Source organism: Gymnogyps californianus, chromosome 28, assembly GCF_018139145.2.
Source record: "Gymnogyps californianus isolate 813 chromosome 28, ASM1813914v2, whole genome shotgun sequence".
Taxonomy (NCBI): domain Eukaryota; kingdom Metazoa; phylum Chordata; class Aves; order Accipitriformes; family Cathartidae; genus Gymnogyps; species Gymnogyps californianus.
Genome location: NC_059498.1, coordinates 6,564,333 through 6,625,059, shown reverse-complemented (window position 1 = coordinate 6,625,059; position 60,727 = coordinate 6,564,333). Strand labels below are relative to the sequence as shown.

At 60.1% G+C, this 60,727-nt stretch overlaps 5 protein-coding genes across 5 annotated transcripts; 3 read left to right on the top strand and 2 right to left on the bottom strand.

Annotated features, from left to right (window-relative positions):
- Positions 1–308: 308 nt before the first annotated feature.
- IGFBP4 (insulin like growth factor binding protein 4) lies at positions 309–7,813 on the bottom strand. Its single transcript, XM_050912079.1, has 4 exons — positions 7,426–7,813; positions 1,069–1,223; positions 755–889; positions 309–442 (listed from the first exon to the last, which is right to left on the bottom strand). Exons 1-4 carry the CDS (start codon positions 7,811–7,813, stop codon positions 314–316), a joined length of 807 nt encoding a protein of 268 aa, XP_050768036.1. The 3' UTR covers positions 309–313.
- Positions 7,814–9,182: 1,369 nt separating this feature from the next.
- Positions 9,183–16,674, top strand: LOC127026768 (collagen alpha-1(XVIII) chain-like). The gene is given in 17 exon segments (XM_050912078.1): positions 9,183–9,242; positions 12,064–12,135; positions 12,307–12,369; positions 12,745–12,960; positions 13,183–13,333; positions 13,336–13,544; positions 13,779–13,898; positions 13,982–14,035; positions 14,666–14,767; positions 14,995–15,056; positions 15,170–15,293; positions 15,400–15,577; positions 15,809–15,867; positions 15,961–16,095; positions 16,259–16,321; positions 16,439–16,507; positions 16,654–16,674. Coding segments are annotated over 17 exon segments (1,758 nt in total).
- A 2,635-nt stretch (positions 16,675–19,309) lies between these two features.
- Positions 19,310–40,416, top strand: TOP2A (DNA topoisomerase II alpha). Its single transcript, XM_050911645.1, has 35 exons — positions 19,310–19,342; positions 19,748–19,894; positions 20,073–20,163; positions 20,632–20,695; positions 21,218–21,363; positions 21,729–21,826; positions 22,124–22,336; positions 22,540–22,713; positions 22,919–23,020; positions 23,517–23,654; positions 23,844–23,982; positions 24,263–24,420; positions 24,845–24,970; positions 25,449–25,559; positions 25,653–25,758; positions 26,420–26,529; positions 27,289–27,381; positions 27,855–27,969; positions 28,287–28,408; positions 28,986–29,134; positions 29,851–30,082; positions 30,212–30,346; positions 30,471–30,671; positions 31,238–31,433; positions 32,751–32,842; positions 33,437–33,580; positions 33,684–33,767; positions 34,383–34,580; positions 35,528–35,633; positions 35,933–36,073; positions 36,514–36,661; positions 36,803–36,864; positions 37,184–37,309; positions 38,385–38,611; positions 38,915–40,416. The coding sequence occupies exons 1-35, from the start codon at positions 19,310–19,312 to the stop codon at positions 39,062–39,064; spliced, it is 4,677 nt and encodes a 1,558-aa protein (XP_050767602.1). The 3' UTR covers positions 39,065–40,416.
- Positions 40,417–43,181: 2,765 nt separating this feature from the next.
- Positions 43,182–43,910, top strand: GJD3 (gap junction protein delta 3). Its single transcript, XM_050911939.1, has one exon. The coding sequence runs from the start codon at positions 43,182–43,184 to the stop codon at positions 43,908–43,910; it is 729 nt and encodes a 242-aa protein (XP_050767896.1).
- A 1,336-nt stretch (positions 43,911–45,246) lies between these two features.
- Positions 45,247–59,825, bottom strand: RARA (retinoic acid receptor alpha). Its single transcript, XM_050911638.1, is given in 9 exon segments — positions 45,247–45,371; positions 45,374–45,508; positions 45,826–45,984; positions 46,251–46,455; positions 46,528–46,704; positions 46,795–46,955; positions 47,889–48,030; positions 48,126–48,274; positions 59,548–59,825. Coding segments are annotated over 9 exon segments (1,380 nt in total). The 5' UTR covers positions 59,726–59,825; the 3' UTR covers positions 45,247–45,297.
- Positions 59,826–60,727: the final 902 nt, after the last annotated feature.

Genomic DNA, 60,727 nt, shown 5'->3' with positions numbered 1-60,727 from the left:
CTCCACCCAGGCAGCCTGACACCAGCCCCAGGGCAGCATCTGTCCAAGCAAGTGTCCATGCGGGACGGAGGTGCCACTGGCACGTGCCGGGGACCCCTCGGCAGTGGCGGCTAGTGGTCATGGCGCAGGTCGCGGTGCCGTGCCCTGTGCTGAGGGCAGCCCACGGCGCAGAGCACAGCAGCGATCCAGGGCGCGTGCCAGGGTCCCCCAGCACCGGGGAGCTGCTCGGCGGTCATGTCCCCTCTCTTCCTCTCCCACGCAGCCCCGGTGGGTGTCCTGGCCGTGCCACGGCGCGGGGCCACCGCAGTCGCACTCACATGCTGTCCGCCAGCTGGTGACAGTCCAAGTCCCCCTTCAGCTCCAGGAAACCCGGCAGCTTCACCCCCGTCTTGCGGTCCACGCACCAGCACTTGCCCCGCTGCCCATCCAGCGCCGGGTGACACTGAGGGGACGGGTTCAGTGAGGGGCACCCAGCCTGGCCCCCACGGTCCCATCCCCGCAGGCTGCCTGGCTGGGGCGACCAGGAGCTCTCGCAGGGGCCACCCCCACCCCACCCCGGGGCTTTTGCAAAGGGCCCCACAACACCTGAAGGGCGATTCCCACCGAAGGCAGGAGCCGCGGGTGGGCTCTGCCGTGCCCCAGCACTGGCCCGTCTGTCCGTGTCCCCCTCCCAGCCTCACCCTGGCTCTGCAAAATGCCGCCAGGCGAGCAGCCCCCCCCCCAGCCCCCTGTGATGGGCGAGAGCCCATCCTACCTGCTTGGGGTGGAAGTTGCCGTTGCGGTCGCAGTTGGGGATGGGGATGACGTACAGGTCCTCGTGCGTGCGGGTCTGCGAGGCGGCCAGCCTCTCCAGCGCCCGGTGCAGCTCGCTCTGGCATGAGCCCTGTGCCTGCGGGAAGGGGGGGCTGAGCCGGCAGCAGGGCTGGCACGTGCCCCCGCCCCAGTGCCCTGGGACCCCAACCCTGGAGCACAGCACAGGGGTGCTCAGCACCCATCCTGCCCTCCCCAGCCCAGCGCCGCCCCGGCGCCCAGTGCCGGCCGGCCGCCGCGGTGCCACGCGGTGCTCACTATGGGCCGCGTCTCCTCGCGGTGGTAGGGGCTCCCGCTGTTGCGCATCTTGTTGCCGTTGTTGACCCGCTTCGCCTGCTGCTTCTGCAGGCACTTGCGGTCGTGGATGCTGCAGGGGCTGAAGCTGTTGTTGGGGTGGTCGACCTCCTCCTTCTCTGCAAGGACACAGACCGGAGGAGGCTCAGTGCCACAGGGCAGCCCCGGGGATGGCGGTGACGCGGTGCCCGGCCCCCGCGGAGCAACTTGCACCCCCCAGGCACAACCTGCAGCCAGTGCTGCTGGACCCCACACCGCCCTGCCCGGTCCCCACAGGCATCACCCCAAGCCCTGGGTCCCCTCCTGCCCCTGCCACCGCGCTGGGCTGAGCTCTCCCTGCAGCACTGGGAAAGGCTCCTGGGAGTTTTTACAACTCGTTAGCCACGATTCACAGGCTTGTTGCCATGCGTCTGTTATTGTAGGGTGGCAAATGCACGCTGCAAGAGCGCCAGGCAGTTGCTCCAGTGTGCTGCACGGCACGAGGGTCTGGCTGTGCCCCAGCCAGCCACGTGCCACCAAGCACCGGGTGCTCACCCACGGCACCGGACCCACGGGGCTGGAAGGTGGCCCCAGGACACGCAGCCAGGGAGCCCCAGGAAGACCCCGGTGCCCCCCAAAAGCTGCCTCTGAGGAGCTGCAGTGGGAACGGGGGCACCGGGACGGTGCTGAGCACCTGCCAGGCCCGGGGCAGCACCAGGCGCCGCAACCGGGAATGGAGCCGTGCTCTGCCACGGGGCACAGCCCCCGCGAAGACATGAAAGAAGAAATTCCTGGAATAAGAAAGTTAATCTCCCGCGGGGCCAATCCCGAAAAGCAGCGCTTGGCATCCTCGCCTGCGCCAGGAGCACAGCCAAACTGCGATCCCAGATGTTGGCAGCTGGACGGAGCATCATGAGACCTGAGCTCTCGGCATGACTCTATTTTTTAAAAAGCTGCCGGTCCCTTCGGTTTGGGGCTCTTTAACACTCTGCGGAGGGGGGACGCCCCGGGGAGCCGGGGTCCCGCCTGCACTCAGAGCCACGTCAGGTACAGCCCGAGCAGCGTTTTGACTCCCAACCCGCCCGGGCTGTAAGAGGAAAGCGGCCAGGGCTCCCTGCCCGAGGTTATCCTGGGGTTGGGCTGATACTGATCAATTTTGCAGCCAGCAACGGGAAAAGCCTTCCCAAACCAGGCAGGGGGTGGTCACGGTGCAGCATGGGTGGAAGCACCCAGGGGCTCACAGCAGCAGGGATGGAAGCTGCCGGGGTGATGCCCGGCACCGGCCCTTCCCGCAGACAGGCAGCAGGCAGGCAGCAGGCAGGCAGCAGGGTCGGAGCTGCAGCCTCCTGCCCTCTGCGTCCCCACGGGATCCCGGCCCCGGTCTCCCATCGGCACCTCACGCGGCGGCTCCCCTGCAGCAAAGGGCTCCTGGACCAGCTCCCAGGGGCCCGGTTAAAGTTCACAGCGAAGCCCCGATCAAAGCCTTCTCTTTCGTTCGTGTTATTTGCTTTTTTGTTTAATCTGTCAGTTTTTTCCAGGAAATGGCTCACGCCCTTGAAATTTGAAACACAAACCCAAAGTCTCCAGGACCCCGCGCAGAGCGATGCCAGCCCTGGCGCGCACCAGCCCCAGCGGCACCAACCATGGGGCCGTGGCGCAACGCAGGCACTGGTGGCAGAGCCCAGCCGGGGGCTCGGGCATGGATACTCCTTCCCTCCCCTGCCTCCCCCCTGCACCTCCTCCGGGAGACACGCAAGGAAGAGCCAGGCAGGAGATTTGGCACCAGTGGGGACCACGATGCCAAAGTCCTGGCACCTCCATGCGCTGCTCCCGCACCATAGAAAGGCAGGACCGGGAGGCACCGGCCACTGCCCGCTCTGCCCGGGGGAAGCCCTCACCCAGCCCCGGCACGGACAAACACCCCTCCTCCCCCCGCCAGCCGCCTTCAGAGCGTCAAATCTCTCAGCTTAAATAAAACCAGATGCCAATAACATTTTCATAAGGTCACATGAAACGTCGGTGCCTTCGGGCAGCGAGGCAGCTCTTGCCGGCACTAGGCTATGGGGACAGAGCTCTGGGACCCGCAGTCCCCTGACTCGCACGCCGGCTCCAGGATCCCTCCCCGCGATGGGGATCGCTGCAGTTCTTGGGGCGATTTTCCCACCCGCTAAGCGACATGCGGCAGCTCGAGGAGCCTCTCGCCTCCCTTGGCAATCCTCCTGCACCAGCTGGACAAGGAAACTCCTCGCATTGGCACACAAAGACATGGAAAAACCAACTTCTGCGGAGCCTGGAGGCCCCTGACCCGCCAGCCCCTCGCACCGGTCCCGGTGCAGCCCGCTCTGCCCCAACCGCTTGGGAAGCACCACCTGAATGCCGGCCCGGCAGCACCGGTGCCTGCGGGGTGCTGCCGAGCCTCCCCGCACCTCTCCCCCGGTCCTGCTCTGCCTGGCAGCCTTGGCCACGCAGGGCAGCCCATGCACCAGCCACCGCCACCCCGGTGCTGCTGGTTGCGGTTGGGGCTGTGCCGGCAGAGAGAAGTCTCTGAGCGGCAGGGGAGGACAGGCAGAGCGGAGAGGGGGGTGCTGCTTGGCCGAGGGCTGGGGAAGCCCTCTGCTTGGTTTGGAGTGGAAGTGGGTGTCAAGGGGATGGGAACGGGTGCTGCCCTCACCGGCCACGCAGACCGGCTGTCCCATCCTGGCAGGAGGAGGATTTCTGCCCGGCCTTCTGCTCGGCCCACGGACAGGAGACACAAACGAGTCATTCAGCATCGCCTTCAATTAATGGGAGCTGCAAATGAGGTTGGTCACGTGCCGAACTTGTGACTCACGGCGCTGAGCCCGAGGGAGCAGTGAAGGGCTCCGGGCTCCACCACGCGGCTCCTATGGGAGGAGAGCCCGGGGCAGCAAGCGAAGCCCCGGGACCATGTGTATGTCCGTGGGAGAGGGACAAGTGTCAGGGGCCCCCACAGCTCCAGCCCCGCTCCCCCCTATTCCACCAGCCCAGGCACAGAGGACTCCACGTGCCCCATGGGCCAGAGGGGACACATCCACGTGTCTGTGGCCAACACAGCACATGAGCCGCGGTGAGTCCCAGCACCCTCCACTTCCCTGTCTGGCACCCCGGTGTCGCCTGCGGGTGGTCCTGGCAGGGCTGCGGCACAGGGCCGGCTCTCCTGGCTGCCAGTGCTCTCGACTTCGCAGGCACTGGCGCGGGGAAGTCTGTGCTCATCCTGCCAAGCACTGGCCCCGGCGGAGCGCGGGGAGCCGGGGCACAGGGGTGGCTGGGGTGCAGGCACCAGGCACCTACTGCCCCTTGGCCAGGGATGCCGGCTGGGAAGCCTGGCCCATCCCCATCCCGCGGGGACACGCTGCTGAGCCCTGCCGTGCTCAAACATGGCCGAGCACAGCTGCGCCTCTCAGCTCCCAACATGAGCCCAATGGAGGAGACGACGGCATGCAGGAGAGGGAGTGAGGGATGCAGATGCAGGTGATTCCCCATAGGGACCAGAGCCTCATCGGGAGCAGCGCCCGGCCCGGAGAAACCCGAGCATGGGCAAAGGCCAGACCCCATCCCGAGGGACAGCTGGGACAGGGCAACAGCCTCGCCTGGCCCCCTGACGGGGCAGAAAGGGGCAGTGACGGATGCATGGGGGGTGGACACTGCCGGGGGCTGAACGCAGCCTGTCCTCGCTGCCCACACGCCATCCAGCTGGGACTCGGCCACCGCCGTCCCTCCCAGTCACTGCACGCAGGAAGGGAACAGGATCCGTCCCAGCCACTGCTTACAGCAATCACGCGGGATGAACGCAATTCCCATGGGGTCAGTTTTTCCCAGACATAATTGTTTACCCAGCATTAAATCACTCGTCATGTGTGCTGGGGAAAATGTCCTCACCTCTTCCTGGCTGCCACACACGGGTTCAGCCGTCACCTTCCCCAGGCACCCGCAGGCTGTGCCGAAAAGCCGCGGCTGGAACCTCCCGGGGCCAGCCCCATCGCAGGGCTCCGGCCGAGCAGCGGGATGCCCTGGGAGCCAGCCTGGAGCTGGCACGACTGGGAGCGGGAGGCAGGGACCAGGGTCCTGCACAAGGTGCCCAGACCCGCAGCCACAGGAGAGGGTCTCGGGTCAGGAGAGCAGCCACCCACTCCCTCGCTTCCTAGAAAGTCCCATCCCGCGGGTGCCGTGGGTTCCGGGCGAGCGGAGCGGCTCTTTCCTGGTGATGGAGCAGGGAGCCATCGCCCAGCCCCTCGAAAAGCCCAGCCACAGCCCAGCCCCCGCCGATCCCAGCCTCTTCCCTGGAATGCGGAGCCCCCCTAGGGCCGAGCCCCCAGACAAAGTGTTTACTGTACGAGCTGCACGTTAACTGCTTCCCAGCTGCCCGCCTGCTGCAGCCTCCGCTCGCCCGGCACCCGCTCAGCCCCGGGGGACGTGGGCGCAGCGGGGGGGCACCTGCTCCATACGCCTCTGCCCCTAAATAGGCATTTAATTCCCTTCTGCTTACCCAGAGGGGACCCGTCGGATGCACCAGCCGTGCCGGGGTGCCCTCGCTGTGCCAGGCAGGGCTGTGGTGGGAGCGACGGAGCCTGCAGCCCCCAGCCCCACACTCCCACTGGCTCCAGGCTGCCGGAGCGGGACAGGGATCCGTGGCTCGGACATCCCATCGGGACCTTCCCACCGGGGCGGCACTGGGCAATGTGCTGCTGGGTGTCCTGCCTGTGTCCTGCTCTGCTGTCCCGGGCAAAGGGGCTTGCCGCTGCCCGCTCCCCCGTCCTGCCACCTGCGATGCTGCAGGCAGGTATGGTGTCCGGCGGGCGAGCCCAGCTCCCACGGCCACCCACCCATCCCCAGCGAGGCCAAAACACTGCGGGAAGGAAGGGAAAAAACTGCAAGTCTGTTTCCTAAAGGCTCTGGGAAAAAATGCTGCGTTACACGGGGCACGGCCAAAACCAACAGGCCTTGGCAGCCCGACGCAGCCCCGGGCCAGGGAGCCCAGACAGCTCCTGCAGGATGTGGGATGAGGACAGACAGGCAGGGCAGGGGGTCTCCGCAGCAGACCCCATGCCGAGCACTCGCAGCCAACTCCTGTCCCTGGAGAGGGGTGGCCGGAGGGGCCCATCCACAAAGGGCCCTCCTCACCACGGGGACACCGGCGGAGCGGCCACGGACCAGCCATGTGAGGAGGGGAGCGGAGCTGGGATCCAGCCCTCAGGGCAGACAGGGACAGACACTGCTCCAGCCCCTTCTGCCCCTTGCGGAGCTCTGGGTGACCCCGCACAGGGACACAGGGCCAGGCCAGCTTGTGGACCATCCCGCGGTGGCATGCTGCTCCGAAGCTCCAGGGGACGTCATCCTGATCACAGCCCACAAGATGGGGAAGGGGGAGTGTGGCATCCAGACCCACCGAGGGGCCAGCCCCATGGGCCGGGTCTCCACACTCAGCCCGCGGGAGCAGCTCCGTTCCCACTGTCAAAGCCGCAGTGGACCTGCGCAGCTCTGGGGCTGGGTTCCCACCTCCAGCTCCGCTCCCGGTCCCCAGACCCTGCCCGAGCACCAGGGGGGTGGCCGAGGGCCACGATCAACACCTGCGAGAGGGTCCTGGGGCAGACACACGTAGGCAGAGCCTACGGGCAGCAGGCTTCTCCAGCCTGGCCTTGCCTGCTGCCTGCACCCTGCTGCCCTGTCCGGCCACGGGAAGGACACAGCTCTTGGCAGAGCCCCGGCACAGAGCCCAGCCTGACCTGCCTGCGAGGGAAGCAGGTGCCCCGAGGCCTCTTTCCTGTTTCCTCCCGGCGGTGCAGGCGGAGCTGCCGGCAGCATCCCAGGGAAGGGGCAGCGCAGGGGTCACCGTGCAACGGGAGCTTCCCTGGCAGCTGGGACCTGTCCCCAGGGGCTGCGGGTGCCTGCGGGACCCCGGGCTGCCCTGCCATCCAGGGGCACTCTGCAGCCAGGGCACGGCGGGTGATGAGTCCCTGCAAAGCACCCCACTCCAGCGTGCGTGGTGCCACCGGCCGCGGCACTGCTCTGCCCGCGGTGGGTAAGGATGGCACAAACCTGACCCGCTGGTACCCGGCTGTGGGAGCTCGTGCAGCTCAGCGCTGCTCCCTCCCTGGGACACGCTCCCCGCATGCCCATCCCCGGGGCTGTCCCGTCCCGTCCTGCCGCAGGCTCCCTGCCGAGCCCCCCGCCCCGCTCCCAGCCCTGTGGCCCCAAGTCTTGCCAAGCGAGCGGAGCGCAGGTTGGTGCAAACGGGGGGCTGCCTGGGGGCCGCGCCACCCACCTGGTGAGGGGCGAGGGCCCCTAGGCACCCTCGCCCCTCCGCCGCCCCGGGGCCGGCCTTACCTGGGGGCTGGAGGCTCTCCTGGATGGCCTCGACGTCGGCCAGGTCTGTGCAGACGCCCTGGCCGTGCATGAGGGTGTGCAGGGGCCGCGGCACGCCGCGGGGCGGGTAGCAGCGGAGCCCGGCGCCGCAGCGGGCGGTGTAGACGCCGCAGGCGGTGCCGCGGCCGAGGGCGCAGGTCGCGCAGCAGCCGCAGCCCGGCTCCCGCACCAGCTCCGCGCAGCCCTGCGGCGCCTTGCAGCGCGCCAGCCGCTCCTCCGAGCACGGCGGGCACTGGATCGCCTCCTCGCCGCCTCCCGGCCCCGCCGCCGCCGCCAGCAGCAGCAGCAGCAGCAGCAGCACCGGCGGCGACGGCAGCGGCGGCAGAGCGCGCCCGGCGGCTCCGCGCATGGCGGCCCCGCGCCGCTCTGCGCCCGCGCTCCGGCCCGCTGCTGGCGGCGCTCGGCTGGCGGCGGGCGCGGGGCGGCGGCGGCGGCGGCTTTATGCGGCCCCTGGCCACACCTCCCGCCGCCGGCACCGGGGCCACCGGCGGGGCCGCCCCCGCCGCCACCGGCAAGCCACCGGGGAGAGCCGCTCCGCGCCGACGGGGTGCGGCGGAGGCGGAGGCGGCGGCGGCACCGGCGGCTTCAGCACCGGGGAGGGCGGCTTCAGCACCGGGGCCACCGGCGGGGCAGTTCCGGCGGCGCCGGGCAGCCCGGAGACCCCCGGTCCTGCGCCCCCCCCCCCCGCCCCGAGCCCTCCCGCAAGACCTGCCCGCTGCCCCCGGCAGCCGCCCCGACACCCTGCCCGCCGCCGCCAGCCCGGTCCTGAGAGCAACTGGGATGAACTGGGAGGGGGGAACACCATACGGCGCTACATCGCGGGGGCTGTGGCCAAGACCCCCAGCGTGGGGCAGCCCGGGGTGGGCTCCGGGCTCCGGGCGTCCCCGGCGGGAGCAAAAGCGCTGCCGGCAGCACAGCATCCCGGGCAGCTCAGCCCCAGTCTGCCAGCGACGCCCCGGCCCCGCACCCGCCGGCTCCCCGCGGCCCCCCCGGCTCCCCGCGGCCCCCCCGGCCCCGCACAGGCCCGTGATGATAACTTGAAAGCTGCCGGCACCTAGTGGCTATTTAGGAAAATCGGGAGGGCGGGCGGGGAGCCCGAGCATCCCTCCCCGCGGCTCCGGCCCCGCCAGAGCCCGCAGCGCCCGGGCAGGGGCGGCCGGGCAGCAGCGCGGGAGGGCGAAGGCCCGGGAGACGGCAGGGACCAGCCCCTGTGCCCGAGGGGACGGGTCCCCGAGCATCACCCCGGGGGCCTGGTGACCCGTGAGCTGCGCCCAGGGGCATCTCAGCCAGCACCGGGCTCAGGGCAGCCGGGGGGACCCGCCTGGATGCAGCAGGGGGGTCCCAGACTCAGCCCGGGGTGGGGTGAGCTCCGGCACAAGCACAGCCTCGCTGACCCTGCCCTGCGTGAGATGCCGCGGTGCCTGGGCAGGCCTTGCATGGGCTGTCCCCCATGCACCCAGCTCGCTGCGGGGGGTGGCAAGGGGGCAGAGAGCCCCTCTCCCAGTCCCAGGGACAGGATGCGCTGTGGCCAGGTGTAAGGCAGAGACTTGCTGAACTCGTGCCATGGGACGAGGAGCAGCTGGGCGCTGCAGGCAGCTGTGTCCTGCGTGCCCAGGGACACGCCGGCACAGCAGCGTCTGGGTGCTAGCCGTGTCACCACGTTGGCCCTGGTCAACACTAGCAAAACCGCTACCCTGTGCTGCACAAAGACTGACGAGATGACCACAACCATCCCCACCACCAGCACCAACAGGGAGACGGTGCAGCCCGTCAGGAAGGTGACCTTCACTCTGCGGGACATGGGGAGCCAGCCCGGCCCCATGCGGCACTGCAGGGCGAGCACAACGTGCAGGGAACAGCCACATCCCGCAGCGTCTGCGCTGGCCCCGCCGAGGACCTGGCTGAGCAGCAGGAACCACTGGGGTTTGTGACTGCGCTCTGCACTGTCTACATGGCAATTAACGGTCATTAAACACTCGGACATTGGGCCTCGCTGCGGGGCCCTGGTGTTGGGCTCAGTGTAGTGGGTGGGATGAGAGGAGCAGAGCCAGCCTGTAGTGCAGGGCCCGGGCTGAGAACCCCAAACTCATCTGATGGGTGAGTACATCTAGTGCTCAAACCGGCATTTTGAGGCTGGAGTGCCAGCACTGGTGGCACTGGCCGCGGGGGCTCCATCTTCTCTCTCCTGTGCAGGTGAGCTGGGCAGCGCCCAGCGTGCAGGCAGGACATGGGCAGGCAGGGTCCGCGTCCCCCATATCCGCAGTCCCCCTTCTCCACTCCCAGCCGACGCAGGGGCCCTGCTCCCAGCCAATGCAGGGGCCCTGCAAGGCATCGGCACCCGGCGCTGCTCCAGAGCCCCTGCCCTGCCTGGCACTGCTGCACAGTGGCCATGACTCGGGGCAGAGGCGCCAGCCTTGACACGGTGTCCAAGCGGGGACCAAACCCAAACAGGTGCCCAGCCCCGCTCGGGCCGCGGCACCTTATCAGGCCTTGGCAGCACTGAGCGCCCGCTGGGGAGACTGTTGTGTCTGCGGGCAGAGGCAGCGGGGCAGCGCCGGCGGCCGGCGGGGTGCGCAGGGGACGGGGACGCTCTCGCTGCGCAGCCCCGGGGACTGTCCCCTGCTCTGGCCAGGCACGGCTCCTCCAGGTCCCCATCCCAGCACCATCCTGTGAGATGGAGAGGGGCTGGGCTGGTGCACCCCACAGCCACGCTGTCCCCGACCCTGATCACAGCCCTGCAGCCAAGGAGGGTGCTCCGTGCGTGGTGTTCAATGCTCGGTGCACAGAGCTCAGTACACAGTGCCCAGTGCAGCCCAGTTCCTCCGCCTGTGACGGGGCAGCCCTGTGCCCGCAGCCCCGGGAAAGCATGTCTTTCCCAACCTCGGTGGCTCTTTGGGGTTCCCAAGGCTGTGGGGGGCTCAGGCTGCTTCCCTGCAACTCCCCCAAGCAGGGTCTGGAGCGACCCCAGCCCTGGGGAGAGGCTGCAGGTCAGCGCAGGGCAGGGGCAGAAGTGGGGCTGGGGATCAGAGAGGGCTGGAGACCCCCAGCCAAGGGTGGCCCTGATGGAGCCAGGGAGACGTAGGGCCATTTGCACCCGCTGTGGGACACAGTGACTGCACACACTGCAGGGCACAGGTATCGCACTCGCTGGAGGACCCCGACGCCTCCCGGGCTCTCGCAGCCCTGTCCCCAGGGCTGAGCCCGGCTGACCCATGAGCTGGTCTCCATCCCATCCCGGCGCCAGGCACTGATGGCCGGGCAGACCCCGCGGAGCACCCAGCTGCTCTCGCCACAGCCGATGCCCCTTGCTCTCAGCCAGCGACTTCCTCCGCTCCCCTCCTCACTGGTTTTACTCCCCATTTCCAGGCAGCATCTCCTCCCCAGCCCTCCCCTGCCTTGGTTCCAGCAGCTCCTCCTGGCTCTGGCTCCCTTCCCCGCTGTTCCCAGCTGCCCTCCTTGTCCCTGGGCGGCAGGGCAGAGGGTGACCTGGCCATGTGGGTGCTCAGCCCCCGCCGGATGCAGCCCGCGGGGCGCGGGTGCCGGGGCGGGCGAGGGGCGTGTCGGACGGCGTGGGGGCCGCCGTGATAACAGCGGGAGCCGTGCCGGGGCAGCGGGAGCAGACGGCGCGGGCGAGCGGGATGAGCCAAGCCCCGTTGTCCTGCACAGCCTGGCCCCAAGGCAGCAGCATGGGGTCCGGTGGCCCCCAGCACCTCTTCCGCATGCTCTGCATCCTCTCGGTGCTGGCCGGGCGCCTGCCCCCTGCCACAGCCCAGTGGTTTTACCCCCTGGGCTTGGAGGACACCACGCCAGATCCAAGCACCAGTCCCACAGCCCCCACGGCACCTGCCCTGGACGGGGAGGAAGGTAGGCATGGTGGGATGGGGGCACGGCTTCCCTGGCACCCCCAGCTCCTGCACCCCGGCAAGGAGGGGGCACCGTCAGCATAAGGCTGGAGGGTGAGGTGTGGGGTGCCAGGGTCCGGGGCTGCTGCTGGCACCACTGTGGCCACGGCAAGTGCCGGGAACCGGGAGTGCTGTGCCACCCCGGTCCCCCTCCAGCCTTGCCACCTCCCACCCTATCACCCCTTAGCTCCTGCAGACGGAGATGCCGGCGGCAGCGTGGAGCCCACGCGGAAGGTGCTGCTGAGCAAACCCCCGCTGGCAATGGCCCCCAGACACCGGGAGCCCCTCGCCAGGGGGAGAGCAAAGGGTCCGGGCCATGCCCCGCCACGCACGCGAGGCCAGGTGCCTTTCCCCGGGCAGTGTCCCCCCCCTGCTCCCCCAGCCCTCCCGAAACTCCCCAGCTGCTGCCGGGCCCCTTGCCACGTCCTTCCCCTTATCTGTGCCCTGCCCGCACAGCCGCACCAGCCCGGGCAGGGCAGCGTGCCCTGCTCCAGCCCCGAGCCGTGGCTCAGCCACCTCTGCCCCCTTGGAAAAGAGCCGCGGCAGCTCCCGGCGTCCCCCCGCATGGTGCAGCCCCACGGCAGCGCTGGGGTTCGGCCCCCACCCCGGGCTGTGGGCAGCCACAGCTGCGGGAGGGTCCCACATGCCCCCCAGGATCCCCCTGAGCCCCACACTGAGCTCTCCCCGTCCATCCTAGCAGCACCGACCCACGGTCACCCCGGAGATCTTCGAGGGGAGCACGGAGGAAGAGGAGTTCCTGCAGATCAAGGTGGTGGAGGGGTCCTGGTCCCCAGGGGGGCTGCGAGGGGCAGCCCGGGATGGGCACCCGGGTGAGGGGCTCTGGGGGACGCGGGCTGGCAGGGTGGGATGGGGACGGTGGTGGGGGGACGGGGATCATGCTCAGGGGTCTCGCACTCATCCCCTCCTCTCCTCCGCACAGACGACCACGAAGGGACTGCCCCGGCGGGTGCCCCCAGCCCCGGAGATGGACCCTGCTCTCCAGGTGAGAGGTGGGTGCAGGGCACCCGTGCTGGACCCTGCAGCTGGGGGTCCCGTCCCATGGCTCACCACTCTCTCCCTCTCCAGATGCACAACGGCTCCGGCTGCGTCTGCCCCATGCGCCCCGGCCCTCCTGGCCCTCCCGGCCCAAAGGTGCAGTGATCCTCCCCGGGGAGAGGCACGGGGCCGCTGGGAGAAATCCCAGGGCTCTTTTGGCCATGCAAAACCTTTTCTGCTCAGAATTTGGACTCTCGCTTCGGGGCCTGGGTTGAGGGACAACTCAGGTGTCCCCTGGCAGGGGGACAGCAGGTCCCCGCGGTGGGCACCGGTGGAGGAAAGCGCCAGGAGCCGAGAGCCAGGCTCTGTCTTTCCCCCACAGGGAGAGAAAGGCGACCGAGGGTCCCCAGGAGACAGAGGCCAGCCTGGATTCTCTGGGGAGAGAGGGAAGTCCGGCAGCCCAGGGCAGCCAGGTCACCAGGGTCCTCGGGGCCCCCCGGGTCCTCCGGGACCACCGGGGCCCCCGGGACCACCAGGTGCCTGGGGAGCCAGGAGCCCACCCGCACCCGCCGCCCTCCCCGAGGGATCGGAGAATGAGGTGAGCGCCGGGGTGGGGGGCACGGGCAGGCGCTGCCGGGGCAGGTGGGCGATGCTGGTGCTGGCTGCGGTGTCCGTCCCCAGCTGGACCGGCAGGGATGGGGAGGGCTGGGGCACGTGGCCGTGGGAGTGGGCAGCCCCGGGGAGGGGGACCAGGGGACGGGACGCGGCCGTTCACCAACTCTGCTCTCTCCTTCCTCCCTCCCTCCAACCTGACAAGCAGCTGGGAGCATCCAGCCCTGCGGGAAACCCGGGACCCCCAGGCCCCCCCGGGCTGCCTGGCCTGCCCGGACCCCCAGGCTACCCGGGCCACGAAGGCCCCCCGGGGGTCCCTGGGCGGGAGGGGCAGCCGGGACCACCCGGCCCGCCGGGGCTGTGGGACCACCCGGTTTCCCTGGGGCTGAAGGACCTCCGGGGTCTCCAGGCTTGGCTGGGCCAGACGGAGCACCGGGGGCACCAGGGCTCCCAGGGCCACAAGGTCCCCCCGGGGTGCCTGGGCACGAAGGACCTCCTGGTCCCGCAGGACCTGCATCGCTCCCTGGCAAACCAGGGCTCCGAGGGGAGCCGGGATTCCCCGGACTAAAGGTAAGGGGGTCCCAGCCCAGCCCATCCATGGCCCTGGGGCCAGAGCAGAGCCAGTGGGGTGGGGATGGAGCAGCCGGGCTCACCGACCCCTCACTCTGCCCTGGTGGGGAGCAGCCCCCAGCACCGAGCCCGTTGGAGGGCTCCGGGGCTGCCCCAGCCCTGCCGCTGCAGGGCCCAGGGGGACATGGGGTGCTGAGCCCCATGCTCACCACTCTGCGTGCCGCATGCCGGTAGGGTGAGAAGGGCGAACGCGGACTGCCAGGCATGCCGGGGAGCCCTGGCCGGACCGGAGAGACGGGCTCCCCGGGCATGCCCGGTCCCATGGGGCCACCGGGGCCACCAGGGGACTACAGGGTGAGTAGGGGGTCCCGGGGCTGCGGGTGCTCAGGGGCAGGGGGCAGCCCCCGCGCTCACCCTGGCACGTCCTCTCCTTCCAGTGCGACTCGCACCACGCAGGGCACCGCGGATCGGCCGGGCCGCCGGGCCCCAAGGTGAGCCGGGGGAGCAGGCACCGTGGGTGGCGGGTGGTGGCAGCAAGGGCACGGGGACGGCATCGGCTGCGGCCGCTCTCCAGCGCCAAGACCAAACAGCTCCATGGCGGGTGTTACCCTGTGGAGCGATGCACAGCGCTGTGCCGGGGGGCTGGGAGCACCCGGGGACCCCCGGAGCCAGGGCACCGACGGGACCTCTCTGCTTTCCTTCCAGGGAGAAAAGGGCGACCCCGGCGAGCAGGTTTGTAGCCATGAGCACTGGTGCGGGGGGGAGCTGGTCGGGGGGGTCCCATCCCCACACCCTGAGTGTGAACCCCTGAGCGCCAGGCGCTGCCTCCGCTCCCCCACTGCCCTCTCTGTGCCAGGGCAGCGCCAGCCTTCACCTCACCCTGGGTGGCACCGCGGAAGTCCCCAAATGGGTGGGACAGTGGGGGGGGAAGGCAGCGAGTCACACCATCCCCTGGGGCACATGCAAATGCACGTGTGTACACACCCATGCACGCATGGAGCATGCACAAGTGTGCACAGCCATGCAAGCATGCAGTGCACCCATGCACGCACACAGCACACACACACATCCCCACCACCCAGTGCAGACTCTAATCGTGCCTCTCTCTGCGGCTCACCCAGGGGTGCTGCTACGGGGAACACGGGTGCAAACCAGGCCACCTCCCCTTCCCCAGCACCGGCAGCCAGTCCGGCTCCTGGGTGCCCATCAGCGGGTACCAAACGGTGAGTCCTTAGGGCTCGTGGGGCCCCGTCATGGCAAGGGGTGCCCAGGGACCCCAGCCTGGCCTTGGGGGCCCTGCTGCCGGAGCCCAGGCAGCTCTGCATGCCCCATGCCACGGCTCATCCTGCCGGCAGTCCCGCAGGGCTCACAGCCCCAGCTGGGATGGAGGGATGGAGGATGGAGAGGGAGAGGATGGATATCTGTCTCAGTCTTCTCTCTTTCTCTGCAGGGCGGCAAAGAGGAGCCGGAGATTTACGGAGCGATCATCCCCCATGTGAGAGACACTGCCTGGCTCGTGTCTGCGTGCTGCCCGGCCCGGGGAGGTTCAGCCCTGGGAGGGGAATGGAGCGGGAAGGATGAGGGACAGCAATGGGGTGTCTTATAGCTGCCCTCCCAAAAGGCAGCACCAAAATAGCCCAGTCCAATCTCCACACTGCTCTACTGCAGGGTCTTCGAGGTCCCCCCGGGAACCCTGGCCCCCCCGGGCCCCCCGGGCCCCCCGGAGCACCAGGTCTCCTCTACCTCAATGTAAGGCCCAGCACGGGCTATGCACACACCTCTGCCGGAGCACGCACACGTGTGAGCGTGTGCGGCATGAGGGGCTCCCCGCAAACCCGCCTGTCTTTGCTTCCAGAGGGTTTACCCCGTCCGTGCCCAGCCGCCCTGCAAGCAGCCGGTAAGCCACAGCCTTGCCGTCCCTGAGAGGGACACTGTCCCCTCCCCATGCACCGGGAAGGGTGTCCCTGTGCCCGGCGGCAGTAACGGGCCCCGCTTGCCTTCACAGGCAGCCGCCGACGCAGGTTGGGCAGCAGGTAAGGGCGTTTCTCAGGTGTTTCAGGGGTTCCAGCCTCCTTGGAAACACCTTTTGTGAAGTCTTGCTTCCCTTCCTGGGTGCCGGGGCCATGCCACCCTGCATGGGTCCCCAGCACCACAGCTGGCTCTCCCACCCGGCTCCCGCCGCCACCGCATCCCTGTGGGGCTGGCTCCCACAGGAGCATCTAGCCCCTGCGCCGGGGCACCGTGTGACCCCCCACCCTCTCCAGGCTCTCCAGATGCTGACATCCCTCAGACAGAGCCGCCGGACTCCCGTGCCGATCTCCGGGTGCGTCCTGGCTGCGGCCACGGGCGAGCCTCCCAGGCTGTCCAGCCGCCCCGCATGCCGCAACTGGGCCGTGAACCTCTCCATCCCCCCCAGCGCCAGACGTGGGTCTTCAGGTCCAAGGAGCTGATGCTGAAGTCGGGCGGCGCGGTGCCCGAGGGGAGCCTGGTCTACGTGCAGGAAGGGAGCAGCGCCTTCCTCCGGACCTCCACCGGCTGGAGCCGCCTCCTGGTACTCTGCACCGAGGATGCCCCTCGGGGTCCCTCGCAGGGAGGGGGGTCCGGGCTCCAGCCCTGGCAGCTGGCACCGGGCTGGATTTGGCCCTGGAGCAGCAGAGCCTGGGGAAGGAGCCGGTTCCTCCCTAACCTGTCCCTCTGCTCGATGCATTGAGCAGCTGGAGGATTTGGAGTCGCTCTTCGCTGGTGACGACCCCTCCGCCTCCACCCCACGGTACCAGGTGAGGGATGCGGGCAGCCACCGCGTCCCCTCATGTCCCAGCAAGGGGACAGAGCCCTCCTTTGCCTGCTACAGGGGGGACAGGCCCCCATGGGACTGTCCTCTCCTTTCCATCCAGGAGGCGAAGCAGGTGAAGACAAGAGGTCCTGACGTGGGGCCACCCGCGCTGGCCCTGACAGACTCACTGGTGAGCCCCGCTGCAGGTCCAGCCACGCTGGGAGGGCCGTGCCGTGGAGACGGGCTGTCGGCAGGGCAGCACCAGCCCGGCACACGCAGAGCCTGGGGTCGTGTTGGTCTGGGGAGGGTGCTGCACCCGTGGCACCCATGGCACAGGGATGGGTGTCCCTGGGCTGACCTGAGCTGCGTTATTCCAGGTCCAGAAGGAGGAAGGGCAAAGGCTGCCCCAGATCCTGCCAACCACCATCGCCCCACGGATCCCATCAGTAAGCAACGCCCAGCCCCGGGGGTGGGAGACGAGTGGCCCAGCCATGGGGGAGCAGGGCGAGGTGCCCGGGGGACCCCTCTGTGCCTGGCCAGCACCGCCGGAGGCTCGCACCCTCCCGGGAAGGGGGGAGCAGAGACCTTGGTGCCTGGCCATGCCCGAGCCTCCGCGCTGCCCTGCTTCCCCTCCCCAGCTCCGCCTGGCTGCCCTGAACGTGCCCCTCGCCGGCGACATGAGCGGGATCCGGGGTGCCGACTTGCAGTGCTACCGGCAGTCCCAGGAGGCTCAGCTCTACGGCACTTTCCGGGCGTTCCTGTCAGCCTCCACCCAGGACCTGGTCTCCATCGTCAAGAGGACGGACAGGACCCTCCCCATCGTCAACCTGAAGGCAGGTACCCCCGTCTCCCGTGGGGGCTGTCGGTGGCAAAGCCCTCCGGCCCCCAGTGAGCCTCGGTGGGGGGTATCCTTGCCCGGTCCTGCACGGGGGCTGCTGCACCCTGGCTGTGCTTGGCACTTGTGTTTTGGGGAGCTGGGAGGAACCGAGAGCAAGTTATTGCCCACATGTGGTTGGGACAAGGGCATCACCCCGGCCCCTGGTCCCCGGCTCAGCGCCGCCACTTGCGCCCGCAGGGCCAGCTGCTGGCCAAGTCCTGGAGCTCCCTCTTCGAGGGCCAGGCCGGTGCCACCCCACAGGGCCCCATCTACTCCTTCAACGGGCGTAACGTCCTGACGGATCCCCTCTGGTGAGTCCAGCCACAGGGTGGGCGCCGGCAGGGCGTCCCCCAACAAACGCACCTGCGCCAGGAACCGGGGTGGGGGGGCTGCAGTGGTTGTCCCCCACCCCCCCGCCCCTGGCGCTTGCACGGATGCAGGAGCTGGTGCAAAGAGCCAGAGGTGCCCCGGAGGGTGTCCCCCAGCCCCTCTCACCCCCATCCCCATCTGCAGGCCCCAACGGCTGGCCTGGCACGGATCCACGCCGCGGGGCGGCCAAGCCCGCAGGCGGGATTGCCAGGGCTGGCGCAGCTCTGGCCCCGGGGAGGGCCTGGCCGCCCCCCTGGGCGAGAGCAGGCTGCTGGCCGGGCAGCGGCACAACTGTTCCGAGGCACTGGTGGTGCTCTGCGTGGAGGTGGCCTTTCCCTACCGGCACATGTGGTGACCCCGGCACCACGACACTAGCCGCATGCGCTAGGCAGCCGCCCCCCATCCTGCGGGGCCGGGGAAACAGCCCCGGGAGCCCCGTGGGCAGCGCAGGGGGGAGAACTGCGAAAGCACTGAGAGGACGCCGACCCCGCGGCCGGGTTGTGCCGTGTTCGTCCCTGGCTGTGCCGTCCCCGCAGATCCCCCATGCCACGGGGCGGCAGGGTGATGCCAGGCTGTGCCCGGCCGCCTCCCTGCACCTCCAGCGAAGCGAATGCTGTCACTGCCCCAGAAATAAAGACACGAAAATTTGGCGTTTTGGATGACACCCAGTGCTCTGTTGCAGCGGGGGGGCCCTACCCGGGACATCGCCTGCGGCAGCGGGGAGCATGGGGGCGCACGCTGCAGCCAGCCCAGGGAATGGGGAGAGGGTCTGGAGCCATGCGTGGGCTTCAGCCCTGGTGGGATCAGCACGAATGGGGGGGGGTCGGGGACACCGCAGGGACGGTCACAGGGTTCCATTTCCAGTGAGGTCAGCATCACCGGGCGCTGCGTCAACAGAACAGCCTCTCCCAGAGCGCGGGCAGCAAGCTTTGCCTCTCCCATTGCGTGGGCAGCGGGGTTTGCCCCTCCTGGAGCGCCGGCAGCAGGCAGAGGCAGAATGCGCAAGAAGCAGGCACCGTCACCCTCTCCGCAGAGGCGGGCGCAGGCAAGGGTGTGCGGGCAGGGCTGGGGGCGCGGGGTCTGGGCAGCGGCAGAGGGGTTTGGGTCCCTGCCTGCGTGCGGCGGCAGCCCCCCACTTGGTGGCTCTGGGGCCGGCACACGGGGGCACGCTCCAGGGCAGTACTGTGCCCCAGTGTCCCCAGTGTGTCCCCGGGACCTGCCCAGTGAGTCCCAGTGGGTCCCCAGGCCTGCCCAGTATGCCCCAGTGTGACATGAGGGCCAGCCCATTGGGCCCCAGGGCCTGTGCAGTAGGTCCCTGTGTATCCCCAGAAGCTGCCCAGTGTATCCCAGTGTGTCCCCAGAAGCTGCCCAGTGTACCCCAGTGCGTCCCCAGGGCCTGCCCAGCGCCTCCCAGCACATCACACCACCAACGGCAAGCTGGCAGGCGCAGGGCCCAGCCGCACAGCGCCCGCCCCCTCGCTCTTCTATTGGCCGATTTCGCTGCCCGTCCCGCAGCTCTCCCTTCTGAGTGGCTGGTTTGAATGCGCGGAGCGCCTTGTGACTGGCGAGAGGGAGGGGAGGGAACGCGACCCGTGTCCCCGCCCTCCCGCTGTGATTGGCGGCGCGCCGGGGGCCCGCGGGCGGCGATTGGCGGAGGTTTCGGCGGGCTGAGCGGAGGTTTGAAAGGCGCCGGGCGGTTGGGGCCGCCATCGCCTCCGCTCAGCAGCGCTCGCCGCCGTCGCCGCCATGGAGCTCCAGGAGTCCCCGTCGCCCCTCCGAGTGCGTGCGGCGCCCCGCCACCCTCTCCCACCCCACACATCGCGGTCCCCTGTCCCCGCAGGGTTTCGGGTTCCCCCGCTGCCCCGTCCCCTCGGCGTCCGGGGCCTCCCTCAGCTCCCGCCGGACCCCCTCAGGGTCTCCCCAGGCCCCTCTCGCGGCCTCTTCCCCCAGTCCCCCCGGTCTCCTCAGATCCCCCGTTCCTCTGAGATTTCCCCCATCCACGTTCTCCTCGGGCCCCTCCCGGGATCCTCCCCCTCTCCCCTGGTACCGTGTCGGGGTCCCCCGCTGCCCGGGCCTACTCCAGCTGCCCCCCCCCCCCCCGACTTGCTCCCCTTCGGGCCCCCCCAATTCACCTCCCGGATCCCGCTGCCTCTCACCACCGCTCTCTTCCTCCCCCTCGAGCAGCCCGCGGATGAGAACCCTCGGGTGCCTAAGGGTGATGGCACCAAGAAGCGGCTCTCGGTGGAGCGCATCTACCAGAAGAAGACGCAGCTGGAGCACATCCTGCTCCGGCCCGACACCTACATCGGCTCCGTGGAGCTGGTCACCCAGGTGCGGAGGGGAGGCCCGGGGCAAGGGAGGGCCGCGGGGCTAAGCCGCCTCAACTCCTCGGTGCAGGCGAGAAGTCATTCACATCTGTTTATAAGGCAAAAAACATCTGCCTTAGAAACTGATGGCACAGAAGAGGAGGTGTACCTGGGGACTTACATATTTCTTGCCTTCTTTTCAGCAAATGTGGGTTTTTGATGAGGATGTGGGCCTTAACTGCAGAGATGTGACCTTTGTGCCTGGCTTATACAAAATCTTTGATGAGATTCTAGGTAAGGTGACCTGTCTGTCAAGTCAATGACTGACAAGTTATTAATGGGTGCTGAATGTCTAAGAAACTGGAACTAAATGTACGAACTTATCAAGTGTACTTTTATCTGGTTGCATTGTTGACCAGGTAATGTCTGTCACATAATTTGATGGATGGTGTTCGCAGAGTACATTGTTTGTTGGTTGTGCTTGGAAATATTGGATACTAATGTCCTTCCATTAGCGCTACTTAATAGCAAGCCATTCATGGGATGATGGCGCACTCTGTCACAAAACCAGTTTCATTCAGCCCAGAATTCTCCCTTTTATGTTAACTTGTAGTACTCTGCTTTGTAACTTGCAAAATATTTGCATACCAAGATGATTGTTAGTAACATTGAATTTTTGCATTAATTCCACTGAAGATACTTTATAGTTAATAGTTTTGTTTTGATTGAGAATGTAATATAACAATAATCTTTCCATTCTAGTCAATGCTGCAGACAACAAGCAGAGGGATAAAAACATGTCATGCATTAAAGTTACAATTGACGTGTAAGTTTTATTTCATTTTTGTTCATTGCCTTCCCAACTCAAGTGCGTTAGATTTTCACACTCAGATGCTGTTCTGCTAAGCTGGTGTAGTATTGGAGGGCTCTGCGAGGCGGCTGATCCAAGTCAGATCAAATGTAATTCACCAGTTGTGAAAGCCTTTTTCTTTGCTTAGTCCCTTGGTCTCTTACAGAGTGCTGACTTGTGAAATGACTGCTTTTTTTGTTGTTGTTGTTGTTGTTTTCCGTTGTCGCCATTTTCCTTTTTTCTTCCTCTCAACCTTTTTATGCTGTCATTGAGCACAGATAGAGGATTTTTATGTGTGGTGGTCCATTTCATAGACGGTATCTGCAGATCTGAGCAGTTTTTTGTTGACTTGTCCTCCCTCTGCTGGCTGTTTCTGCACTTGCTGAACAGAGAGTTGCTCTTGATGAAATGGTGGCCTTTCCCCAGAGCTTTTGTATACTACTTGTTTCATAGCTCAGTCATTTGCAGCCTTAAAAACACACATTTTTTTTCCCCTAGAGAGAATAACACAATCAGTGTATGGAACAATGGGAAAGGTATTCCTGTTGTGGAACACAAAGTGGAGAAGGTCTATGTGCCTGCTCTTATCTTTGGACAGCTACTAACATCCAGCAACTATGACGACGATGAAAAGAAAGTCACAGGTAGGGAAGACTCTCAGATATGCGCTAATATTTTTGAGCAGCCTGATCAGTTTAAATGTGTGAACTGAACTAAAAGGCGGGGGAAAAGGGGGTCCTTGATGCAACATGAAAACGGTGTTCTGAGTCCATCAGAGGGAAGTGTCCATGCTCTATTTTGTCGTAACAACGGTACAAACATGGAGAACAGGAAAAATTATCTTTGAACGCTAATCCCAATTAAATACGGGTTTGTAGTTGCGTATTGAGTTTGTAGGATATTGTTGCTTATTGAGTGTTGAAGTGGCTGAACTCCTGTTAGTCTGGAATTCTTTTAGATGGTTTTGAACAAAGGTAGTAACACAAGTCTGTTTTCCTTCTAATTCCAGGTGGGCGAAATGGTTATGGAGCCAAACTGTGCAACATATTTAGCAAAAAATTTACTGTGGAAACTGCATGTCGTGAATACAAAAAGTTATTCAAGCAGGTATGAACACTTCTCATTTCAGTAAGGTTATATCTGAGATTTTCAAATAAGACCCTAGGTTTTTGTTCCAAAAATCTAGGTGTAACTTGCATTCAGTGCACCCTGATTAGAATAAATTTGGCCCACAGTTACTGCACCACAAAATAGAATTCAAATGAATAATGAAATGAGCAGACATAATCAGAATCTAGCTTTTAACCAGTGTTCTCTTTAATTTGAAAATATTTAAAACTAAGTTAACTAAGCTAGTTGCTCGTGTGTGTCAGACTCATAACTCACAAAACCTCCTTTTCTCAGACCTGGACAGACAACATGGGAAAGGCTGGTGAAATGAAACTGAAATATTTTGATGGAGAAGATTACACGTGTGTCACTTTCCAACCTGATCTGTCAAAATTCAAAATGACAATTCTTGATAAAGACATTGTAGCACTAATGTCTCGAAGAGCATATGATATTGCTGGATCCACAAAGGATGTCAAAGTTTTCCTAAATGGACAGAGGCTGCCTGTAAGTGAGCATTAAAAGAAACAGTAATATCTGGATTTCTCATCCCATTTAAACAGTGAGATTTTGTTGAAGCAATTTATGTCATTACACATAGTAAAGGGAAAATTTGCATGAGTGATTTCTCTACCCACTTTTCGGGAGGATATGAATTAAGTATTTATAGGAGCTGTTATAAACGAGTGTCTGCTTTCATCTGTATGCAGGTGAAAGGATTCCGCAGTTATGTGGACCTCTATCTGAAGGACAAAGTAGATGAAACTGGTAATGCGCTTAAGGTTATCCATGAGGAAGTAAATTCTCGGTGGGAAGTGTGTTTGACTTTAAGTGAAAGAGGCTTCCAGCAAGTTAGCTTTGTCAACAGCATTGCCACTACGAAGGTAACTCTTCTTTAGTTTATTTAGTCAAGCTAATGCCATATTCTTCATCACTAATATTCTTAGCTATTTTCAAATGTATGTATGTTAGTGACAAATACTTAGTTGCTTAATGTTGCAAAGACTATGCTTAAAGTTTTAAATAGATATGCATACTTTTTTTTTTTAATGGAATCACCACCACGTCTTTGGTCCCTTTTTCCTTTAGGGTGGCAGGCACGTTGATTATGTAGCTGACCAGCTTGTGACTAAACTCATTGATGTTGTGAAAAAGAAGAACAAAAACGGAGTTGGAGTGAAGCCTTTTCAGGTACAATGGTGAATTTCTCCAGTGGGAAACACAACTGTAACGTTATTGCAAATTGTAACCACAGCTTAATGCATTACTACATTAATTAATAATACATATTTCCATTGTACAGACAATATCTATAAAATTGCTAATTATAGAAGTCTCATATTGTCCAGTTTAAGCCAACTAACAATCTTCTCTTTGTTTGGCTGATGTATTTTGTAATCGGAACATTGTAAGTCAGCGTGGATGCACTAAAACTCAGTATCTGTTAGATAATACCTATTTAGGCTGAGAGCTGCTGATTCCTTGACGTCCCAAATCATATAACGTTGTTCATGAACGTTCATTAGCTGTCCTAAATTCATTCAAGACACCTAGGAAAATTCAAAACCATACGGTGATCATTGAGTTTTTCCCTCACTGTGTGACTCTGACAGGCGAATGTCAGAATGCACTGCTGTTACTGAGATGAGCCTGTGTAATGTGTGATGCTTGTTGTATTTAAATACAGGTGAAGAACCACATGTGGATTTTCGTGAATGCCTTAATTGAAAACCCAACCTTTGACTCTCAGACTAAGGAGAACATGACTCTGCAGGCAAAGAACTTTGGCTCAACCTGTAAACTGAGCGAAAAATTTACTAAGGGCGTAAGTATCGATATATATGGATAATCAAGATGTCTGTAAAACTGCATCTTACGTTTAATGTGGCAAATATATACTTTTGAAGTAATGTCATGAACTAAAGAAGTAGTATATAACTTAAAATTCTGTCATTGTTTTTGCCTCTGTTAAGGCATTTCCCACAATTGTTTGGGGTTATTTTTTGTATTGCAGGCAGTTGCCTGTGGCATTGTTGAAAGTATCCTAAACTGGGTAAAATTTAAAGCTCAGAGCCAGCTGAATAAGAAATGTTCGGCTGTGAAACACACTAAGATTAAGGGTGTTCCTAAGCTGGATGATGCCAATGATGCTGGTAAGTGGTTTACATCTTTGTAATCAATTCATTCAAAAACAGTTAAAACTTGTTCGTTAGACAAATGAAAGAATTGTCTCCTAAGGAAAAATGAGAAAACCTGTAATTATAGTTTATCCCCATTTTACAGTCCCATTTACTATGTTTATTCCCATTTACTATGTGCAGTGCAACAAAACCTGTATGTGTTAGAAGATACTTATTCTCATTCAATTTGTGAGTATGCAGGCTTTGATTTCACTTCTTAATCTGGAAACTGACTTGATTTTTTCCTTTTTAGGCAGCAAGAATTCTTTAGATTGTACACTTATCCTGACTGAGGGAGACTCAGCCAAAACACTGGCTGTCTCTGGTCTAGGAGTGGTTGGTAGAGACAAATATGGAGTATTTCCCCTTCGTGGGAAAATACTCAACGTCAGAGAAGCTTCTCATAAGCAGGTTAGTTGGAGAATCGTTATAATCTACATGTTAGAAGGCACGGTACGCTTTGTGATAATGCAATGTGTTTTAACGGAGTCCGTACAGCTGAACACCTGGAACACTGTAACTCACAGGAGCAGTGTCTTAAACGCCTGAGTCTAGTCTCATCTTCAGCCTGCCTTGCTGGTTAAGTGGGAATATTGATTAAGTCCTGTTCGGTGTTTTGCCTGAAGGGATAGTGTTTGTGTTGTGGACTAGAAAATGTTTGGAATAATCTAGAATAATTTAAGCATTAGACTTCAGTTTAGAAATTATAAGCTTCTAAATAGCAAAAAGACAAGACAAAGCTCAGTCAACGGTATACTTATGGATAATTTTAGACTTTTTTGAGCTACATTTTAAGTCTGAAAGATAAGTTTTTATTCCGTGTGATCTTTTCCAGATTATGGAAAATGCTGAAATCAACAACATCATCAAGATTGTGGGTTTACAATATAAAAAGAACTATGAAGATCAAGAATCTTTAAAGACTCTTCGCTATGGAAAGATTATGATTATGACAGATCAGGTTAGGTTCACTAAAATTGAAAATTGGGAGAGGAAAAAGAACAACACTTGAATACGGAAGAAAGAAGAAAATACTACCTTTCTCCCACTGCCATTGTTGTACCTAATTCTCTGTATTTGTTTCTTTTTATCGTTCTATATTTTAGTGGGTCATAATGTCTTTTCAACCACAAAACAAAACAGATAAAGTAGAGGGGGGAGTAACATCACCAAATAGCTAAATACTGTCTTTCCAGTCTGCTGATTCAAGGTCCTTGACCAGTCCTTGATACCTTTTTTCACCAAGAATGTGCCTTTTCTGTTTCTCTTAATTTTCAGTAGTTAAACAATGCATGGTCACCTTTTTAGAAGTGAAAGTTAATAGGGTCAGTTAGCTGGAATTATAGAATCATTTGCTGTTAAGCTAACAATTGTCAATTCCATCATGTCCCTGATAAAATATTTCTTTTTCTTCTTTTTTTTTTTTCTTTTTAAATCAGGATCAAGATGGATCGCATATCAAAGGTTTGCTGATTAACTTCATCCATCACAACTGGCCATCTCTTCTAAGACACAACTTTTTGGAGGAATTTATTACTCCTATCATAAAGGTAAGGGTTGGGTAGATGGTAAGGTGAATGAGTAAGGATCCATTGGTCCAAATCTGCCTCTCATTTCACAGCTAAAATATTTGTTCATTGTAGGCCTCTAAAAACAAAGAAGAAATTGCATTCTACAGCATTCCTGAATTTGAAGAATGGAAAAACAGTACACAGAACTACAATTCATGGAAAATCAAGTACTATAAAGGTTTGTAGAAAACTTAATATGGTGAAATTAAATGATCCAAGTAAGAGCATTCATGATTAAATTCAGTTAGTCCTGCTTTTGCAGAAGGGGTTTGGACTGGGTGTCCTCCAAGTCTCTTGCCTCCTAAGATATTCTGATTACAAATACATGCGACATAAAATATAAAAGTAAGGAAACAATAACCTCTACCTGGGTAAAATCTCAATAAAATCTCTCACAATGGAACTACAATATTGTAGGTAACCATTCTTTCAGCCCTCTTAGGCAATTATGCTCAGTTTTATGTGCTATTTTCCATAGCGCAGTCCTTGTGTACTGTTAGCACTGTAAGCTAAGTACTTACTCCAGAATTGCTTAATACCAATAAGAAAGTTGCCAACTGCAGAACAATGGCTGGATGATGAGGAATCATTTCCAATTTGCAGTTAATCATTTCAGATATCTACAGGAGTTACAGACAAAATCCGAAAGTACAACATGCAACTGCTCACTTATCTGTAATTCTTGTGATTTTTAAAGTAACGTAAGTTTTCAGTAAGTCACCTTCATGCTGTACATTTATACGATGCATCACAGAAACTAGGCAAAGCAAAACATTTCTTTGAACTGCAACTTAATTTAAGCAAGAAGGTATTAGGATTAACTAGTACTGTCTCTGCAGGTTTGGGTACCAGCACATCGAAGGAGGCTAAAGAATACTTTGCAGATATGGCTAAACATCGAATTGGCTTTAAATATTCTGGTCCTGAAGATGATGCTGCGATCACCCTGGTAACTAACGCTTGATTTAATTGCTGACTTACTACCTTTGGTGTTCTACTGCTTAGAGTGCTGTGTATTTTCTCTTAAAATGCTCTTAGAGGCCTTCGGGCTTGAGACACAATCTCTTTGTTACCAAGGCTACGGCTTCAGTCTAACCAGTAGAAGCAAATCTGTCCACAGACCTCAGGCCAAGAGTACCCTTTTAATGATGGTTTTTAAATATAGCTCAGAACAAACTAATCACTACAAACCAATTGACATTTTCAGACACAATAGTAAATATCCCTTTAACATTTTTCTGCATGTTCTGCTGCAATTTTCTGCAAGTCAGACCTCCCCTTTCTCCCCTAGATTTTCTTGTAAAATGGTTCACCAGTGGATTAAAACAGTTCTCGCTTCTGTGAACTTCTTCACCTTCAGTAGACATTGACTCTTAAGTATTCTGAGCTATCAGGCAATGCCAAAAAAGCCAAGTTTTTCCCTAAAATATTAATTTCCCCCAAAATCTGCTTTAGTTTTCCATTATGTTAAAAATCCATACGTTTAAACCTAACTACCATGTCTCCTAAGGACTGGTGGAAATTATGCTCTTAATATATTTAGCTACAAAAACCTTTATTGCGCTTCTTGGGGTAGTAAGTCAGCCTGTTTAGCCTGTTACTCTCCTGGGTAAACTCTTCCTGTATGCTTTGTTTTTCTCAAGTGGTCCAATAGGGCACACCACAGAATGTCCTAGAACTGAGTTACTTTTCATTTTGTAACATACAGGCCTTTAGCAAGAAGAAGGTAGAAGAGCGAAAGGAGTGGCTGACTAATTTCATGGAGGATAGAAGACAACGGAAGCTGCATGGTCTGCCAGAGGTAAAAGGTTTACGTATATGAAGGAAACTGGTTTCCTCTCTCTCCCTGGGGCTGTTCTCCGCTTCAGTCTGGCATGCTAGAGCTGCACACAGCTCAGAGTCAGTGAGTCAGTCAGCGGATTATGGGACAGTTAAAATGTTTCAGGATTTTGCAGAGCAGCTTCTCTTGTCAGTGTAGCCTCATTGTCAATTGTCCAACAGTTAATTTCGTTTTTAACTCTTATCTTTCAAATTACTTTATCAATAGGGAAATGATAACTCGAGCAGGACTGTATGAAGACTTTATTTCTCAAAAACTGGGCCTGCGTCATTGGAAGCGATGTTTCACTTTGCCATGCTAAGAATGTTAGCACTTGAGCTGTGTTTAGCTAGTCTTACAAGGAGCTTCCATTTTAGTGAAACTAGCCAAGTATGAGCTAAGAAACAGATTAGACGTTGTTAAAATTAAGGCAATCTTGCACCTGTTTTTCTTAGGAATACCTATATGGGAAAAATACTAATTACCTGACATACAATGACTTCATCAACAAGGAGTTAGTGCTGTTCTCAAACTCAGATAATGAAAGATCAATCCCGTCACTGGTTGATGGTAAGTTATTTCAAGACAGTGATTCCACATAGTGCATTCCCCAGAACTTAATAAATGGCTGTTTGTATGTCGTATCACCAGAATCAGGGAACCTGCTGAGTTTTCAGAGTCAGTGTTCTGAAGTCCGTTTTCTGCTCTCCAAGTTTTTTAATCTTTGGATTAAATATCTTGTCCATTTTGTAGTATATTATTGCAAGTACCTTAGTCTCCTGGTGTAGAATCTTTAGGTGTATAAGTAGCTCTTACTCTCTAGAGAGCAGAAGCTAAGTGAAACACATTCTGTGTTCTAATCACAAGATCTTTTCTTTTTTGTACAGGTTTGAAGCCAGGTCAAAGAAAAGTTCTGTTCACATGTTTCAAACGAAATGATAAGCGGGAGGTGAAGGTTGCTCAGCTGGCTGGTTCTGTAGCTGAGATGTCCTCATACCATCATGGTGAAGTAAGAACCTGGGCTGGTTGTGCAAAATGCTTTTGAAATGAAAGGCGAAAAAGCCCTTCTGTTGACTTGACAGTTAAGATGCCTCTAGAGCAGAATTAGATGTTTGAGTATAAAAGCCAAAGCAAAGTGGCTGTATATCCGCTATTAATACTTCAATATTAATTTAATGGTCAGTCTCCCTGTCCTACCTAGACTTCATGGGAGTATATTTCATTCAAAAAGTAGAACAGGGAAAAACCCACTTTATTTGTGATAGGTTTAGGCAGATGTTAATAGCCTTTCTACCTTGGTAAGGAGAAGTTAAGCACTAAAACAAGCTTTTCTTGGGAGACTGATGGAATCTTTCCTTGGAGGTTTCAAGAACAGGTAGATAGCAATATATGGTGGGTGACTGGAGTATATCTAGTCATCCAGACTAGAGGGTCTTGGGATGCACTTTCAGTGAGAGTTTCCTCCGGTATTTTATTAGTTGAGTTTATCCTCTATCAGTTCTGTTCTTGGTGTGAATTTTGCCTTTAACTTTGTCCATTCAGTGAAGAATTCAGCATTTTTAGCTTTAAACTTTTCTTTATTGCAGGCATCGCTGATGATGACTATTATTAACTTAGCTCAGAACTTTGTGGGCAGTAACAACCTCAACTTGCTACAGCCTATTGGTCAGTTTGGCACAAGGCTGCATGGTGGGAAAGACTCTGCCAGCCCTCGATACATCTTTACAATGCTCAGGTCAGCATTAAAGATTTCTTACTGTCTTAAATATTCTTAGCGTGTTACAGGACTCAATTTGACAGCATTTAAAATGAAAAATTAATTTACTTCTTCCCTGTAAAACTTTGGACTACTTGCATACTCAGAGTAGCAACAATTGAAGTGAGATTTGGATCCTAGATTCAGATATGTAAACTTGGTTATCATCCCAGAGAACAGAAAGGCAGAGCAGAGAATATGGAAATGGGAGCAAAAAAAAAAAGGGAGAAATTTGGGTAGGATAATAAAAAATGAACTTGAGTTGGGAGAATGAAGTTCTAGTATCTGACGGTACAGTGCTGTGGTCTCCATGGCCCAATGGTCATTCGGGTTGAACTTGATCGAATCTGTTACTTGAGCACATGTATGGTTGTACTAAAGCAAGGTATACAGAGAACTGAAGCCTTCCCAGACATTAAACGTCTAATTTACATACTTAAAGTACGAGCTTCGGGTCCCATATAGTCAGTGGAACCTGTACAGATTGGTGAGATTGCTGAAGATGCATCTCTGTTTTGAGCGTTACTCTAGAAGCCTAGTTTCCTAACGTAGGCAGCCAGGCTGTATGGCTAAAGTTGGCTGATAGGAATAAACCTGATTTATGTGTTTTGTTTTGTTTTCTGGGGGGTTCTTTTTGCGTGGTTGTCACTGTTCTGTAACAAGAATTTGGGCTTAAATTCTCTTTTCCATTCTAGCCCACTAGCACGGTTGCTGTTCCCACCAATGGATGACAATATCCTGAGGTTCCTATATGATGACAATCAACGTGTGGAGCCAGAATGGTATATGCCTATCATTCCAATGGTGCTGATAAATGGGGCAGAAGGAATCGGTACTGGCTGGTCCTGTAAGATCCCCAACTTTGATGTCAGGGAAGTCGTGAATAATATCCGTCGTTTGATGGATGGAGAAGAGCCATTGCCAATGGTAAATAACGTATTGAAAAAACAATGTCTCGCTCGTTAGTTTATTCAGCACATATTGGAGCATTTCATGCAAGTGCTTAAAAACAGAAGCAACAACGCAAAGCTGAATCCAGTGTTCTTTTCTGCTTAGCTTCCTAGTTACAAGAATTTCAAAGGCACGATAGATGAGCTGGGACCTAATCAGTATGTGATAAGTGGTGAAGTGTCTATCCTTGATTCCTCAACCATTGAGATCACTGAGCTGCCTGTCAGAACATGGACACAGGTAATAAACAGTGAATTTGCTCTAGGAACCTATAGTTTGCCCTGTAAAGCAAAAAGTGATTAGTGCGTTTTAGAGCTTTTCATCTCCATGGGAAACACGGGTCTGACTTTGATTCTTTTCTCAGACTTATAAAGAGCAAGTTCTGGAGCCAATGTTAAATGGGACTGAGAAGACACCCCCACTAATCACAGACTATAAAGAATATCACACAGACACGACAGTGAAGTTTATAGTGAAGATGACTGAAGAAAAACTAGCGGAAGCTCAAGCAGTGGGGCTGCATAAGGTCTTCAAACTCCAAACAAATTTAACATGCAACTCCATGGTATGTAATAGATTTTGCTGAAGAAAGTTCTTGGTTTAACTCAAAGACTGTGTGAACAGCTGCGTTTGCTGCGTGAAACAATACTCTTTTGCAGTAACCTATTCACTTCGACTTTTCTGCTGTTACTGGTTTTAAATCAGCTTTCTATATACACCTTCAAAAGGTCAAGAGACCAGCTTGGGAATGGGCCCCGAGTGGTATGGTTTTGCCTGAAGGAGTCAAAATGATCTGAAATCACACAGTTTACAGAGGCCTTTGTTGTGACAACAGCACTGCCATTGAATGTGTGGATTCTGACAAAGTGTGAAGCTTGATGCAAGATGTTTATCCTACAGATAGCTTTAAGATTCAAGTAACCTTCACCCTACTATGTGTTTTCACGAACTTCGAATTCTAAAATTGTCTCTGCTGTGTGCTTGCCAACTGAAGTAATTTCTAAAACAACGCTAAGGTTTATAATTTGTTGGCTAATAATTCAATTGTACTATCACACCTATGTTATAGCTAATTTTCAGTGGGTTTGGGAATCAGTTTTATGATCATAATGCCTGTGTTCTTTAATCTAGGTTCTTTTTGACCACGTTGGTTTTCTCAAGAAGTACGACTCTCCCCAGGATATTCTTAAAGAGTTCTTTGAACTCAGGCTCCGATATTACAATTTGAGAAAAGAATGGCTTATTGGAATGCTAGGTGCGGAGTCTGCAAAACTGAGCAACCAGGCTCGTTTCATCCTGGAGAAAATAGATGGGAAAATTGTGATCGGTATGCATTGTTCTTGCTTACTTGGTTTATGAAACTGGGAGAACAACTAGGTGCTCCCTTGAGTTCTGTCAGCACCCCCTCAAACCCAGACTGGCTTTTCACAGACTACACCAGAGCTTATCTTTCTGTTCCAGTAACATACAAGACGAAAATGCTTCACAGAGTATCCTTGGTCTATAGAGCATTATGCACATATTAAAACAGGATACTCATACAGCTTTCCTATTGTGTGTTTGACACTATTTTGAGAGTAGAAATTTTTTTTAATAGTTTAGCAATAATTCCTATCTATTTCTGACTCAGTAGGAATAACAGTTAAGTATTGGTGGGGTTAGAAAGGGGTAGTGTTTTCTGTTCAAAGGCATACTTCTTAAGAACACGTCTCTCTCTGTGTTATCTTTATGAACCTCTGCAAAAATATTCCAAATCATGTTCTCAGTGGACTGGGGTTTCAAATTTAGAAGATACTCACGTTAGCAGCATCTGAGAATCATGAGCTAGAAAAAGAAACAGATCTTTGTTCCCACCATTCAAATTTTTCAATCAAGTTTTCCACCTCAGTCTAAAAGGCACTCTGTATTTCATTTGCATTCATGGAGGATGCAGCTAGACAAAGTGTCATAAGACGCTTTGTGGTTTGTGTCTGAAGGCAGTCCAATAATCCCAACAGCCTGTGTCTGTTTGACTTGAGTCAGGAAGAGAAATCATTCCCTTGAAATGCATTTTCTTGGGTTTTTGTAATAAGTAGTTCCAAGGCTGACAAAGCTGGTTTCATTTGTATTTGTGTCTCATGGTTGATTGCTTCTGATATCTTAAAAAGCAACAAATTCCAGCTGAAGCGTTCCCATTGGTTGGGGCACTTATCGCATAAATTTCCCAGGCGATGTCTAATGAGGTGCAAGCTATACCAAAGCCTTTGAGGGCTATCAGGGCTTTTTTTCCTCCACCTGCCTGCCTCTTATTGTGAAACCTTTTTGATACCATCGCACCTTTTCTTCCAAGTTCAAAAACTACTTAGGGCAGGGGAAATGTATATATGGAAATGAAGAAGAAACATATTTACAGTGCTCTGGCAGGTGTTCCTGACAGGTATAGGAGCAATGCTGACCTGACAAACCACCTGCTAAGTAGGAACATTTTAGGTGTTATTTCAGGCTTTTCCACGTGTCCCACCTCTGGTGAGGAAAGGCTACTTTAGAGCCCGATAGGATGCTGAGCTGCTAGAACCATGGGATCCAAAATTTAAAGCTCATCTGTCTTTCCTAACAGTGATTGGTAGCGGTCACTAACTGACAATCCTGAAATGTCTGTTTACAGAAAACAAACCCAAGAAAGAGTTGATTCAAGTTCTTATCCAGAGAGGGTATGAATCTGATCCAGTGAAGGCTTGGAAGGAATCGCAAAACAAGGTAATGCTTCAGTCATCCTCTCCAAATAGATCTGAACTGGCCCCTATCTCTGAAGCTTCATAATTTGTACAAAGAAGCCCAAGTTGCTTTTTAATTTGTAGGATTCAAGAGCTTGCGTGTCTGGTATGTCTGTGATAGGAAACATAAGACAAGCAAAAATTCAGTCTCTTGTTCAGAAGGCACTGAGACCTAGTCGTTCGGGTTTGAGTCTGTCGGGTCAAGTCCTCTTGCCACAGCAATTTCTACTCTTCCTTAAGGGTTTCCTTCCGCCTGTGGGACACAGTTGTGGAAGGTCTGTGAGGAAGATGACGGTTTTAAGTAGCCTGAGGAGACAATCTGGACTATAAAGACAGAGAGGCCAAACAGAGCAGAGCAAAAGAGATCTGGAGAATTGTTTTTGTGGATGGATTCCTCCGTGCAATAGCAGCTAAGGCTTTAAGAAGTGTAACTTTATCCATTTCTGAATTGCTCTAGAAGAGTCTAGGACACCATAAGCACATGGAGTACCTGTGATGCAGTCCAAATTTGATCAATAGCCCTACCCTTGTATGTCAATATATGTGTTGACAATGTTTGGTTTAAACCCATATTCAGGAAGAAGAGGAGGAGGTGGAGGAGGAGAGTGACAAAGAATCAGCTGCAGCTACCGGACCAGACTTCAACTATCTGCTGAACATGCCCCTTTGGTATCTGACTAAAGAGAAGAAAGATGAGCTCTGTAAGCAGAGAGATAACAAAGTATGTTCCTTCCTTTTCTTATAAAAGCATTGTTATATAATATATTTTTTTGATGGTGGATTAAAATATGTGACTAATGATTATCCACTGTGATTCCCTTTAGGAAAAGGAGCTGGAAAACCTTAAGTGCAAGAGTCCCTGTGATCTGTGGAAGGAAGACCTTGCTGTCTTTGTTGAAGAACTTGATGTATGTCAATGTTCAATGCAGATGACTGACTCCCTTGTAGTCTTATCCACCAGCTCTCTATTGACTTTTTTGTCATAACAAGGAAACTAAAAATGATAACTCCTGTGTCTTGCACTCATGGAGGAGAGTGAAAGCTTTCTTCACCTTCCTAGCTTGGATAGGAGTAGCACTGCTTTGGGCCAGGGAGTCAAGACACCAAGGTGGCCGTTGGAAGGCGGTCAACTACCGGTCTGAGTAGTGAAGAGGAGTTTTAGGAGGGCTTGAGAGAAAACCAGTACTAGGATATAGTCTGAGGAGATGTAGATCAAAGGGCTTTTTGGACACTGAAAAGGTGAGGGAGAAGCTGGGCTTTACTGAACAGAGCCCAAATTGTGGGCAGGTGTCTGTGCACCGTCACATCTGGTCACTGCCTGTGTCTATAGCTCTGGCCTAAGGCATTGCTTGAAAATGTGCAAATCTGTAGCAGAGTGGGAAGCTTCATTTAAACCGATGGTAGGAAATCTATCAGCAAGTATAGAGTGCTTTATTGCAAGGGCTGTGACAGCGGTTTTTTTCAGTAGTGCGTTGTTTCTTTTGTATTCTCATGGTTGTATTCTTTTATGTTCACCTCTGCAGGCAGTGGAAGCCAAGCAAATTCAGGATGAGATGGCAGGGTGTGTTGGTAAACCTTTAAAGGTGAAAGGAGGGAAGACGAAGGTGAAGAAGGCACAACTGCCAGAAGTAATGCCATCACCTCATGGCATAAGGGTTGTTCCTCGGATAACTGCAGAGATGAAGGCGGAGGCAGAGAAGAGAACTAAAAAGAAAATAAAGGTAAAAAGGAACGTTCTGAATGTTTAATCTTTCTTTACATCCTCTTCAATACAGTCCTAAAGAAATGCAAGTTCTTGTTAGCTGAACTTGTCCTGGTGAAGCAGCTGTTCAGGGAGAGGGACAGAATCTTGGGACGTGGGGAACACCAGAAATGGATGTTTCTCAGACTAAAGGAGAACAGATTCGCTAACGTATCATGAATGGCTTAGAGGGAAATCTTTTGGCAAGAGCACATATCACAATGTCAGAGATGGGTTACTAGCTTAGAAGTGAAAAGGCAGATGCAAGTAAGGTTGTTCTAGGTGTCTTGGGGATTTTATAAATCCTCTAGCAGGCAGGAAGTACAGCTAGAAAATTCACTTCTCTAGAACAGTTTGCATTTCCAGTAATGCTTTCAGCCACTTAATGCTATTATTGTTCTTGATATCAAGGAGATAAAGAAGATTTAACAGTTTTTACAGGGCTAGTTGAAATTATGCCATTCAGCCATTTGCAGCATAGAAAATTAATTTATCCCCTCACCTGTTTTGACCTGTAAGCCAGACATATTGCTCCTTTCCTACAGATGGTTCCATCTAACAGTTTTTCCAAATAACTTGCACTGTTGTTTTTAACCCACCCTGTTCAATCCTGCATCCTCAACACACCCTGGAGCCATACCGTCAGCACACAAAGGCGGTACCAAAGCGCTTGCAGGAGTGGGGACAAAGTTCCTGTTTTTGTTAATGTTGGATTTTGCATTTTAAGTCACCTGATTTGGGGACGGATCATGTCTGATTTACTTGCCTAATCAATTTTACAAGCAGTTTGTTTCACGAACTCCGATTTCTTGTCTCACTAACTTGCATACATCTGAACTAAGCAGCTCCTTTCTACATTACTCTGTGTGCCTCTTCTAATTGCGTGAGCTGACTCGCTATCTATTTGATATCTGCTTGTATCTTCAGAGTGAAAAAAATGAATTTGATGAGAATCAAGAAGAAAACACATCAGGAGACAAAGAGTCTTCAGGCCTTAAGCAGAGATTAGTGCAGAAGCTTAATGCTGAGCGAGGTAAATGCTTTTATATGTTATTCCATCAACGGAAAGTGAGGGGAAGGGTTGTAAATTTGGTTATCTGACCTCTTCCTGAAGGTGATGAGTAACATCTAGGATCAGTATTTTTGGAAAAACTAGGTGAGAGAGAAAGTGATCCTGGATAACAGTCAAGCGGGATAGATGACTATTTCTCTTCGATGTTTAAGACAGAATCCTCTGAATTTAGTGATGTATTTCTCAGTTGAGCTTGGGCTGCTGAGCCTGAAGTACACACGGAAGTTTGCTGGTTCATCCTGCCTCCCAATATTTTGCAGGTGCTCAGAGACAGGCCACTCTACCATTTAAGCCATTAAAGAAAACAAAGAAACGAAACCCTTGGTCTGACTCAGGGTCTGATTCAGAGTCTGATTTCGAAGCGCTTCCTCAAAGACAGAGAGTGGTTCGCCAAGCAGCAGGTGAGTGACAACACAAACGAGAAGAGGGGCAGTCTGTGGAGGAGAAAATTGAACAGACTATTTAAAGAGCTCCCAGAGTCTGAGATCTCCGTCAGAAATAATTTTTAAGAGGCTCATTTATTTTACTGTATATAACAACTAAATATTTCTACCATTTGAGCAGATTTTCACAATGCTTTTCAAGGAAAAGCAGAAATGGGCAACTAGAGAAATAAGGTTATTGGTTTTAATTACACAACTGTCTTGGCAAATCAAATGCATTGTTGGTAAGTGAGTGTGGAATACACTTGTGATTTGGCGTCTTCTCACTGGCAGTCTCAATATCTGCTTGTTTTTATTCAGATCTTTATTTTTTAATAACTGCAGCTAAAATATTGAAAAAGAAACTGAGCTGCATATTGCCAAATGTGTAAAATGATACATCTGTGTCATTTCGTCAGCCAAAGTCAAGACCATAATCAGTTCGGACTCAGATGCAAATCTCTCCAGCTCAGATGAGGAGTCTGAATTTCAGGGCGACAGTGAAGGCAACACTGAATCGGATACAAACTCAAAAGCAAAACGTCCCAAGCTCAGAGCTGCTCCAAAGTGAGTATTTCTCCACATAGTCCCTGGAAATTAGTTGTGCTTCTAGTGTTAATGCTATACAGAAATTCAGAGCCCTTTTTCTTCAATGCACCTATTTAGTGCACTGTAAGTTGAAAAAATACTTGGGGTTTTGTATTCTAGGGAAACCGCTGAAAAAGCAGCTAAAGCTCCCAAGCAAAAGCCAGTGCAAAGCGCTATCCCTGGTGAGTAAAGACCTTCTAAATCTTGTTGATTTTCCTAAAACCCAACGAGAGCGCACTGGGCATGCTGATCAGCGCTTAACACTGACAAAGGCAGACGTTAGTCACGAGATCTTGCAAAGCAACTTTGATGCTAGGGTACAAGCTGGTTTCCGTGCACCAGACTTTTTGTCTGTTTCTAACTTGCATTTGTGATTAATCCAGTTTTAATAGTTGTTCTTTTTTATAAAGCGGATCAAAATTATTTCCTTCTGCTCTAATGTTTATAGCCAGAGTAGATAATTTGACTGTTTCAGACTTACTTTCTGCTTGCTTTCTTCAGTTCAAGTCCAAGATGTTGCTAATGAAAATGTGAGTCAAGCTCCTGCAGCTCCTTCTGTCTCTGTGCCTCGCAGTAAGGCCGTATCTAAAAAACCTGCTGCAGCTAAGAAGGCCAGTGCCACTAAGGGTAAGGCGAAGTTTCGTAAGATCATTTTTTAGATAACAATTATTATTCCTGTGGGAAACAAGTCTGAGTGATTTTGCTAGGCGTTCGGAGGCCTGAATAACTTGAGTTTTTGTTTCAGAAAAGATCTGAGGTTTGTGGCAAAGGTTGCCTAGTTGTTGTCATTTTTAAAGAAGTCTGTTTCCAAACATATCATGTTCTAGTTCATCTCAGACATGCCTGAAGGGAGCGAATTTTAGTTTGGGAACAGGAAAAGTGAATGCTTCCTACAGTGCTATGTAATACTTGGCAGAAATAATCCGAGTGGAATTTGTGTCTTGCAGTCAATGTTCTACTTCATGTCTTTTTGGGAAGAAAGCTGCTTGGTAGCTTGCTTCCCAGGAAGAAGAAAAGCTTCTTTGGGGTAGCTTGATCTATTTAGTGCTAGCTCGACCTCATAAATCTACGGCGTTTGACTCAGGTTTTTCTAAACTGAACTGCCCAGAGTCTTTGTCAAACTTTGCAAGCTGTTTTGCATATTCCATCACTAGCTGGTTCTGATCCCAGCAGTAAAATAGTATGTTACCTCACAGCAAAATAGCTGTTTCTTCCACTTCTAAAGTGAGAAAGCCTATTCTCATTCAGAAATGGCCTGCTCATTTCAGCTTAACTTGGAGACGTGCTTCAAGATGCTGTTAAAAAAAATGTCAAGATATAGGTAAGAAGGAACTCCACAAGTAACTGTTTAGTACAGGCGGTAAATTCATTCCTTCCCTGTGCAAAAGTTTTGAAGGTCTTAAGATTGGTTACGCAGCCTTGGGAGTTCAGGACTTTTCAATCTGAAATAGTCTGTAAATTGCTTTGGGTACATTTCAATTTGATCCTCTAAATGTAGTGGAACTAAGCAGATAAACAACCTCATTTCTCATAATCTCGGTAAAGAGCAATCTTTCTAGAAAACCATGCTTCAAAATGAGACGACCTGCGTGCTGACCTCGCAGTATAGCGCAGAGCCCTATTTGTGTTGGAAGTCATTCACGAACTGCGAATGAGAAGAGAGGCAGCAAAACAAGGGTTTAAGCGCAGAGTTCTGTTTCAGATAACCAGCCGTCCATCATGGATATTCTAGCCAAGAAAAAGGCTGCACCCAAATCCAGCAAGGCAGCGGTGAAGGAGGGATCCCTGGATTCTGAGGCTGGAGCAGCGGGTGACAAGAAGCCCGGCCAGACCAAGGGGCGGAAAGTTATCAAAAGGCAGCCAAGCTCTTTGGATTCGGATTCGGATTCAGATTTTGGCTCCAAGCCTTCCAAATCAGTCGCAGCAAAGGTTTGTACTCCGCCGCCCGTTAGAGCCCGGGGGGTACCCCAGAGCGCGGTGCCGGTTATTCTGGCAGCAAAAGCGCGGCAGAGGCAGAACCTCCTGTGCGACACCCGTCTTTATCGCTGGGTGTGGGGAAAGCGGGGTGAGAAGCGGGGTCGGGCACACGTGCTTATCCCAGATTGTTGGTTTGGTCGCATCAGTCCGAAGAACCACTTTCCCCGTGACACAGCGCTGCGTTTTATGCTACGTGAGCGTTCCCTGTTTATGCTCGGATTTATGATTCACTTCTTGACTATGCTTTCCCTCCAGAAATCCAAGCTGGAAGATGATGATAGCTTCACTGTTGATTCAACTGCTCGGATGGAGAGCCTCATAGCAGCCGTGCCCCATACCAGGCCCGGACGTCTCAAAAAGCCGGTCCGGTACTTGGAGGAGTCTGATGAGGACGATATGTTTTGAATTTTTATGAAGATTTTAAACTGCTGATCCAAACTGATCTACAAACTAGCCTTCAGCAGAGCTCTTGACAAGCTCTCACCAAAGAACAACATCTCAGACTGGGAAATCTTTTCGCCGAATTTAAGCTAGTCCAAAAATGTTTGTTACAAGTGAATACAGCTCTATTTTTCTTGGTTTTAAGTAACTTAGATTTGTTTAAACAGGAACACCCCCCCCTTCTCGTGAACACTGGAGCCGTGTGCCCAGCTAGTGCTGAGGCACTTCCCTCTTACCCATTAGCTAGCTGGAATCTTTTGACACTTTGTGGTCATTTTAATGTTAAAGTAGACGTTTGAACATATCAAATCCTTTAAAATACCCTCTCACATAGATACCTTCCTCTTTAGAGATCTTAAAAAGTAATAAAATATATAAGCTTTTAACTCCACAACCGCAGAGACATAACGTGCGAGGTGTAGGCATTCAGAACCCCCCGCTAGCGTTTTTCTTTCTCTTTTGCAGTCCTTTATGTCCGTGCAGGCCCCTGTTGCTCAACCTCTGCCATCTTGAGTTTTAGCCTTTGGTTTTTTTTAAATTCAGATTTAGCAAGGGAGGCTTGCGCAGACTTGTCTCCCCGCTCCGCTCAGCGTTGGCAGTTTTATCTTTTTGCCAAGAAACCCTGTGTTCAGCTAGTTCAGCCCAGAGGTCATCTTCAGGTAAGAGATGCTCGTGACTGCCGATGCCTCGTGCCGTTAAAGAGCCGAGCGGGGGTCTCCGCAGCGCCAGCGGAGCGAGACGGGCTCTTAGAGCGCAGCGCAGAGGCGGGACAGACATTCGCCATCCGAGGATCTTTGGATCGGTGGGAACTTGCAGGAAACTTGTTGGTTATTCCAACGCACGCGTTGGAAAGCAGCAGGTTCCCCCGTGCTGAGCTGCTCTGCTGCCGTCCTCGGCCCTGGAAAAGGCTGTTGTGCCGAGCGGCAGCGTGGAACTTCTCCTGCCTGTTTGTTCCTGGGGACGAAGAACTTCCCCTGAGCTTCTGCGCGCCCGGCTGCAGGACGAGCGCAGTCCCCTGCGAGGTGAGGCCTGTTTGTCACCTCGGGTGCCGCTGGGTGCTCGGACCTTCCAGCGCCCGGGTTCCTCAGCAGCAGCAGGGAAGTGTCGTCTTCACCTTCCCCTTAGAAGTACTTCACTGGAGTATTTCCCTGGCCGTGTTTTGCTTTTCATAGAGCCGTTTCTCTAGCACTATTTCTTGGCTGTCTGTGTAAATATTTTCCTGTGGTTTTGTTGTCCTCGGTTTCTGTCCTTTTTAATATTTATGTAATAAAAGTGGTTTTACTCAAGCTTTCTTCAATAAAAACGAGTTGTCCTCAGCTGCCTCTTCCCTCCGTTTTCCCTTCCGCCATGTCTTGATTCGTGGCGAGTACCTGAAGCTCCGACTTCCTCAGGAGCCAAGAGGCCATCAGCTTTGCCAAGACTCCATTGTTTAACCGCGCTGGTTATTTCCCATGCTGATTTAGCCGATTTTGGCATTGTTAGGGAAACGACCATCGCAGAGCTTGCGTCGAGCCCTCTGCTCCGCCATCGCTTCGCGATGGCGGAGCAGAGGGCTCGGCGCAAGCTCTGCACGCTTGTAGAGCTGGTGTAGACGATCGCCGTGGCCTCGAGCCATGTAAAGGAGCTATAGGAGCCTCAGGCTTCGTGGCTGCCACGACCACCCCACTGTGCAAACCCCACTGGTGTCTTACCTACCTGTAGTGGGAGTGGGTCAATACTTGCTTTCCCCCAAGCTGAAGCAATGCATGCAGCCGGCTCGGGTGCTGCCGGGATCGTTTCCCTACCAGTTCCTTCCCTGTCCATACCGTGGCTTTGCAAAACCGCCGGCTGAACTCGCTACTTCGGTTCCGCGGCCGAGGTTTCCAAATTCCTGTGAACGCCCGTGTGGCACCCGGTGTCTGCCCGCGCCCGCCGTCTGCCCCACGTTCTGCTTCTGCGCGGCCGCAGGTGAGCGGTGGCTGAAGTTTCCGACGTACTCAGCACTCCCGGGCCGGAGAGTTTTTACTTTCGAGTGATGGTTTCGTGTGCTAAGCTGCCTCTCAGGGCTGGAGTGGCACCCCGGGGGGGCTGCCTGTCTGCCGGGGGGCAGGCGGGGGGGCTCTGCTCCTGGCAGAAATGGGGGGGGGTTTTCAGTGTGCAGGGTCCCTGCAGCAGGAGGGATCAGGGTCATTAATGAAGCCCTGCCATGTCCCACATCCCCACGCCTGGGTGCTCAGCACCCCGGGGTCCCCAGAGCATCAGGCGCACGGCCGAAACATGCAGTGCAGGGTTGGTGCGGGGCTGCCATCGTGCCGGCAGGCACGGGGAGCCGGCGGTGGCTCCTGGGCTGGCACCAGGGGACGAGCAGGACCCAGCTGCGACACCCGCCTCCCCCCACGTCCCAGGCTGGTGATTCACCGCACACGGCTGCAGGACCAACTGGCAAACCCCGGGGCCCCCCCGTCCCCCGCAGCCCATGGCATGGCGGTCGGGTGCAGGCACTATCGGTGCCACCGAGGTGCTTTGCTGGAACCCAGTCAAGTGTGGAAAGCACTGTCAGATTTTCCACTGCCGGGCTCTGGAGAGCGTCTCCGGCGCGTCCCTGCCGAGGGGCCGTGCTATTTACGGCTCTCCTTGCTGCAAGCGCGCCTGGAGAATCAGTTGTCACGACTCGCACAGCAAATGGCGAGGCCACGGCCGCGCCGCGCGGGCTGCTCCGGGCTGGCCTTGTAGCTGTTCCTGTAACCCCGACATCACCCCAAATGTATATATAGAGCTGTGTGTGCGTGCGTAAACACACACACACACCCACCCCCAACACACACCCACTGCTGGGGACGCTGAGCGCTGCTGGAGGGGGAGCTGAGCTGTGGGGCATCAGGCACCAACGCACCATGGGCATCACACGTCTCCCGAGGGGCAAGGAGGGCCCGAGGGTGACCTGCATTGGCCAGGGCTCTGCTCCCGTTACCAGAAAGGGAATCTGAGGCACAGGCGAAGGCCGTTGGCACTTGCCCTGGCCGGGCAGGGGCTGGCGGGATCCCTGGCCATGACACAGAGGATTTCTTGCAGAGCATCGCAGGGCTTTGAAAAGCAGCTGCCCGGCAGCACGGCCTCCCGCCGGCCGGTGCAGCTCCGTCTGCCAGCACATGCCAGAGCCGGGGGCAGCCCAGGACGGTTCATGGGACTCTCCATGGCCCCGACAGCCCGGGCACAGCGTCACGGAGCAGGGAGGGCTGGTGCCAGTCCTGAGCGTCCCCCGGGCGCAGCGCCCCAGCCCCGCGGGGGAGAGCCCGGCCCCGGGCAAGACCGCAGGGCAGGAGCTGTCGTGGCACGGTCGAATGCGGCCGATGCACCTGGGCTCTGCCAGGGCCCGGGAGGCGATGCCAGCGCTGGGGGGGCCTTTTGGGGGCTGAGCGCTGTGGCTTGGTACCCTGAGGCCCTGGGGGTTTGGGGAGGCCAAGGCACGGGGGGCATTTCTGCATGGGGGGCCGCTTCCCCCTGCACCAACCTGCGCCCCGGGCAGCTGCTGGCCCCGGGGCACGGGCAGCGTTTGTCCTTGAGGCCCCCCCGGCAGAGCCGAGCCCTTCCCTCCCCTCCGGGCACCCCTGCGGCTGCTCTGTCTCTTTAAAAGGACTCCAGGCGTGGCTGCGGGACCGTCATCCCATCCCAGCCGGACAAGGGACCGGACAGTCCTGGACAGCCCTGGACAGCTGGCGCCAGCCGCGCTGGCACACCGTGGACCGCAGCTTCTGCAGGTACCGGGGCTGACCCCACTGGGCTGGGGCTGTGGGGGGCTCGGGGGATCTGGGAGGGACAAGGGATGGGGAACCTGCTGGTCCTGCCCCAGCTGGTGCCCTTGGACCCATCTCGGGGGGGGAGCGAGTCCTGGGGCACAGCAGATGCCTGGGGACACTCGTGACAGGGGTGAGCTGGGCTGGCACTGCCCGGGCACCCTCCTGTGAGCGGGGATGGTGCGATGTGTTTGGGATTGGCATGGAGGATGGTGAGCTGGAGGGGCCGTGCTGCCCGCTGGGGTCCATCCTCGCGGGCACATCGTGCGTCCCCCCCCCAGCGCTGACCCTGCTCCCGCAGCGTGGCCATGGGCGAGTGGGGCTTCCTGAGCTCGCTGCTGGACGCGGTGCAGGAGCACTCGCCCATGGTGGGGCGGTTCTGGCTGGTGGTGATGCTCCTCTTCCGCATCCTGGTCCTGGCCACCGTGGGCAGCGACGTCTTCGAGGACGAGCAGGAGGAGTTTGTCTGCAACACGCAGCAGCCAGGCTGCAAACCGGTGTGCTACGATGCCGCCTTCCCCATCTCCCACTACCGCTTCCTCGTCTTCCACATCGTTGTGCTCTCGGCCCCCGCCGCCCTCTTCGTCATCTTCGCCGTGCACCAGGCAGCCAAGCCGGGGCGCGGGGGGGCCCCCGGCCAGCGCGCCCGCCGCCTCCAGCCCTTCTACGTGGGCAGTGTGGTGGCACGCATCGCGGCCGAGCTGGGCTTCCTGCTGGGGCAGGCGCTGCTCTACGGCTTCAGGGTGCAGCCGCTCTTCGTCTGCCGCCGCCGGCCCTGCCCGCACCGCGTTGACTGCTTCGTCTCCCGCCCCACCGAGAAAACCGTCTTCATCCACTTCTACTTCGTGGTGGGGCTGGTCTCGGCGCTGCTCAGCCTGGCCGAGCTCGCCCACCTCCTGCGCAAGGGGCCCCCGCCCCGGGGTGGGTGCTGCCACCGGCCGCAGGAGCGGGGACCGGCCCCCGGGCAGCCGGCGGGGGCCGCGGAGGAGCCGTGCTGCCCCACTGGCCCCCCGCCACGGGGGGACCTGACCGTGTAGCCGGCCCCGGGCTGCCATCGCTGGCACGAGCTGTGGTCGTTCTCAGCCCGGCTGGTGCCCAGCAGGCGGCTGCAGCTCTCCCTGCCCCAGCCCTCACCGTGCCGGGGAAGCAGGGCCATGCCGTGCCGTGCCGTGCCGTGCCCTGGTGCCCCCGGTTCCTGTTGTGGGCGGCGGATGGGCCTCACCCGGCAGCTGCTGGAAAAAAATATGGACAAAAGGAAAACAAACAGGTCCCATCCCTGCGCAGCGGCAGGGATGCCCCGACCCCCACTGCCCCCCAGCCCAGCACGGGGCGGGAGGGGGGCCAGGGCTGCCCCGTACCCTGTGCTGAGGGTGTCACAAATGCATCGGGGCTCTGCAGGCCAGGGCTGGCCCCTGGTGTAGGGGGATGCGACCACAGCATTGGGGCTGGGAAGGGCAGAGCTTTGGGGGTGCTGGGGGACCCCAAAGGGTTCTGCCCCAGCCCAGCCAGAGCCAGGGAGGGCAGATGAGGGTCCTTGGGTGCCCCCTGCAGCAAAGAACCCCCCCAGGATTTGGGGTGCCACAGCCCTGACCATGCCCCCTCCCCAGGCACCCCCCACCCTGGTGCCCCCTGCAGCAAGAACGAGCCGGGCACTAGAATAAATAAACTTTATTCTGGAGCCAGCCCCCCCCCGTCCCCCCGTCCTCCCCGTGCCGGCAGGGCCGGGCCCCGCTCCCCGCGAGGCCGGGGCTGGCACCGCCGCGTGCCCCCGCAGCCCCCACCCCGCCTGGGGGGCCGGGGCAGGGCCCGCCCGGCACCTCCCGACTCTAAAACCACTAAAATCTCAACAACAACAAAAAAAAAAATTTAATAATAATAAATCGTGTGCCCTCCCCCACCCCCCGGCAGCGCCCGCCGTGCCCCCTCCACCTGCACAGGCCTAAAAACCCCTCCAAACTTTTACAAAGGTTTTAAAACGTATTTATAGATATTTATAGATATTTATATATATATACTTTGCTTTCTTTTCTCTTTTAAATGACTCTGCTCCCTCGGCGTGCGGGGTCTGGCCGGGTCCTCCCCGCCGGAGAGCCGGGACCGGGGCGGGGGGTGGCTTGGTGGTCGCGATCCCATGTGTGCTGGTGCTGGTGGGGCCGGGGCGTCCCCGGGGACGCGGCCGAGGGCCCCCGCGCCCCTGAAATGTGACTCAACCAACGCGCTTCGCCCGGGGCTGGGGGGGCCGGGGGCTGCGGGGCTCCCCGCGGGGGTCTGCTCTGGCGGGGGGGGCCCCGGGGCTGTGCCAGCGGGGTGCTGCCGAGGAGTCCGCCCCAGGGGGGCCGCAGCCAGGGCCGAGGCACAGGGTTCCCCCCCCCTGCCCCGCGTGCCGGCGTGCCGGGCTCTGTCCTGGTGCACGCCGGGCATGGGTCACGGCGAGTGCGTGGCCGGGCTGCTGCGGTTGGAGCTGGGCGAGAGGCTGGGGCTGCAGCTGCCCGGGGGGGCCCCAGGCTGCCTGCGCGGGGGCCGCCCGGCTGCCCCGCCAGCGTGTCCATGCCCTCCGAGTTCTCCAGCATCTCCTGGATGAGGGGCGGCATCGACCCCGGGATCTCCATCTTCAGCGTGATCACCCGCTCGGCGCCTGCAGGAAGGGTCAGGGTCAGCAGGGCAGGGCACTGCTGGCACCCCCAAACCCGCACCCCCAAACTGGCACCCCCAGCTCCGCTCCTCCCTGGGTGCCGAGAACAAGGGACATGGCCAGATCCCCAGCGTCCCTGGAGGATGCGGTGCTGTGGGTATCCCCTCCCTCGTCCCCCCCCGAGGATGCTGTGCCCTGGGGAAGGATGAGCAACCTGGACCCCCCCTCCCAACGATGCCGATCCCAAGGGATGCTCCCCCGGGATGCTCCCCTGGGACACAGAGCCGCAGGAGGGCGGCCGCCCCCTCCCCAGCGCTCACCCTTGGCGCTGATGCTGCGGAGATCCGTGATCTTCATGAGCATCTTGGGGAACATGTGGGGCCTGTTGGGCCTCCTCTTCCTCACGTAGATCTTCAGCGCCTCCAGCAGCGGCTCCTGCAGCTTGTCCACTTTGTCGGGCTGCTCCAGGTCCTGGCGGTCTGGGGAGGGGGGGACAGCGGTTACGGGGGGGGGGGGCAGCACACATCCTGTTGTTCCCCCTTGCCCCCCGCGGTCACGGATACAGCCCAGCTCCCTGTACCGGGCCCCGAGGGGGTCACCGGGGTGGCTGTGCCTCGGCAAAGGGCACCATTTGGGGTCTTCTTGGTCAGCCATTCGGGGAGGACAGCCGGGCAGGCGCTGGGGGTCCGCCAGGGCACTGGGCAGGGTGCCCGTCCCTGCACCCCACCTCTCCCCCGGCACCCACCTCCGCAGATGAGGCAGATGGCACTGAGCAGCCCCGTCTCGGCGTCGTCCATCTCCAGCGGCAGCAGCTGGTTGGCGAAGGCGAAGACCAGGTCGGTGAGGGGCCCGAAGCCGGCGTTGTGCATCTGCGTGCGGTTCAGCGTCAGCCCGTCCGAGAAGGTCATGGTGTCCTGCTCCGGCGTGTAGCGCGTGCAGATCCGCAGGATCTGGGGGGGGCGAGGGGGCTCAGCCTGGTGTCCCCTCCCCATCCCCGTCCCCGTCCCAGTCCCCGCTCTCACCAGGATATCGAGGCAGGCGGCTTTGAGGAGGGTGATCTGGTCGGCGATGGTGAGCGTGGTGAAGCCGGGGAGCTGCTTGGCAAACTCCACCGTCTTGATGATGCACTTGGTGGACAGCTCGCTGAACTTGTCCCACAGGTCGATGTCCAGGGAGACCCGCTGCTCCGAGCTGTTGTTCTGCGGCGGGAGGCGGAGGATGAGGGCAGGGGGTGGGGTGGGGGGGGGTCTGCCGTGCTCCCCAGCCCCCCGGGACCCCCCGACACTCACCGTAGTGTATTTGCCGAGCTGGCAGAGGGCGGGGAAGGTCTCCTGGTGGGCTTTGCGCACCTTCTCGATGAGCTCTTCCACCTCGGGCGTGATGATGTAGCTCTCCGAGCACTCCGGCTTGGGCACGTCCTTCTTCTTCTTGTTCCGGTCATTGCGGACGGCTGCGGGGACGGCAGGGTCAGCGTCACCCAGCCCCGCTGCCACCCAGCCCCTGCCCAGGGAGGGGCTCGGCCCCACCGCCTTCGGTCCCCCCAGGGCAGGATGAGGACCCCATCGCCAGTGACGGGATCAGCCGTGGTGACAAACGGCTAGCGGAGCCGCCAGCCCCCCGCACAGCTCTCCTTTAAATCAGCCCCCAAGTCATTAAGAGGCAATTAGGGGTGGCACGGCACCCTTGGGGGGGGGACACCACCCCCCTGGCCGTGGGGACAGTGCTCAGCTCTGCTCTGCAAAGCCGATACAGTGGAGAAAAACACCAGGGAGAGAAAATGGCAGCTGAGCCTCCGCGCTCATCACGGGGGCGTGCAGAGGACACCCTCGAGGCGGCAGCGTCGGGGGGAGCAGCCGGGCACAGCCCCGCACCCCGCAGGGATCAGCCTCTGTGGGCCGGGGGGGCCAGGACCCCCCCTTAGGTGCAGGCTGAGCTGCAGCCCCTGGGATGCTGAACACCCCCCTGGCAGTGCCGGCCCCCCCCCCCCCCAAGCCCCCTTCCGGGGATGACGGCCCCCACAGGGACAGGCAGATGGGGCAGGAGTCGGGGAGGCAGCTGCGCCCCAGCAGCCATCGCCCCCGGTCACCCACCCCCGGCGATGCCGCGCCGCGCGGGGGTTACAGCCGGGCACCATGACAACTGGCACGCAGACGCCAGGAGGCCTCGTCAGCGTCATTTATCTCTGACATCATCAATCACGTGTTGCCCGGGCAACGGCTGGGCTGTGACACAAACCCAGGGGGGCCCCCCCCCATCGCCCCCCCCCCAGGGCCTCGCTGGGTATATGGTGGGCGCTGCTGGGATGGCCCCCCACGCTCGGACCCCCCCAGCTGCACCCAGGCAGGGTGTCCCCATCCCCATCCCCGTCCCCGTCCGCACTCACACTCCTTGGACATGCCGACTTCGAAGCACTTCTGGAGGCGGCAGTACTGGCACCGGTTGCGCGTCACCTTGTTGATGATGCAGTTCTTGTCCCGGTGGCACGTGTACACCATGTTCTTCTGGATGCTGCGGCGGAAGAAGCCCTGGGGACCCCGCACGTCCCTGTCAGCGCCCGGCCCGGGGACCCTGGGGACCCGTGGGGACGGTGGCCCGGACACGGGGTGCTGGCAGCTCTCACCTTGCAGCCCTCGCAGGCGCTCACCCCGTAGTGGTAGCCCGAGGACTTGTCCTGGCAGACGAAGCAGGGCTTGTAGATGCGGGGCAGGGGCGGGGGCGAGGGCGGGCTGGGCACGATCTCCTCTGAGCTGGTGCTCTGCGTCTCGACGGCTGCGGAGAAGGCGGCAAGCGCTTAGGGCATGGAGACACCCCCCCCCCGCCCGGGGCCCCATGGGGACCCCCCACCCCGCACCCCAAAACAGTGCCGGTCCCCGGGTCCGGTGGTTCTGCCAGCCCTGCCCTGCGTTGCCCACCCCAGCCCTGCCCGGCCACGGGGCCGGGTCGCGCGGGGCCGGCGGGGCGAGGACGCAAGCTGGGAAGATGCAACTTGACATTTCCAGGGCACGGAGACGATGTGGAATTCAGGCAGACAAAAAAAAAAAAAAAAAAAAAGAAAGAATAAAAAAAAAAAAGAAAAGAAAAAAGCCGGGATCCCAGGAGCCCCCGCGCGGGCGGCGCTGACGGCGTCTGCGGGGCCGGCGCGGTGCAGTCCTGGTGCAGGGGGGGGGGCCGATGCCGCACACTCACTCACACGTGCGTGCGGGCACACACACGTGCACAGTCCGGGGGGCCCGCCCGCTGCGCCCACCGCCCCAGAGCCAAAGGCACGGCCCCCCAGGAGGGGACGGCATGGCGGCACCCAGGCGGCACTCCATGGGCCCCCGGCGGGGGACGTCCCCGAGGGCAGCGCTGCCCTTGTCCCCACGACAGGCAGCCCCGGCCACCACGTGCTGCAACGGCCCTGCCAGCCCAGGGGACGCAGCCAGTGCCCCCTGCACCCCAAAACCGTGGGATGTGCCTGCCCCCCTCCTGCACCCCAAAATCCCGTGGGACGTGCCCGCTCCCTCCTGCCCCCCAGGACCGCCCAGGAGGTGCCTGAGCCCCCAGGACGGGCCCCGTCGCCCACCCCGGCGCAGCCCCAGCCGCGGTGGGGTGCGGTGCAGCCAGGGTGCCAGTCCCTGGCGTGGGGTGCAGCCAGGCAGGGGTTAAGCGCTCCCCGGCTCCTCCGGGATGTTTGCGAATGTTTTTCTGCAGTGGAGCCAAGCGAACCAGTCAAACAGGATATTAAAGGCCGAGCCCGGCGGGGGAGCCCGGCCCCCCCTGCTCCACCAGCCCCTGCGCCCCAAAAAGGGCCCTGAAAAGGGCCCCCCCGCCACCCGCTTCCCCCCGGGGCCGGGGTGCCACAGGGAGAGGCCCTGGCCAGGGGCACCCACCCCGGAGCTGAGCCGAGGTGGGGTCCCACTGGGGGTGGTGGGGCTTGGGGGGGGTGATGGATGAGGGGTGGGGGTCCCCAGCGTGGCTGTGCCACCGGCCACTCGCCGAAGGTCAGGGGTGCAGACAGGGCCAGGGAGAGGGGACAACGGGGACAAAGCCACCCATGACGCTTGTCCCCCAGCACAATGGGGAGACGGGGTGAGCGTGCCGGCATGGCGGCAAGCGTGCGGGGCACAGAGGCGAGCGTGCAGGGTAGGAAGCGAGCATGCAGCATGCGGAGGCGAGCGTGCAGGGTGGGATATGAGCGCGCGGGGTGGGATATGAGCGTGCGGGGTGTGGAGGCGAGCGAGCCGGGCAACGTTTCCCGGGCGGCACTGAATAAATCACCGCTGCCACTCGAGGGAGCGGAGCCATTAAAGTGACTGAGCGAACGTCGTCTATAATTTATCGCCTCTTTTATATAATTTAAGAACTTCCTCGTGGAGAGCTGCACTCACAAAATGCAGATTTGACAAGATTTTGATGTGCTGGGTGCGGAGGGGGGAGGGGACCCGGCTCCCCCTGCAACGACGCACGCCAGCATCCCCGGGCGGGCACAGCACCGCGGGAATCCCCTGCCACCGCAGCCACCAGCGAAGGGACCATGATGCCACCGGGGATGGGATGGGGCCGCGGGCACAGCCGCCTGCCCGGCCAGCTCCCCAGGAGCCCCTCGTGGTGGCGTCAGGCCTGGGTGCCGCTCGCGCCCCTGCGGGACAATGGGAGAGCACAGAGCAGCACCCAATGGTGCTGAGCGGGCAGGATGGGTGCAAACCTCCCCTGCTCCCGCGGGGCTGGGTGCAGGAGGGGTTGGCTGGGGACACCGGGGACCCCGGCATCCAGGCTCCCTCCCCTCCCCCAGCCCCATCTCCTCCTGGAACAGGAGGGACCCAGGCGTCCTGCCCCCCCCCCGTACGGAGGAAGCGGAGCCCAGCTGCAGACCAGATGCTGCGGCTCCGCCAGCATCCCCGGGCAAACGCGCCGCCCCCGCCTGCCGCCCCGCCGGCCGCTTCCTGCCCGCACCAAGGGACCCCGGGGCACCCCGACACCTGGCACCCCCGCCCCGGCGTGGGAAAGCACCCGCGGGGCCACACCGCGTGCCAGGGCCCGGGGAGGACCCAGGAATCCGGGCTGCCGCCGCCGCCTCCGCCAACAACCGGCCATCACTCCCGGGCCAGAGCCGGGGATGGGACCCAGGCCTCTGGAGAGGGGCTCCACCGGTGCTCGCCGCAGGGCCCGGTGAGGCAGGCAGCGCCGTGCCAGGCAGGACAGCCCCACGCCCGCGCCACGGGACCCGGTGCACCCGGCAGGAGGGTGGGCGCCTGCCCAGGGCTTTCCTGCAGATCAGGATCCCACATGTCCCAAATTCCTGCACCTCTGTGGGAGCAAGGCGGGGGGGGGCGGGAAGGAGGGTCCCGGGAGCGATGGGGCTGGGAGCCCCGACCCATGGGGTGCCCCAGGCCATGGGGTGCCCGGTCCTGCCCACGTGCCACTGGGCACAGCGCTCAGCCCACCGGCCACCACCACCCCGCCTGGCCCCCACAAGGCATCCTGCCCAGCAGACCCAGGGGTCCTGCCCCCCGCCAGCACCGGGGGCCTGGGGTCCTCACCACCCCGACTCACCCATCTGCTGTGCCGCCGCCACCCCGTGCCGCAGCGCTGTGCTGGCTGCGCGCCACCGGCCAGCCCTGGGTGACGGAGCGCGGCTAACGCGAGGCGACGGCGGGGCCACCCCGTGCCCGGTGGGGCAGTGCTCGTGCACAACCCAACGCCACGTACCCCCGAGACCCCCCACAGCACCCCACAAAACCCCTGGCAGGATGTGGACCCACGCAGGCACGGGATGCCCACTGCCTCAGTGGGCTCCTGCAAGCCCCTCTGCCACCCTCGGGAACCACCTCGTGCCTCAGTTTCCCCAGCTGCGGCGTGGTGGCGTCCCCAGGCCCCACTGCAGCGGCGGGCAGGCTCCCCACACCCCGCGGAGCGGCTCTTCCCCCTGCACCAGCGAGATGGCGTCCCGCCGGGCAGCGCTGCACCGGCGCCGGGCCAGCAGCCAGCACCTCGGGGCCAGCCCCACTGGGCACAGCCCAGCCGCAGCCACAGCTGTCTCTGGGGAAACTGAGGCACGGCATCTCCGACACCAGCACCACGTGCTGTGGGCTGGCACCCCCGAGCCGGGGAGACACGGCACCTCAGCATGACGCAGGGAGCGGGGCACCCTGCCAGGGAGTCCCACCAGCCAGCCGCCGCCCACGCGCCTGCCGGGTCACGGTCACCATGACCAGAGCCCGGAGGTGCCCTGGCCTGGGCAGGGGCCCTGCGCAGCACCGCGGCCACGTGGCCACCCAGAGCTGCAGCCCACAGGGAGGGGGCTCTGGCCAGAAGGCCCCTCTCCTGCAGGACTGAGGGTACAAGGGGGGGACGATGGCCCCCAGCCACCCCGCTCAGGACAGCACAGCCCCAGTGGGATCTGGGAGGGCCCCGTGCTAAGGGGACGGCACTAAAGCCTGGGACACACGGCCCCTGCCAGGCCCTGCCTGCGCCCTGCCTGCTCTGGGGGTCCAAAGGCAGCACCCCCCCCGCAGAGGCGGTGGGAGCCCCCGCGGCAGCCCCACGCCGTCCCAGCTGCAGACAAAGGCCCCTTGCGCCGCGCTCGCGCCGATGCCAGCGGAAAGGTCGAGCGGCCCCGAGACAATGGGGGGAGCGAGGCCGCGGGGGCCGCGGGCACACCACACACACACCCCCCCCCCGCGCAGCGCCGGCCACTGGCACTGCACCGGGCATTGCCATGGGAAGGGCGAACCGGTGGCAGGGAGAGGGGCTCGCCAGCCCCCTGGGGATGAGGCGGCCCCCCCCCCGCACCCTGCAGGAGGGCCCCGCAGCCCTTATTGGGGTGAAAGTCCCATGGAGCCCGGCAGGACTTTCCCCAGGCCGTTATCGCCGCCCACGGCCCCTGGGTGCCAGGCCAGGCCGGCCGGCTGCCCACTGTGGGGGGGGCGGCGTGGGACCCCCACCAGCCCACCCAGACCCCGCTCGCTCCCGGCACCACCCTCACCCCCGCACGGTGGGCACAAAGCACAGCGGGGCCCCGCATCCCCCGTGGGGTGGCAGCCCCCAGGCTGGCTGGCAGCTTGGGGTGCGCTGCCCGTGCCCCTGCCTGCTCCCGCTGCCTGCTGCCTGTCCCGGCACGGAGGTGCCCCCCCACCCCCCGAGTCTGCACAGAGCATGGGTCCTGCCTGTCCGCAAGGACAGCAGGGGACGGGGGACACCAGGCTGTGACAACCCCCCCCCAGGGACACAGGGCAGGATCCCACCAGCGGGACTGGCCAGGCCCCACATCAGCACCCAGGACACCCCGGCCCAGGGGGACACCCCGATCCCCGGCAGGGCTGTGGCAGGGGGGGGCCCACGCTGGCGCTCCCTCTCCACCCGTGCAGCAGCAGCAGGCACAGCGGCTCTGTAGTTATTTGGATTTTGTCGGAGCCCTTATCAGCAGGGAGCGGAATTCCTGGCAGAGCTGGCGCTGCCGCGGACCCCACTCGTGGGAAGGGGGTGCGAGGGGCACCCCGCCGTGCCCCGGCCCCCGCCTCGCCGGGCTCAGCCCCAGCCCCGGCCCCAGCCCAGCCGTCCCAGCTCTCACCGAAATAGGATAAGGGTTGTTTATGGCCGAGCCGGCGGCATCTGCGCAGAGCTCGGCCCGGCGACGGAGCTGGCGGGGAGGGCGCTGGGCCGGGGGCTGAACCCGGCACCCTCCTGGGATCAGCACCCAGCACCCTACTCAACCCCCCGCCCATGGCCAAGCTCCCAGCACCCATCGCTCTGCACCCATCCCCACGCCCAGCACCCAGCACACCCCCCCACCCCGCCCGGATCAGAGCCGGGTTTTGAGGCCGCTCTTCCCGCCCGGGCGGGCTCCAGCACCGGCCCGAAGCGGCGGTGAGGGGCGCAGGTACCTACAGCGACCGGAGCTGCTCCAGGGCGGGGGGCGGCGGGGGGTCCCGCGGGGCGCGGGGGGGCCGCGCTCCGGCAGCAGGCAGCCCCGGCCCGGCCCGTAGAAATCCATCCGGAGGAAGGGGCCGGGGGGCAGCCCCGCCACCGCCGCGCCCTCGTACATGGCCCGGGGCCGCGGGGGCGGCTCCCCCCCACCACCCCCCCCCCCCTCCGCCTCCTCCTCCTCCTCCTCCCCGGTCCGGCGGCGGGGGCGGCCCCGGGCGGTCAGCGCCCCCCCCTCGGCAGCCGGGCCCCCGGGGCGCCCCGGGCCGCGCTGCCATGGCCCCGCCGCGGCTCAGCCGGGGAGCGGGGCCCCGCCGCTCCGCTCCGCGCCCGGGCAGGCGGCGGCGGGAGGCGGAGGAGGAGGCGGAGGAGGAGGAGGAGGGGGAGGGGAGGAAGGCGCAGCCCCGCCGGCTCTGCGGCTCCGGCAGCCCCGGTCCCTCCCGACACCAGCCGCCTCCCCACAGCCTTAACCCGCTCCGCGCCGCGGGGCCGCCTCCGTCCTCCGCCGCCGCCGCCGCCTCCTCCCCTCCCCGGGACGGCCGGCACCGGCCACGGCCGCGCGGGGCGGGGGGGGACGACGACGACACACGGCCACGCAGGACCGGCGCCACGCGGGAGCGGGCCCCGGGGCGGGGGGCGCACGGCGGGGCCGGGGGGCTGCCCGGGGCCGCGGCTCATTTGCCTAATGGGATGCGGGTGAACTGCGGGTGAACCCGGCGGGGAAGGGCTCACCTCGCCCTGACCCCCGGCCGCCCCCCCCCGGGGGTGCGGGTGCCACCGCACGGCGGGGGGGAGTGTGTGTGTGTGTGCATGCGTGTGCATGTGTGTGCATGCATGTTCCCACTGCACGGTGAGGGACATGCTTGTTTGCATCCCCACTGCAGAGGGGCCCACATGGGCTCCTGCTGCACCGCTGCATGGGGGGGGTGGTTGCGTGTGTGTGCACGCACACCTTCCCACAGTGCACGGGGCAGCCTGTGTGCACGTACACGTGTGTGCATTCCTTCTGCACACACATACATGTGTGTGGCAACCACATCCCCACTGAGCACAGAAGCAGCCGAGCGTGTGCACATGTATGGCTGCATGCGCGTATGACCCCACTGCATCTGTGTGTGCACACACCCCCACCGCACACGTGTGTGTTTGCGTGTGGCAGAGTGCTGCAACGCTCCCCACTCCCCTGCCCATGCACACAGGTCCCCACGGGAGGTGACACCCCAAACCCGGGGCCGCCCGAGCGGTGACAGCACTGCCCACACAGACTGGTGTCACCCCACGCAGCACAGCCGGCTCGGCCCCGCTGCCCACACCCAGACAGGGACAGACCCACGCCAGGGACAGTGGCCACAGGCTGGGCTGGCAGGCCAGGCCCCGGCGGTGCCACTTCCCCGACGCGCCGGTAACCTCCTTGCCGCACGGTCTCACCTACCCACCCTCGCTTCCTGCAGCGCAGCACCACCGGCACAGCCACCCAGCGGGGCCCAGCCCTGGCACGCTCCCCGGCGGGCACGCGGCCCCTGCCACGCCACGGGGGTCCGCTCTGCCCCAGCCCCGCGCTGCGCACCGTAAGGGTGCCCCGAGAGGGAGAGCCCAGGATGCTGCAGGGTCCATCCGAACCCCTGCCCAGGTCCTGCCGTGGGCGAGGGGCAGGAGGAGCACACACGTGTGCACGGCTGGACACCGGTGGGAAGATGGGGGCCAGCCCAGCCGCACGCAGCAAGCAGGGAGCGTGCATGAGCAAATGCGCGTGTGCACACATGTGTGCACACATGACAGTATGCACACACACACGGCAGTGTGCGCACACACACCCCCGATGCTGAGGGCACCTTCCTGCCACCCCGGCCACACTCTGTACACCCACATGCCCCGGCCCTGCGCACACTGGCAGCCCCCCCCGCCCTGGCCCCAAAGCGAGCAGCCAGGGCCACCCCGCTTTTATTTCCAATCTGCCCCCCCCCCGAAAGAGAGAGGAGGGGGGAAAAGGGGAGAAAAACAAAAAAGAATAAGAAAAAGGCCGGGAGGCGTGTGCATGTGTGTGCGTGTGTGTCTGCGCAGAGCAGATCAGCAGCGCCTGTTTAAATAATAATAGAAAGTCAAAGGCTTTGCTTAGCCAGCAGGTTTCTGAACAAAAGCCCAGCGCTCCTCCAACTTCCTGCAGCGAACATGACAAATGTCTGCTTTGACTCATTTACCAGCGCTGGAAAGAATGTGGCTGCGACGGAGGGGACGGAGGGGACGCGGGCCGGTGGCATCGCACGGCTCGGCCACGGCACGGCTGTGCCATGCACGCACGCCGGCGGCCGCCCCGCCGGGCAGCGCTTCCCGTCCCGCGCCGGCGGCAACAGGAAGAAACAGAGATTAAAAAAAAAGACCCCAAAGGCTCAAAGCAGAAGCCAAGAGGAACTGGGCGAGGGGAGCGCCCTGCACGCAGCCCCGCGGCGCGAGGGGGACGGGGACATCCCGCCATGCGCCCTGTCCCACCGCCACATCCCGCCACCCCGCCAGCAGCCTGGAGACATCAGAATGGGGCCCCCCCCTCAGCAGCACCCCCCGGCCCCGCTTCCTCCTGGCCCCACTCATGGGGGCGGCCGATGCCCCCAGGAACACAAGATGCCCCCATGAGCACGATGGCCACCCGGCCACAAAGCCCATGGGGACACCACGGGGGACACCACGGGAAACCCTGCTGTGCCCGGAGCGGGCAGCTTCGGGAGCGCAGGGTCACAGCCCCAGCAGACAACGGGACGTGGGCAGGGACGCCCGAGACCCCCACGCAAACCCACCCACCCCAGCCTGGGGTATGGGGTGCCTGGCCCCGGCCCCTTTCGCCCCATCCCCACGCCAGCACCTCGGGGCCCCGCAGCCCCCCTCCCGCCTGCCCACTTCAAAAGACCCCATTTATCCCCTTCAGCAGCTTTTGAGCGCGGCGAATTCCCGGCCGGCGCAGGCGGCTCCCCCCGGCCCCCGTGACAGTGATAGAAAACCTCCGCCGTAATGGGCTTTCCCAGGCGCGGGGGCCCAGCGCCCAGCCCGGCCTCATCAATCTTCCCCCGGGTGGAGATGGGAGGGGGGGGGGCCGGGGGGTCCCCAGCACTGCATCCCGTGGGGGGCTCCCTGGCCTCTGCCCCGAGCAGGGCCCCCCAGCCCCGCCGCCCCCCGCTCGCGGCCCCCGGCCTGCAGGGAGCACGTTTTGCTCATTAATTTTTAAAAATTAATTAATTACGGGGCGCAGCGGGGGAGCGGCTGTGGCGCGGAGGAAACCAGAGCCAGCGGGTAGGGTGACAGGCCGAGCCCGGCCGCGGGGGCCCCCCGTCCCGGCAGCCGAGAGCGGGGCCGGGGGGCCCGGCTGCAGGGGGAGGGGGCCGCACCGGGGTCCCATTTCCCGCAGCCTGGGAACCAGGGCGGAGGGAGGGTCCCCCCCGGTGGGGGTGGCAGCCCAGGGAGCCCCTCGCAGGGCGACGGGCGGGAATCCCACATGGCCCCCCAAGACCCTCCATGGGCAAGCGCTAGGCGAGGCGGGGGGGACCCCCAGGGACAGCCAGGCCCCACGGCAGGAGGCCACCACGGAGCCCCTGGGGACGAAGGCACAGCCCTGGCACCGCCACACGCCCCGACACGCGTGCACACACCCGGCACAGGGGGCCCCGCACCGCGTGCGGCGTGCACACACAGGCGCACAGGCACGGGCACACGCACGGCGGGCCGGGCACTGAGCACACACGCCCCCCCCCCACCGCCCCACACAGTCGCTCAGCTCTGCGCACACTTGCTACACGCATGCACACACACCCCCCCCCCCACCCCCAGCTGTGCGCACATGGGCGTGCACACACACGCGCCGGCACAGCCGGCGGCGCACGCGCACAGCGCCACAGACACACACACACGCAGCCAGCTCCGTGCACACACAGATGTGCACACCCCCTTGCACGGGGTGGGCACACGCACCACCCCCGCAGCATGCGCACACGGGCACACACATGCACACCCACCGTGCGAGCGCACACGTGCTCACACGCAGCTCTGAGCGTGGAGAGGCCCCACTCTGGCACCGGGGTGTTCCCCCCCCCGCCACCGTCCCCTGCCCGCCCCGGGGTGCCCCACATCGGAGCCCAGCGTGGGGCAGGGGCTCTTGTCCCCACCCCGCAGGGGAAGCCACAGCACTTGTGCCGGGGGGGGCCGGCTGGGGGTCCCCAGAACCGTGCCTGCCACCTCCACTCACTTCCCCTTTGCTGGGCGCTCTCGACTCACGGCACGAGCGGCCCCGGCCAGGACAGTGGCTCCCAGGGCACCCAGGGACACCCACCTCGGGCCAGGGGGGTGCAACGGGTCCCCCCCGCACCCGCACCCACGGCTGACCCCGTTTCCCCGCGTCGGGGGCAAAGCACGCAGCACCCTGGAGGGCCAGATCCGGCACCGGCAGCTCCCCTGCAGCCCCAACGCCAGCGGATCCCCATCCCGACACCCACGGCCCCGGCGCGATACCCGGCCGAACCCCGGCGGGGGGCATCTGCCCCCCCAGGAGGGCCCAGCCAGATCAGCCCCGGGTGCCACGCAGCTGCAGCACATCTGGTGAGGGCAGGCTGGCGGCAGGGCCGGAGGCGCGTGAGGAGGGGGTGGCTGCACGGGGCCCCTCTGCAGCCCCCGAGCCCCCCCCAGCCAGGACACAGACCCCGGCGTTGCCCTGCCAGCCCCACTGCCAGGAGAGAGAGCGGGGGCATCCTGCTCGGGCACACACCAAATACTGTAGGACCTACACAAACAGTGCACCCACCAGGCTGTACGGGTGCTATGGGCGGGCAGGCACAGTGCACCCACCCCCTGTGTCCCCCTGGGATCCCTAGGTGGGGAAGGGCAAGGGGAAACTGAGGCATGGTCCACCCGGCCGCCATCAGCCCCAGGGCACCCTCCAGCCCTGCCTGGCCCCTGTCCCCAGTGTCAGAGAATGGGGGGACGGGACAGGCACCCCCCCCCAGCCCGTTCCCACAAGGCCGTGCGGCAGGAATGGCCCCAGAGCCAGTGCGGGGGAGGGGCCCCACCCGCCGCCACCCAGTCGCTGAACTGGTCCCACTGGGTCCCACCGCAGCCGGGGCGGCTCCGGCGGGGGACAGCGCCCGGGGCCGGCCCTGCCCGGGCCTGCACCGTCCCCCGGGGCCAGGGACGGGCTGGGGGGGCCCCGCCACACCCCGACCCACGGGGGCCTCCCCGATGGCGGGCGCCGCGGGGCACCCATGCCGGCATGGTGCGGGAACGGGCAAGGGCGCCCGTCGGCAGCAGTGCCAGGGATGGGAAGGAGTCCAGCAGCCGCCCCGTGGCACCCAGCGAGGGTCCGGGGAAACTGAGGCACGCCGTGAGCCCAGGGCTGGGGTCACGGTGCGTGGAGGACCCGAGCCGGGAGCCCACCTCCCGCGGCTCCCAGCTGCCGGCGCGGCGGGGCGGTGATTACTGGGGCCGTGATGGACGACCCTGTCAGGGGGAAATTGAATCAGGAGCAGACGCGATGATTGCCTTCATCGCCTCCCCCACGGGCGGCCCCCGCGCCGCCAGCGAACAAAGAGCCGCCGTGGGGACGCAGCGCGGCACCGGCCTCCCCGGCCCCCACCACTGCCGAGCCCCCCGTCTCCCAGCCTGGCTGCGGCGGGTGCCGGGGACGGTGACAGCCAACGGCCCCTAACCAGGGCCAGCTGGGCCGTTAACAGCCGGGGTATAAACACAGCCATTAACGAAGGCGGCCACACAGCAGCAATTAACTGACACACACCCCGCCGGGTGCCACTGCCCGCTCCGTGCCTCAGTTTCCCCAGCGGCAGCACTAATGGGGACACATGGGGAGAAGTGCCCAGCGCTCGCTTCCCACCGGCCAAGGAGCCGGTGCCCCTAAACACAGCTCCCCATGGGTGGGCGATGCGGTGGCTGGGAGCAGGGAGACCCCCCCCCCCCCCCACCCCCGTCACCGGTGCCACCACCCCAGGGCAGGTTACGGACCAGTGCCGGAGCAGCAGCCTGGGGTCAGCACTCACATCCCAGGCTGGGGACAGACCCCAGCATGGAGGGGTCCCCACACACACTTCCCCCCAGCACCGGGGGTCCCACCACACCACCCCCCCCCCCCGCGAGGCTGCAGTACTCACTGGCGGGCGAGGGGGTGCTGTATCCGCTGACGGGCAGCTGGTGCTGGATGCCGGCCAGCGTGCTGGGCGGAGAGAGCCCCCCCAGCATGTGGGGGAAGAAGAAGGCGTAGGGGGGCACGGGGTAGCCGTTGAGGTGCCCCCCTCCGGGCGTGGGGCAGGAGCTGCTGTTGCTGGCCATGGCGGGGGTCTCTGGCGCAGTGGGGGGGCTCTCAGGCGCAGGGCGCCGGGGCCAAGCAGAGCATGGGGCCCACGGGCGACCCGCTGCCCGGCGGCTGTCCTCGCTGGCGGCGCTGGCTCCTGCGATGCTGTGGGGGGAGCAGAGAGGGGGGTTAGCGGAGGGGCTGGGATGCCTGGCCCCCACCCCGATGTGGCACCCACCAGCCGTGCCTCATTTCCCCCAGGCCCCCCCCACCAAGGGGCCACATCCCCTCCCAGCCCCAGGAGGGCGCAGCCGGCCGGGCCCAGCTCTCCCCACGAGATTAACGACAATCCCCCAGATTAACGACACCGGGACCGGCAGGGCCCGGCAGGCACAGGTCGCTAATCCCGGCTTAGCGGCCGAGGGGGCAGGGGACGGCGTGGGGACGCTGTGGCCCCACAGGGCAGCCCCTCAAACCAGGGGCCACGCGACGGCCCCATACCTGCTCCCCCAGGCCTGCCCCGGGAGCAGGGGCGCACATGGAGTCCGAGGGGGGCAACAGCCCCTGCCTCAGCCCAGGGGGCTGAGCTGCAGCTTGGGGGGGGACGGGGATGGGCACAGGCACGCCGGGGTCCCCTGAGGACAGCGGCTCTGCTCCAGCCTGGCTCTGCTGTCATGGCTGCACGCCTCCGCCAGCTCCGCTCCCCCCACGCCTGCACCGAGCGTGAGGGGCTCAGCCACCGGGCCCCGGGGCAGGAGGGGGCTCACACCCCCCCCCCCCTCCCCGGGACCAGCACCCTGGGGGCTCAGCCTGGCCGCCCACCGCAGGGCTGGGCTCTATGTGTCGGGGCGCAGCCCCCGCCCCGTGCCGTGTGCCGGGCCGTGCCGGCAGCTCCCACGCCAACCCTGCGGGGCACGGACCCCGCGGCCCAGGCCAGGCCAGGGGGCGGCGGTGGGAAGGGGGGCACGGGGCTTTCACAATCCCGGGCTGGCTGTTTATTTAAGCGCTGGCGCGGGGCCCGGCGGGGGCTGTTTATTTGC

Excerpts from the sequence above, each read along its gene's own strand:
- GJD3 (XM_050911939.1), top strand. The coding sequence starts at position 43,182 with ATGGGCGAGTGGGGCTTCCTGAGCTCGCTGCTGGACGCGGTGCAGGAG.
- TOP2A (XM_050911645.1), top strand. The coding sequence starts at position 19,310 with ATGGAGCTCCAGGAGTCCCCGTCGCCCCTCCGA. Across the intron at positions 24,421-24,844 it reads GAGAAGCTTCTCATAAGCAG|ATTATGGAAAATGCTGAAAT; the intron begins GTTAGTTGGAGA and ends GATCTTTTCCAG. Across the intron at positions 29,135-29,850 it reads TACATCTTTACAATGCTCAG|CCCACTAGCACGGTTGCTGT; the intron begins GTCAGCATTAAA and ends TTTCCATTCTAG.
- IGFBP4 (XM_050912079.1), bottom strand. The coding sequence starts at position 7,813 with ATGCGCGGAGCCGCCGGGCGCGCTCTGCCGCCGCTGCCGTCGCCGCCG. Across the intron at positions 890-1,068 it reads GCGAGGAGACGCGGCCCATA|GCACAGGGCTCATGCCAGAG; the intron begins GTGAGCACCGCG and ends CCCTTCCCGCAG. Across the intron at positions 443-754 it reads GCAACTTCCACCCCAAGCAG|TGTCACCCGGCGCTGGATGG; the intron begins GTAGGATGGGCT and ends CCGTCCCCTCAG.